This window comes from Populus alba, chromosome 14, assembly GCF_005239225.2.
Source record: "Populus alba chromosome 14, ASM523922v2, whole genome shotgun sequence".
Taxonomy (NCBI): domain Eukaryota; kingdom Viridiplantae; phylum Streptophyta; class Magnoliopsida; order Malpighiales; family Salicaceae; genus Populus; species Populus alba.
The window spans coordinates 11,836,609-11,900,866 of NC_133297.1; the positions used below are offsets into that span (position 1 = coordinate 11,836,609).

Sequence of the window (64,258 nt, forward strand, 5' to 3'; positions counted from 1 at the left end):
GAGTAATGAGGGTTTGTGGAACAAAACTTCCTTTATATAACTATAAAGCACAGTGTTGACAGTGCAGCCTGGAAAACTTTGTCGTCTACTTAATCTCAGTCTAGTGTGCTCCCCCATTCCCAGTGCTGGTGAATCACATAACTCCAGTGCTCGCATATGGTTTTGCTGCAGGCCAGTGTTATATTTCTTAGCTGGAGCTGGCTAATAAATATAGAAAAGAATGTAAACTAACTTCGAGGATAGCTTGGCCTCCAAAAGACAATTGGTCTTTTCTTAAGGATTGAATTCTGCATGTTATTTCATTTCCAACAAAGATTTAAATACAGAGAATCAGAGGAGTTGTTTCCTCAGTTTATGCCTACTTGTACTCATAGTTTGTTACTTAACAAACTAATTATTTTGACTCCTGCTTATAAGGAATTTAACAGCAACATTATTGACTAATTCAAACAAAAGATGCGTAAAACAATATCTTCAACAGATTTCCCCATCAGTAGACTAGGAGACTAGGATCGTAACAATGCCTCCCCCTCAAAACTAACCTTGTCCCCAAGGTTAAGTTCAGGAAACTGCCTCTTCATATCAAATAATCGCTCCCAGGTTGCAGAAGCTCGAGAAGTGCCTTCCCATTGAACTAGGATTTCAGTAACATTGCGTCGACCCCGACGAACTATGCGACCATCCAACACATGAGCTGGTTTGGGCTTCAGGATTCCCTCATCTGAAATATCTGGAAGGGAAATTTGTGATACGTCTGCAGTACCTAACTTCCTCTTTAGCTGGGATACATGGAAAACATTGTGAATTCTTGCAGATGAAGGCAAAATGAGCTTGTAAGCCACTGCCCCAATCTTTTCTTTGATCTGAAATGGACCATAATATCGAGGTGAAAGCTTGAGAGATCTTCTTAGTGCAACTGAGCATTGGCGATACGGCTGTAGGCGTAAGTAAACATAATCACCAACCTCGAATTCACGGTCAGTGCGTTTTCTATCAGCAAAAGTCTTCATGCGGTTTTGAGCTTCAAGCAGATTTTGTCGCAACATTTGAAGAATAGATGAACGAGTCCTTAGGAGTTCATCTAGCTGAGGTAAAGAAGAGGACTGTTCAATATATGGGATTAGCTTTGGAGGCTTACATCCATAAACTGCTTCAAATGGAGTATAGCCAGTAGAGGAGTTCACGTTAGTATTATGCCAATACTCTGCCAATGTGAGGAATTGCATCCAATCTTTAGGCCGAAGGCTAACAAAACACCGAAGATAATTCTGAAGACACCTGTTGATTACTTCTGTCTGGCCGTCTGTTTGAGGGTGATAGGAAGAACTGAAATGGAGACTTGTCCCTTGTAACTTGAATAACTGCTGCCAAAAGTCACTAAGAAAAACACGATCACGATCACTTACTATGGTTTTAGGCATACCATGGATTTTGAACACATTATCAAAGAAGGCTTGTGCAACAGAGGAGGCTGTATAAGGATGGGACAGCGCGATGAAGTGAGCATATTTGGACAAGCGGTCCACAACAACAAAAATGACATTTTTACCTCTGGATTTGGGTAACCCATCGATAAAATCCATCGATATATCTTCCCAAATCTGGTGTGGAATTGGAAGTGGCTGCAAAAGACCTGCAGGATGAACATTTTCTGACTTGTTGCGTTGACAGGTTTCACACTCCTGAATATACTGTTTTATAAAGGAGCGCATGTGAGGCCAGTAGAAGTTCTGTCGAATTCGTTGTAGTGTCTGAAGGAAACCAGAATGACCTCCAACTGGACTGGAATGGAGCTCCTTTAAGATCAAGCTGCGAAAAGATGAATCTGCCCCAATGTACAATTTTCCCTTATAGAACACCCTGCCATTGTGAACAGAAAATTTGGATTGATCAAGCTGGCCATTTGCATAAGACTGTAGCTTGTCAATAATATCTGGATCAGTATGAGTCATTTTGTCAATTGCCTCAATCCAAATTGGTTCCAGCTGAGAAACTGAATGGATAGCAACTTCAGGATCACGCCTAGAGAGTGCATCTGCCACCACATTCAGTGATCCCTTGCGATATTCAACAGTAAAGTCGTATCCCAGAAGCTTGGATAACCAACGTTGTTGAGAAGGAGTTCCCACCCTTTGCTCAAGCAAGTATTTCAGGCTGTGATGATCAGTTCTAACTATAAAACAGCTACCCAGCAAATAAGGACGCCATCGCTGAACAGCAAGAATAAGCGCAAGCAGCTCTTTTTCATAAGTAGAAAGTTGGAGATTTTTACCATGCAAGGCTTGGCTGAAATAAGCCAAGGGACGTCCTGACTGCATGAGAACTGCACCAATCCCACTTCCTGATGCATCACACTCGATAACAAATTTTTTTGAGAAATCAGGAAGTGCTAGAACTGGCGGCCGAGTCATAGCCAATTTAAGTTCGTTGAAAGCTAATTCAGATGTAGGAGTCCACTGAAAAGCCCCCTTCTTGAGCATGTCTGTAAGAGGTCTTGCAATCTGTCCATACCCGTGCACAAACTTTCTGTAATATCCAGTGAGGCCAAGGAATCCACGTAAGGATTTCAGCGAAGATGGAAAAGGCCATTGAAGAATGGATTCAATCTTATTCTTATCAACAGCAACCCCGGCAGCAGAAATCACATGGCCCAAATAATCAATTTTTGAGCACCCAAAACGACATTTAGATAGTTTAGCATGCAACTTATGAAGACGAAGAATCTCCAAAGTTTTCTGAAGATGAATGACATGTTCTTCCTCTGAATGGCTGTAAACCAGGATATCGTCGAAGAAGACCAGAATGAATTGTCTTAAAAATGGACGAAAGATTTCATTCATGAGGCTTTGGAAAGTTGATGGTGCGTTTGTGAGACCGAAAGGCATAACGAGGAACTCGTAATGGCCGTCATGGGTCCTAAATGCAGTTTTAGGAATATCTTCGTCAGCTACTCTGATCTGGTGGAAACCTGATCTCAGGTCTAATTTGGAGAAAATGGTTGCGCCATGAAGCTCATCAAGAAGCTCATCTACCACAGGTATAGGAAATCGATCCTTGACTGTGACAACATTTAAAGCACGATAATCAACACATAATCGCCAAGTGCCATCATGTTTGCGAACTAACAGGACAGGAGATGAGAATGGGCTGCGACTGGGACGAATTATTCCTTCATGGAGCATCTCTTTGACCATGCGTTCAATTTCAGCCTTTTGAAGCATCGGGTATCGGTATGGGCGCACATTAGTAGGCGATGTGCCTGGAGGAAGTATTATGCGATGATCATGATACCGAGTAGGAGGCAAACCTGATGGTGGACAAAACAGATCAGAAAAAACATAAATGACTGCCTGAATGGTGGGTGGAACCTGATAAACGTTGTCGATGGCATAAATCTGTGAAACATTTAGAAGCAGACTTGGTGATCTGACTCGAAAAAGTTTCTCCAGTTGATGACATGAGAGGACGGACAACTCCTTTGTAGGTATACCAGCCAGCATATGTGTTTTCCCTTGGGAACAGAATTCCATGGTCAGCTTGGAGAAATCCCATAAAATAGGACCGAGGGTCTGCAGCCAATGTTCACCCAAAACAGCATCATATCCTCCGAGGGAAAGGAGATAAAAATCTGAGGTAACTGGAACTCCTTGGATGTCAATGAATATATTTTGACATTGCCCCTCACTATATAAGCGATCTCCATTAGCCACCATGACATTAAAGGAGGTCTTACAAGATATAGGAATATTAAGCTTTGATGCAACTGAAGGATCCAAGAAATTATGAGTAGAACCAGAGTCCAGTAATATGTAAAGAGGTTTATTGTGATAATAACCAGTGACACGCATCGTCTGGGGTTAGCAGCACCTGCAATTGCATGAAGAGATATCTCTGGATGTGGAACAGCATCGCTATCAGGAGAGCAGTCCATATCTTCATCACAATAATCGTTTCCATCAATAAGGAAGAGAGTAAGAGATTTACATTTATGGCCAGGTTTGAATTTCTCATCACAATTGTAGCACAGCCCTTTTTCCCGGCGCTCTTTCATCTCTTCAAAAGATATCTTTTTCACCTTTGGGTCTGGAACTGCATGGGTGGGTGCTTGGGGTCTTGGAAAACTTCTACGATCTCTTGAATAACTCTTCTCCTGGAGACGAGCGAGACCGATGGCATCTTTTAAAGAAGTGGGACGGAATGACTTAACATTTGTCCTTATGTCATCTTTGAGACCACTAATGAAAGTGCGTGTGAGAAATCTGTCAGGAAGACCATCGATTCGTTGAGCCAAATTCTCAAACTGACTTTGATAAGTTGCAACTGTGGAAGTTTGACGAAGTTTTGACAGTTCGCCCTCTGGATCCTCATATTCTGTAGGTCCAAACCGCTTTTCAAGGGCTTGGATAAACGACACCCAATCATTAAGCTCACCTGCATGTTGTAAATATTTGTAATATTGGAGTGCTGCTCCCTTCAAGTGGAAAGAAGCATAGAGGAGACGTTGTGCTGGATGGATCTGATGTAGCAGGAAGTATTGATCAGCTAGTAAAATCCAGCCAGAAGGGTCTTCAGTGCCATCATATTTGAATAGATCAATCTTTAGCCCTTTTGTTGGTAACCCGCTGGAATCAGAAGCCAGTGAATGCCTTACTGAAGGTCCAACACTGTGTTCTTCTCTCACAGGTTGCGGTTCTTTGGAGAGCTTTTCAATGGATAAGGTGAGGGCTGTAATTTGTTGTTGAATATCGGTCATATGGGTGTTGATTTGTTGCAACATGGAACCTTGCCTGGAAACTGTTTCTGATAAGACATTAAAACGGGTTCCTGGGGCGTCTTGGTTAGCCATATTTATAAGAAGGGGAGGGGTTTGGGTTTAAAGGTTACTGATGAAAATGGCAGAGGAAGTTTGGCTCTGATACCACTGTTATATTTCTTAGCTGGAGCTGGCTAATAAATATAGAAAAGAATGTAAACTAACTTCGAGGATAGCTTGGCCTCCAAAAGACAATTGGTCTTTTCTTAAGGATTGAATTCTGCATGTTATTTCATTTCCAACAAAGATTTAAATACAGAGAATCAGAGGAGTTGTTTCCTCAGTTTATGCCTACTTGTACTCATAGTTTGTTACTTAACAAACTAATTATTTTGACTCCTGCTTATAAGGAATTTAACAGCAACATTATTGACTAATTCAAACAAAAGATGCGTAAAACAATATCTTCAACAGATTTCCCCATCAGTAGACTAGGAGACTAGGATCGTAACAGCCAGTCAAGAAGGCATTTGCTAATTACTCCAGATATATTATGGTACTCTCAAAATTTCATTAATAAATAACAAGTACAAAATGTCATGCTGTAAAGAATGCCAATAAATCAATTTAAGCAATTATGTGCCTAACATTCCTAGCAAAACAAAGCCACCAAGCTTTTTAGTTGTGTATTCCACAAACATCAACAATAACTTTATCCTCAATGTAAGTTCATAAAAAAAAGGCATATCTCAGCATACATGATCAGATTTAGGTTCATGAACAGCTAGCTATTCATGTTATCAGGGGAAGTCATACGACCTTGCAACATCCATTAAAGGAACTTTACAATACTGCTAATCCTAAATTATCATCTGCCTTCGCTACAGAAATAGATAACAAAGCAGAAAACCCATTTAACAAATACCTTGTAACGTTGTGGCAGGCTTCTCATAAGTTCGACTCTCCAGTAAAGACCAATGACTGTTGCCACGCTACAATGTTCAACTGTTGGAGTGCATGTAACCCTGAATAAAAGATTGGTTAGTGAACTGAACTAGAGAGGGTCAATGACCATTTTAGTGTGCATAGAAAGGTTGGACAGGGAGGACAAGGGACTGTTTACAAAGAAATGTTGGCAGATGGTAGGATTGTTGCAATGAAAAAGTCGGGATTGATTAGAGAAGGAAAGCTTGAAAAATTCATCAATGAAGTTGTCATTCTCTTACAAATTAATTAATCATAGGAATGTGGTTAGGCTATTAGGTTGTTGCTTGGAAACCGGGGTTCCATCACTAGTCTATGAATTCATCCCTAATGGAACCCTTTTCTAGTATCTTCACGATCAATGCGAGGAGTTTCTGCTAAAGTGGGATATACGTTTAAGGATTGCCATGGAAAAGTTGCTGGTGCTCTTTCTTACTTGCATTCGGCAGCTTCGTTACCTGTTTATCATCGTGACATCAAGTCTTCAAACATTATGTTATATGATAAGTATGGAGCAAAAGTCGCGGATTTTGGAATCTCTAAATCAGTTGCCTTAGACCAAACTCATGTGACTACAGAAGTACAAGGCACATTTGGGCACTTAGACCCAGAATACATCCAGTAAAGCAAAGAGTGATGTTTATAGCTATGGAATAGTCCTTGTCGAGCTCTTTAACTAGACAAAAACCTTACTCCTCGACTACGTCTGAAGAAGATGGAGGTTTGATCTTATATTTCATGCCTTGTATGGAGGAGAATCGGCTACAAGATATCGTTTGATCTTATAAATGCCAGAACATAAACAGGAAGTAACGACCCACGATGAGAGAAGTCTCAAAGAAGCTGGAGGAAATGCAAATATTGCAAAATGATTTCAATGTCAATCCACAGAATTTTACACGTGAATTTAAAGTTTAGACTCTATTATACGGTTTATTAGTTCGTGTATATATATATATATATATATATATGAAGTAAACAAACAGGAGATCTACAGATTATTTTATTTTTGTCTTTTTTTCCAGTTTGAGTATTTCCATCCATTGACAATGCTAAGGAAAAAACTTGGCTGCAAGTCATAGTTGTAACCAGTGTCACTGTTACATACGTATCTTGTTACCAATACGGCCATCACAGTAACACCGTAATTGCCCATCCTAATCAATTATTGAATATGGCTCGTAAATTTATATTTCATTTCTCACCGAATAATAGAGAATACTTTTTATTTAAAATATTTGTTTCCAAGAAAATCATGTTTACGTGTTTTAGGCAAATTTACATAATAATTGCTAACTGTAGGTTGACCCAAATTTTTTTCTTGAAAATTAAAAAGAATATCTAAATGATGGAAAATTCTTTGACAAAATCGTTAAATTTGGTTTAGTAGGTCAATTTTGAAACTATTTAATCAAATATGACTCAATCAACTTAATAATTATATAAACAATTATAATAACCAGAAAAAACAAAGCTTGATTTTACAAGAAAAAAGTCTAAGATAACATCTTTTTTTTTAATAATTAGATAGTAATACATTGAATCCACCCAGGTTTTATGGATTAACCTTCTTAACCTATAACCTCAATCATGAATTCTCCTGAGTTTTATTATAGATTTTTTTTACTTAATTATATAATAATAAAAATAGATGATTGTAAAATTGAGTACAAACTATCAAATATCCAAATATTTGTTTGAGACTGAAATAAACCAACAAAAAGCAAATTGAAACAAATATTGAAATCCAAATCAAAATCAATCAAACATTGAAGGATGAAGTTAAAAAAAATAAAAAACCAACGATAAAGTGTAAAATTTTTTTTAAAAAAAAGAGGGGAGGGAGAAATCAAGTGTTGATGGGTCAAGTCCATGTGTTTGGACTTAATTAAAAAGCTCGTTAATGTCTGAGCATAGAAGCCTAAGCTTCTATATGTTATCCAAATCTTTTTTTTAAGTAGGCAACATGTTGTTTGTGGTGGCATTCGACGAGTCATTTGTAGTGGCATGTGATATGTCATCTTTTGGAGTTAGCTTAAAATATGACCACTGCTATAGTATTTGTAAAATGGGCGAGAGGGGTTTTTTTGTCTTAAAAATCAAAATTTAAAAATCTCCTTGAACCACTTATCAACCCTAAAATACCTTAAAATCACGAAAAAAAATAAAATCTAAATTGAGCCCAATCTACTTTTTCAAGCAAGTTTATAGAAGATATCAATATCATCAAACTCTCATCATCAAATGAAACATGTGAAAACAAAGAACAAAGAATCTTGTCACCAAAAAAGTAATTATTCGTAAATTTTGTTTCTCCGTAGTATTTAGACAACTATCTATCTCTTCTTTCAAACTCAAGAATTAAAATATTAAAAAAGTAAAATTTTGGACCCAAAATTAAAATTATAAAAACTAAAAAGATTGTAGAGTAAGAAAAAATAAAAGTGGACTAAAAAGAATTTTTTCTACTGGATTTTGATATTAGCCAGAAGATTTCTTCTTGTTTTACACTTCGATCTTATGTTGATAAAAAAATTTCTCTCGATGATTTTTTATAAATTAGTTATGAAATTAAAAATAAAAGATTGCAATCCAAAAAGAAAGAAAAAAATTTGAGGATGAAAATATTTTTAAAAAAAAAAAACATTATGGGTGTTGTGAATCGCTACGGTGATCAATCGAATCCTTTTACTATATTTTACATTTATGATATAATATAAATGTATCTGTAATTCATGAACTTTAAAATACCACCCAATTGAACCTGTAGGCAAGCAGGAGGATAGCTAGAGTTGTGCATAAATGACCTGTCACGTTACCAACTCAATTCCACTGTCTCGAAACAATGGATTTCCTTAAAAACGCTATACCTTTTCTCTGATAATTTACTCTGGTTTAGGTATCTTTTCCGGTGCATGTCCTGTATAAAATTCCATAAAATAGCGTCTGGCAGAGCTTGATTATGTCCGTTACTGCTTATTAATGGGTGCTGGATTAGATAATGAAAGGGGCGGGGGTAGAAAGATAAAGTAACTGCCGCCATTCTGAACGTGCTCGGTGGAGGAATCCCAAAGATTTATTTACGAAAACCCACAGACCAAACAAAAGATGAGCTTGAAATTCAACTTCGTTCAGAAAAGAAAAGGATTGAGATCTGGAATAGGAGTATGCCATTGGCTGGATTGGAACTCCGATGTTCGAGTCTTGATTCTTTAATGACAAGGTTTATTTCCCGGTGATGCGACGCTAAACCCTAGAAGATGCGATTCGTCCAGGATATTGAAGAGGGGCCAGAAATCGGGTCAGGAATCTAGCCCATCAGATTAACGGGCCTTGTTCTTGGAGTTCTTAGCAGCTTTTATAGCACCCTTTGTTTCCTTAATTCAATTTTTTATGATTTTTAACTTCAGAGTTGCTATGCAGGAGCAAACACTGTGATGCATTATGTATCTGAAACAGAGCTCATGAAAATACAATTCAAATCGTTTTTTATTCTTAACATTTTTTACATAGATTTTAAATATGATTTTATCACATTTATTATTTTTTTTTTAGCTTTCAATCACAAATAAAATGATATTTTTTGTTAACTTGCTTTAATAATTATAAAAAAAATAAAAAAGACAATTATTTCAATTAAAAACATTATGCTCGTTAAGATAAACAAAAAATACATTACTGAAAAAAAAATCTGATAGAAAATAAATTTAAAATTATTGTATTTTCATATTTAATAATACAAGAAAATTTCATAATACCTGAAAAAAATTTTATTATTATGTTTTAAAAAATCTTGTTACCCTGCATGTAACGCGTGCGTGCAAACTAATTCCTCGTGCCAATAGAGTGGAAATTATACTTCAAGATAATATAACACGTTCTGAAATATAAAATGATAGATATAGGAAATTAAAGAACTCCATATAAACGTGATTCTTTTCTCTTGGCTTCCCTTCCATTTATACAACACGTGTAATACCAGTAGCTTCCAGGATAAATTTTATATATAGTGTTTGAATTGTAATTAAAAAAATTACAGCTTTAGTCTTTCCTTAAATGAGCAAGATTTTTTATATGTATATATCCCTCGGAATAATATATTTTGAATTGATTTTAATTATATTTTCTATTCTAAAAAACTTAGAAGTGCGATAAAGTGAATGTGATGGTTTCTTTTTTCTCTTTCTTTTTCATTTTTCATTCTTTTTTTCATTATTATTTTCTCAATTTTATTCTTTAACAAATACTTGATTTTAGATCTATTTTTATAAATTATTTCAATTTAATTTTTTAAAAAATATCATAATTTTTAAAAAATATCTTAATATGTGATCCATGTTTAATTTTAAAAATATTTATTTTTATTAGTATATAATTAAATAAAAAATAATTTTAAAAAATAAAGTTATCATGAAGTTTAGTTGTTGAAATATGTCCAACCACATTCATACCATCTTTCGGTCGGCTTTTACATCGGGTTCAGGGCTATAAAGTGCAGGGTTTTTTTTTGGCTGGTTGCAGTGCAGGGGTGATGAGATGGTGCAAAAAGGAGTGATTTTTGTTTCGAAACACGTACAAAATGAAGAGATCAGAGTGGTTATCCATGCCTGCGAGAAAGGCTGGAAGTCTACAGAAAAACCTTCAATGAAGAAGAGGACAACGTCGTTTCTCCCTTCAAGAAAAAAGCTGAACGGCATGGTGTCTTTTTTAGATAAAGGTTTCTTATCAAGATGAAACTACATTGTTTTGGTAAATTTCAAGCTAGTCCTTACACTTCAGTGCTTTTTCAATATTATTTTTTGTTTTCAAAGACTTTAAATTAGGTCTCAAATTGAACATTTAACTTTGAATTTCCTTTAATTTTGTCCCTGGTTCAACTTTTTCTGCTTCGTCAATTTTGATCCTTGGCTATCCAATTTGTGCATATTTGGCCAATTTTTCCATAGAGTCTCCATTTCATCTTCAATTAAGCTCTTAATTGAATGAATTCGACTTCCAAGCTTTGTCATCTCTTTTGTTTTGGCCCTTGATCCTTTTATTTTTATAATTTTGACCAGTTTGACTAATATTTCAATTTTTCTCTTTAATGAAGACCGTGATTGCATTTATAAGATTTTCAAAAAATTTCATCTATAAGATTTTCAAAAAATTTCATCCTTTTCATCCCTGACCTTTTTATTTATGCAAATTCCATCAATTTCAGACTTTTTCTTCGATTTCACTTCAATTAAACCCCTTACTTGCATTCCCTCAAAATTGTCACTGCTGTAGTTTTACTTGCTTTGTATCAATTCTTTCGATTTTTCTTTAATATTTTTATGATTTCATCTCAAATTATTGTTTTCATGTTTTTTTTTTGTTATTTTCGACAATAGTCTTTTTTTTTCCCCCAAAAATATGCCAACATTTATCTAAAAATAACTTGGTGCAATTGTTTTTTAATTTCTAAAGGGGTAAAAATTGGGTTATGACAATCCGAATCATTATTTTAACATGTTAATTCGCGAAAAAATTAGTCGATCTAAAATATTGATATCTTAATATTAAAAAAAAATCTTGAATTATTTTTTAAAAGATAAATCATGTTTCTTATATGTCGTAAATATTGTCTTTGAACCTATCAATTTGATTAATTCATATCAGGACAGCTTTCATACAATTTAATTTTAAATTCATGTTAAACAATAAATTAAATTAAAAAATTTTAAAATTAACACATTAAATCAAATTTAATAATAATATCAAATAATTATCTATTCCCAAACTTTCTTCTACGTTCAAAATTTTCTTCATTCGGTTTACAATGTAATGCAACGCTGTAAATTAATGTCCATCTAATCAATGTGAATTTTTATTTTTATTTTGCTCCAAGGTGTCCTTTGGGTAATCAGAAATGAAATACTTTAAATGAAAAAAGGTTAATACAAACTATATTTAATTTTAATATCAGGTTTTGAATAATAAAAAAAAAATTCAAATGAAATTTGAGTACTTTAATAGATGAAAAAAGAATGATGATTAAAAAATAAATTTGTTAACGGTGATAACAATAGCAATAACAATATTAACAATATTATTCTGATGCCGGGGATGATAATATATAGTTGTATGTAATAACAATGATATAGTTATATATTATTGTAATAACAATGTAATAACAGAGGTGATATATATAATAAATAGCAGCAATAATGCACCATTTAAAAAAATAAAATCCCATTCTCTTTTTTTAATAAATAATTCTTGTGTTTATTCTACCTTTTAAATTAAAATATAACTATGTTTAATTTTTACTCCATTCCCTCTTCATTTTCTGCCACCAATTATTCTTTTTAAATGGAAATTAATTTTTATATTCCTATTCTCGTCATTTCATTTCTCGCTTTTTAATGATATTTAAGGGTTGTTTTCACGAATCACAAGAAAATCTTGTTTTTTTATGAGCCTTGAATTAAAGCTCACCCAATTTCACGAGCCCCCCTTACTGAAATTCATTTTCTCATCGATGATTTGCGTGCGTGACGTGCGAAGAAAATCTTCGACGACGGCCATGGCATGCTGCTATAGAAAAATCAATCACGAGAAGAAAAACAGCCTCGTGCAACATTCCTGAACACACATCTGAGCACTGTTCAAGGGGAACTAACTAAGGGTAACTCATGATTTTGAATTACAGAGTATAGCTTAATTATTCATATCTTAAATTTACTTTTCTAGAAATTATTTATTTGAATCCCATAAATCTCAGGACCACTAAAAATTTATATAATTATTAACTTCAGGATCCGTAGAATTAGTTAAGTTACGTGCATACTGATTTGAACAACTATATTAATCTAAAAAAAATAATCACTTGCCCCTTCTATGACTGGGAAAACTGTTGCTGCTACCTGCTATTACTTTAAAACAGGTCACAATCACTTGCCCCTTCTTCAAGCAATAATAAAAATTATCAAAATAAAATATTCTAGAACAATTTACAGCGCAACAAAATAAACTTGAGCGAAAAGAAAATTGAACTGAGAAGGGAATGACTACGTAAATTAAGAGGAAACTTAAAAAAAAAAAGAAAAAAGAAATCATGTACCATCATCTACCATGGAAAGCGAAAAAAAGCTTTCAAGATAACTCCTTTGGAAACCATTCATCCATCACAAGAGCAGGCAAAATAGCATATGCAATTGAAACCGTCAAACTAGTCAACCTGAATAGAGGAAGATGCAATAAAAAAATGAAATATACAGAGATGTGACAGGAATGACCATTTTGTTAGAAAGTAGCTTAAGACAAACCCGTTTATGCAAGCAGAAACAGATTTTAGAATTAAAATGTAGATGGATTAAGACACAAACATCCGAATGCAATGATTTATCTTAAATTTAGAAGAAGTGCTCCCCGTGTCAAGCAATTGGATTCTCTGAAGAACAGATTTTAGAAACATAAATCAAGCTTGACAAAGTTGCAACCTTCAAAACATAACATGAATACCTGAAAATTCAAACTCATACTCACACATTCATCCGGGATAAAACACGTGGCAATTTTAAGTTGTTAGCCAAAAAATTCATAAAATAAGTGCTAATAATTTATATAACAAATAGTGCTTACTTGATTGGAGACTAGAAATTTAACATTAACAAACTAAACTAAACAAAAAAACTAATTAAAAAGAAAAAAAATCTGGGTTAACTCGTTAAATCAGGTTAACCCATCAAATTCAGGATCCGTATCATGAAAGTCTGATAACTAAATAAAAAAAAATTAACATTAACAAACTAAATCAAACTAAAAAAAATCATTGAAAAAAAAATTAAAAAAAGAAAGAAAGAAGAAGACAGTTCTATAATATAATATAATATAATATAATTATTATTATAATATAATATATTAATAAGGCTTTAGTGAAAGGCGTGGGAAAGCTACAGTGCTTTCCCATGCCTTTTAGAGTATTACTTAATATATGTTTGGGAATATTTTCCAAAAAAAAAAAATTAGGTGTTGTTAAATTTTTTTCTAGTTGTCACCAAAAATAGTACCATTATTTTTACCATTATTTTTTTGACATGCAGCATAGCACAAGACAAAATATAGTAATATTGATACAAGATGAAAACTGACAACTAGGGGCTTTTTAAATAAGAAAGATAAAAGAAAAATGAAAGGAAAAAAAAAGCTAGCAGTATTAATATTAAATATATTAAAATAGGAACCATCTAGGTGGTAGTCAAGTGGTAAGAGCTTGAAACTAAGAAGTTTGTTTCCTCTGTGGTCTCAGGTTCGAGCCATGTGTTACTCATATGATAGCCACTGGAGGTTTACATGGTCATTAACTTCAGGACCCGTGGGATTAGTCGAGGTGTTGTCACAAAGATTAATGATTATTTAGTATACAAGAATGATAGTTTAAATATAAAACTAAGGACAAATTATGTTTCATCCCATTGGACACCTCCTGCGTGTTTTGTGGGCAAGTTGAGGAATCTCACATGCATCTTTTCTTTGTTTGCAGTTGGACATCAAGCTTTTGGGAGACCATCAAAATCTTGGCTACGTATATGTCACGACCCGAATCCCGGATCCATGACCAGCACATAGGCAAGATTCCCCTCCAAGGTTCCAAACCTATGCGAACCCAAACTTACATACAATCCTTTAAACAACTCAATCAGAGTTTAACACAGCATTAACAATAAATTAACTTCATAACATAATTCGATTGTCTTAATACAAGAGTTAATATCATTTCATAGTTTTGGAGCACTAACTTGACACAAAAGGAAGGTACAAATTACAACCAAAAGCAAGTTCAGAAGATTCAACAAAAGTGACCTGTTATCAAGCTATAAGCCTGAAAAGGATAAATAATGAGAGGATGAGTTCAACAACTCAGTGAGTAGATAATGTTCAATATACACACATGAGATAATATAACAATGAGAATATATATACAATTATGGCTTTAGGTTCTTCTATAAAGTTTCTCAAATAGGCCATAACAAGAATATCATATGGTAGAACTCGTCAGAAAATCAAAATGCAATGAGCATGAGGCTCCGTACTGTGGGATGATCAGTCCACACAGGTTAGTGACTCCCCCGACCAACTAGGGTTCAGATACGATGTGCACAAAGACTAACATTACCCTGTTAGCATGGGTATTCTGACTGACATACCATAGGTTCATAATCATAATCTAACAAACATATTCATATCTCAAAGCTCAACTCATGACATCAATCAAATGAGGAGCTATCAATCCAGAAGTCAATTCAAAATATATGTTGGTTCATATCAAGAATTCAGATTCAATAATTGATCATGCTTTATCATAACAAAGATAATAATCAATATATATTATCAAGAAGCATGATCCAATTCATATTAACAAATCAAATATTTATAGTATTTCTCATGCATATGGAAAATTATCCACTCACCTGACTCAAAAGCAAACAACACTCACAAGCTGAAACCGAAGGAAATCCTACTGATGTCCTGCCGGTAGAATATCAGGATTATCTGAATACAAAAAAGACATATTCAAGAATGAATCGAAAGAACATATAACCTATTTAATACACTTAACTAAGAGTGTATTCCGTAATCCTATATGTTTTTGAACTAACTAATCAATTTTCTTAAAAACCCAAAATCTAACGGTTTTCCCGAAATCTAATCCATAATAAAAACAACTAATAAAATTGGTAATAATTCACTAAATAACCCTTAATTATTCATCAAACTAATCTGCAAAAGCTAATATTACAGCTAGGGACAAATCTGGAATTTTACTATATTTTTAGGGCCAAATTGTAATTTTCATCTAATGGAGGACCAAACTGAAATTTGTCATAAATCCATGAATATACTGAAATTCTGACCTCAATTAATCCTCAATTCTGTCCAGGATGTATCATTATGCTTCAGGGATCATTCTGGAATTTTACCAAAATTTTAGGGTCAAATCATACTTTTTGTCAAATTGGAGGACTAAATTGAAAGTGTTAAATTCTCTTATCTATACAGTAATTCTGTCCATAATTCATATGTTATTCTGTTCAGAATCTCGGAATATGCCCCAGGGACCAATTTGTAATTTTCCAAAGTTCGGGGACTAAACTGTAATTTTCAGAAATTGAGGGACCAAATTGAATTTTCATCATCTTCAACCTCAAACCCAGAATTTCAACAGATCACCTACTGTTATCCCCTGATTTCTAACACAAATTCACCATTCAAACAAAACCATAACTCAAAATCATCACAATCTTCCATAATCAACTTAATAATCAATTACACACAACAATCAACCCCTAACCTTCAATTTAATTCATCAATTAAACCCAAAACATAAATTTCATAACCCTAACATTTATCAAAACTGAAATTAAAGCTTAATTAACACATAATTATACATTTAACAACTTAAAGTTTACCTTTAAACTTATTTCCTCCAATTCCTTTCCTTCTTCCCTTATTTTCCCCTCTTTTCTCTTCTTCTTCTTTCCTTTCTCACTTCTGTGGATTCTCTTCCTCTCAAAATCAGATTTCTCCTTCTTTTTTTTTTACTTCTATTTATATTTATCAAGTTTGTTGAATTACTACAATACCCCTTATTCATTTATTCCCACTTTTGAGCCTCCAAGGGCTTTGTGGTAATATCCTATCTTATTAATTTCAAAACATTACAGTATACATCGCCGAATGTCGACTTTGAATAGTGCTATTCGAGGTCTTACCTCTAGGGAAAATAATATTGAAGCAAGAATGCAGAGAGTCTCTTTAGGACTTACATTAAAAGATTGATGTCTTCTTTCAAGTGTAGGAGTGTCAAAGTAATAAATAATCCGGCAAGACCGGGGTCAAATCACAAGGAGGTGAATTGTATAAACTACAAACAAAGAAATAGATAATGATACAAAAGGAGTTGAAGGATTAAACAAGGATAAAATAATTGTCAAGGTTAGAGGATCCACTAATGATATTTCAAACAAGTATAGTATAAACTCTTTTTATTACTCAACTGAAAACCACACACACAGAAGGTTTCAATCAGATTATAAATTGTTAACATGATTCTTACTTTTAATTGATGTTGATTTGAAGGTGAATATATGCTTGACAACACTTTGTTTTGTACTCGGAAAAAGATACTTTGCATTGTGGATTTGTTGTGCAATGCTGATTCTCATTACGAGGCGTCATTAATGCTGTTGATACATGAATTGAAAGATAAACTGTCTGCACGCTTGATTTCCAAGTGCTTTTGTGTCAAGGTAACAATTGAGATGATGATGATGATGATATCAGATACATACTATTGTATACTAGTACTTTAGCTTCAAAGCTTACCCTGATGAAGCAATCATGGAAATGCATTCTTAGCAGAGGAGCAGCAAGGGTTCGGTCCCTAGCAATGTAACGATACATGCAGAGTTTGATGGACTATAAGCTCTGCATCAGGACATGGTCTCTGGTAGAATCCGAGTTGCAAACCCCCTGCATTAGTGAGACCTGCAAGCAAAAAGGCGAAAACGAGTTGAAGAAAGCAGACCGCGAAAAGCTTTTGAATAGCCATTTTCCCTTGAGTGAAGTTTTGAAGCTGTACTTCAAGGATGAGATGGTTTGGAACACAAGTGCTGGCATTTTATAGTTGAGCTAAGGCCTTTGACAGTGTCTTTGCACGAAATGTCATTTGATTAGTTACGAAATGTTGGTGTTTATATGATAAAGTCAACAATTTAAGAGCAGACCCACAACAAATTAATAACTAATCAAATGACAGTTTGATTAATATCTTACACTGCTAAATAATGCTTATATATAAGAGAAAAAAAATTGAAAAACATTAGCAAACTTGCAAAGAAAAACTATCAAACCTCTAAAATATGTTTTCTAAACGCCGTACAAATTAATTTGAAAGTTTTTTGGGAGGGGAAGTATTGTATTTGAATAAAAAGTTCAAGCACGTCGAAATGGAAGAATTTATATGGGGAAAGCGAAGATTATGATCCTTACTTTCTGGTTAATCATTCATATCGGGCACATCATAATAACAAGGAAGGTTTATTCTTTGTCACCCTCGTATTCCTTGCTTGCATCGTGGTAATCTTGGTGCTTTTGCGATGAACTTGTGATTGCAGCAACTACTTTCCCATTTCATTTTACCTGTGCATGAAACTGAACCAAATATACTAAAAGTCTCTCTCTGCGTTTTCATTTCAGGCGTCAAAAGCAAGTCCAATATAAGCATCATTATCATATTCTAAAATTCCTAACGTTAATATTTTTTTTTCTTATTTGAAAGTATATCGAATATTTTTTTATTTTTTTAAATTTATTTTCCATATTAACGCATCACAAAACGATGAAACCCTCTCTCCCCGCCTTTTACAATTCCCGCCAGCATCCACTTTAGTTACGAAAAGCAGATGGAACTGCTGTCTGTTCCTCATGTAACTCAAAAGAAAAAGAAGCACCGTCCTATAAAAATAAACTTTAAGTTCAATTCTTTTCTTGCCACCAGAGCAATCACCCACTCACTTTGCCCCACTCCACACTCAAAGCATCAATCTTTCTGCTTCTGCCTCTCTCTATACAAAAACAGAATGGCCTCTCTCGTTTTCACTACCTTCAACCAACCCTAACAACTCAGACAAGATACCGAAACTCAAAGAAACTCCCAAACCTGAAATATAACGCATTGTACGTCCTCGTTGATCGGCGATGGCGAGTTCGAGCGGGACCAAGAATGACGCAGGTCCGCCGCGGTCGCTGTCTCGGAGAATGACGCGAGCACCGACGATGATGGTGGATTTACCTGACGAGGATAACACCTCCGTTGACAGTGAGCTTGTGCCGTCTTCTTTGGCCAGTATCGTTCCTATTCTTCGCGTTGCTAATGAGATTGAGAAGGACAATCCACGCGTCGCTTATCTCTGTACGTAACCTCTTCCACCTCTCCTTTGCATACTCTTTCTTTCTTTCTTTTTTCCTCTAATTAACAATTAATTGCATAATGGCTTTTATATTTATCTGTGTTTTTGTGCGAGCAGGCCGATTCCATGCATTTGAGAAGGCTCATAAGATGGATCAGACGTCGAGTGGACGTGGAGTTCGACAGTTCAAGACCTATCTGCTTCACAGGCTTGAGAGGGTATAACTGATTTTTTTTTCTTAGAAAAATATTTTGTTCAGGTTTCATTGCTGGGGATTTTAGGAATGATTGTGGTGTTCTCCTCGAATGAAATTTGTTTCTTATAGCTGTTTTCTTCTCTTTTCTTTGTTTCAAGTACCAATGAAGTGAATTTGTATAGCTGCATTGGTTGTGAATTTTCTTAGTATTCTCGATGAATTCCCTTTTGTTAATTTTAGCATTTTTGAACTTTTAACCGGCAGGCATATTCACTCCTCGGAAGCTGGTAAATTTATAAAAAACTTACAGCAGTATTCAAGATTATCTGATATACACTGTACATAATTTGTGTTATGAAGTTCAAGATTCCAGTTGAATTTTGTTCATGTGCCAATCGGGATCATACTATCAATCTAGGAAAATTTAGGCAGTTGTTTGATCACATATCCATAAAAAATTAACTAAACTGCTTACCTGATGTTTTTATCCAGCTTGTTTTAGGGTGCCTGAAGTTTTTAGTTCAACTGCTTGCCTGATTCTTAGTAAAAAAATAATTACCGTACTGCTGGCCTGTATCTCGAAGAAAGTCATTATGGCACTGCTTGCCTGACTTCTTGGAGCATTCTTGGCATACTAGCTGAAATTTGGTACGACTTATACAGCTAATCGGAACAATTTGGTTCAGATGCTCTTACAAAGTATATATTAGAAAATGCATGTATAGAGTCCTGTCTAATGTGTGGCGTTTGCATGATTCTGTTGGGCCTGAACATGAGTGGGACATTGCGCAATCTTACAATGAACTGGATATATGAAGGTCCAGTGTAGCCTTATACAGCGTGTTGCTTTCTCACTAACCAACAGAAGCCTTATCGTTAGATGCACTAACCATGAGAACAATTTGTATAATCCTGTTCATGATGCTCTGCAGCATAGATGGATTGCTATTTATGTGATTGTTTTCTACTCTGGCATTTCTTCGATTTTAAATTCTTGTTTGATATCCCATTCTTGTCCAAATTCTTTCAATTGTAAAAAAATATATGTTCCGTAATTTATTTATTTTGTTCTCTTACTCTCCTGGGGATTGCTCTTGACTGGATATATTGCCAAAGTAAACTGTAGTTTCGTTAAGAAGGAAAAAGTTGGCCTTTTGAAAATCAAATAATTGAGGAACTGCGTAACCGATTGATGGTTTAGCCTAATCACAGTTTCCTAAGATGTAATTGGTCATTAGGTAACCTGTTCAACATATATACATATATATATATATATACATATATACATGCATACATATACATACATACATATATATTTCAATAACACTTTCAGATTGCAATAGTCCTTTTATGAAAAAAGAAGATATTATCAGATTGCTGTATTAAAAATATACTCGAATTATATTCCAGAGTTCTCAGGGAAATGATTTTAGACCTTTTAAATTTCCCTTTTATTTAGGAAGAATTGGAAACAAAGCCTCAGCTGGCAAGAAATGATCCAAGAGAAATCCAGTTGTTTTACCAAAGATTCTACGAGCAGAACATTAAAGATGCACAACATACAAAAAAACCGTGAGTCTTGATTAATTTTAAGGAGCTTACTTTCTTCTTTATTTTTTAGTCTAGTTGTTGTCTTGCCAAAGTTACGAAGCATTTATCATATCTTATTCTTTGTATTTTGTCAACTCTTGCAGGGAAGAGATGGCTAAAATTCTTCGCATTGCTACAGTATTATATGATGTGCTGCAAACGGTGGTACCAGAAGGAAAAATTGACAGTGAGGTTTGTTTTGATTGCTTTCAGCATCCTGACATGAGTTCTTAAGGTATATGTTTTAGGTGCTTGATCATGGATGTTAGATTGGTTTTATTGTCACAGACAAGGAAATATGCTGAGGATGTTGCGAGGAAAGAGGCAGAGCATGAACCCTATAACATTCTTCCACTGGATTCCGGGGTAAAACCAGCAATCATGGAACTTCCAGAGGTTGGATATATGTACTATATGTAATCTTGTTTTGCTTGTGCTAATCACATTAATTATGAATGCCTGAAATTTATCATGGTCATCCTTGAAAATATAGATCAAAGCTGCACTTCATGCTCTACGTGATTTGGATAATCTTCCAATGCCCAGAATTAGGCGGCCACATGTTTCCTCTGATGACTTGACTAAGGAAAGTGGTAAATCTGTCATTGACATACTCGATTGGCTTTCATCCATTTTCGGGTTTCAGGTAACTTGCACCTTCAGTTCTATCTTTGCAATATGTTTTCGCATTTGCATCTAAAATGTCATCAATTTTGGGTCTTTAGTTTGTTAGCTCTGAAGTAATCTGCATTTATAGCTTCTTCACGTTTAAGTTGCTTTAAGGACTCACAGATATGAATGCTTGGACCTTTGGGTTGCAGTTCACTATTATTCATATACTTTATTCCTTTTGAGAATTGGCAGCAGTATTGTTCTTTATGAAGCTAGGTGAATCTTATATGGCAATGAGGAGATTGCAACGAAAGTAATAAAGAAATCAGTGCATCTCTTTTTAATGCTTGTGGAGAAAAAATCAGAATGTTTAAAAAAAGAACATTTGGAAAAGAAAAGAACTCTCTCTCCCTCCTCCCCTCTCCTCCAAATCATCAAAACGAGGCTGGCATTTGGAAAAACAAGATTAGTGTTGCGTGGATTTGACAATTTGTTTATCTTTGTTAGATATCTAGTGCGGGTTCACTGATACCTTTGAGCTGCCACAAAAATATCATAGTTTCGATGGTCATAACGAAACTTGTGTGCTATTTTCATATAACCAAGTCAGCTTTATGCATAAAAGAATTCTGATTCAGTTACATCTCCTTATATTTTTATTTCATCTATAAAGTTTAATGAAACGAACATTAGTTTATCTAACTATATAATGCTTCTTTTTTTTTATCTTGTGGGGGTTCAAAGCGAGGAAATGTGGCAAATCAGAGGGAGCACCTGATATTGCTACTAGCAAATATGGATGTAAGGAATACGAGTCTTGATGATTATATTGCGGTAAAAGCTTGATCGCTTTCTTCTATTCTCTCTATAGAAGCTTTTTTGTTGACATCTTTATATCATTGTCTTTCAAAGATTGAATTAAAGCTTATTGCAGCTCAATAGTAGGACCATACAGAAATTGTCGGATAAGATTTTCAAGAATTATCGTTCATGGTGTAACTATTTGCGATGTAAATCAAATATTAAGTAAGTTATTGTGCCACTGTGTCTTAAGTAAGATTTCAGTAGGTATGGTGTATTATTTCAGGTGGCTGAAGTTTTTTGATCTTGCAGGTTTCCTGAAAAGTCTGACACCCAACAGCAAATGCTTATTTACATTGCACTCTATCTTCTTATATGGGGTGAAGCTTCAAATATACGATTCATGCCAGAATGCATTTGCTATATCTTCCACAAAGTACGTTTTTTCATGGACTACTGTCAAGTTTCAAAGTGATTCGTTTCATTCAACATAACATCTTGCATAGGAATTATGATTCACATGTTCCAGCAGCATTGTAGGCCTTTGTTTTTGCTGAAAGAGATAAATAAAATTTTAAATGAATTAAAGAAAGGCGCTGGGTATTGTTTTTAATGGAAAAGGTATGATCTTCAAGAGAAAAGGAATCCTGAATAAGTAGAGCACGGAAATTTTCTGTGGGGAACATAAAAGATTATAAAAAGAATTAAAAAAACAATGGCTTTCTAGTCTCAATTCATATCCACTAAAGAAACTCCTAAATGCCCCCAGATACATTGTACAACGAAGAAGCTAGGAAAATGATTGATCCCACATTTATTATGTGAAAAAGGATTGATTTTTTCATACCACTGCAAATATTGCACATTCATACATAATTTTATAATCCTTTCTCCCCAAACCCACCACCTGCATAAAAAAAAAACTCTTCCATCTTGCTATTGTTGCTGATGCTCACCAGTGGTATCAGAAACTGTATTCTGCATATCCCAAACCAGACTACAAAGTATCAAAAAAGGTCATTTGTCTTGAAAGTGCCTTGTGAGGTCTTTTTACTTGTAATTAGTTGTTAGGATTATCTTAATCATCTACTATTGACCGAAATAAAGGTCTTAACCTTGGTTTCCAAATAGCAGAATCAATCTGTCTCTTTTGCTTGTTACGAGTTTCCAAATAGCAGAAGCATTTGTGCCAATTATGATAGCAGAATCATTGGAAATTAATCTTCGGCATATAATTCTCCTATCTTGGAAAAGCAAATGAAACTTTCTTAGGCTGGTATCTGTTTAGCTTCCTACATAATGATTTTTTTGATGTTCCATATCTGTTTTGTATGCGAGTGTAATGCTCTCCTTATTTCCCTATGTATAAGATGGCAAATGAAGTCTATGGAATATTGTATAGCAACGTGCATCCTATTAGTGGGGAGACATATGAGACAGCAGCACCTGATGATGAAGCCTTTCTGAGGAATGTTTATAACCCCAATCTATCAGGTTTTGCGCAAGGTATTTTTTAACTCAATTTTTTGCTTATCATTTAACCTTCAATTACATGTTACATCTGGAAAATAATTTCATTTCCTGAAAAAGGAAGCAAGGATAAACAAAGGAGGCAAGGCTAGCCATTCAAAATGGAGAAATTATGATGATTTGAATGAGTACTTCTGGTGAGATCCTTTGAAGAGTAAGTTTTGTTCCCATATTTGATCAAGATTACTGATAGTCAACTTTTTTCATCTTTTAGGTCTGACAAGTGTTTTAAATTAAATTGGCCAATGGACCTTAAAGCAGATTTTTTTCTTCATTCTGACGAGAGTCCACCTGCAAATGAGGTATCTCTCTCTTCTATTCCCCTCCCCACAAAACCAAAAAAAGAGGTTAAGGCATCAGAAAATATTCCGAACTCCAGTGTGTTGTAGCCTTTTACTGAAGCATGTGAACAATTGTACTTCACAAAAATAAGAAATTATAGAGCACGGTTTTTGTCATCAACTGTTTCTTGCTGATCTTTAAATTCATCATCATTTTTGAAACATCTTTCAACTGGTTTTTTTTTATTCCTTTAAAACATGATGTAATGATGTTTTTTAAGCCATTGATAATTATATTAGTCTCTAATGTTGAACTCTTGAACTTCTTCCGTGTTTCTGAATTTTTATATTTTATGTGTTCCCTTGGGGAGTGGTTTATCATGCATTTCTTCCAAGTATTTTTTGTTGAAGTTTTTGTGCTTCTTGCAGAGACCTAACCAAAGCACTGGAAAGAGGAAGCCTAAAACTAATTTTGTTGAAGTCCGCACTTTTTGGCACCTCTTTAGAAGTTTTGATCGAATGTGGATATTTTTTATATTGGCTTTGCAGGTGGCCTAAAATGTTTTGAGTTAATGCGTTCAATCAATTTTTCTGCTAGGAATTAACTGAATATGAACTTATTTTCCAGGCTATGATAATTGTTGCATGGAGTCCTTCTGGATCTATTGTAGCCTTTTTCGATAAAGATGTCTTCAAAAGTGTTTTGAGCATCTTTATTACTTCTGCATTTCTTAATCTTCTGCAAGGTATTGGTGAAATTCTCAAAAAAAAAAAATCATTTACAGACAAGATTGTTTTTTGTTATTTTAGTTTTTATTTCTTTTATTCCATTGGAAAGAAAAAACTTTACTTGCCTTATTTTCAAGCGAATTAGCAGTTCTTGTGGAATGTGGACATCAACCAAATGAAAGAAATCCTTAAAGCAATTTCTAAAGTTATATGAAACCTTAACATGAATTTTAAAAGTTTTCCAGATGTCTATATCCTGCAATGGTTGTGTGTTGTAGATTAAGCAACATTTCTGGTTTTCCCTTGACATTTTCACCTTTTCTTTTGCAGCTTTTCTGGATATAATTCTGAGTCTTAATGCATGGAGGAGCTTAAAAGTCACACAAATACTGCGATATCTTCTGAAGTTTGTTGTGGCTGCTGCATGGGCTGTGGTTCTGCCAATTGGTTATTCAAGCTCTGTGTTGAATCCAACAGGACTTGTAAAGTTCTTTAGCACCTGGTCTATGGATTCGCAGAACCAGTCATTTTATACCTATGCCATTGCAATTTATTTGATACCCAATATACTGGCTGCCATATTTTTTTTTCTTCCGCCTTTACGGAGAACCATGGAACATTCAAACTGGCGGATTGTCACTCTTATTATGTGGTGGGCTCAGGCAAGCATGTTTAGCACCGTTACTTCTTACTCTAGTGTTTGTGTGCATGTGGTTGTGTGTGTTTCTGGCTTGGTTGATAGTTTATATTTTGTTTTTTTCTTCCCTCTTCAACCTAGGGATTGCTTTAAATATTTTTTTTGCCTACCTGCAGCCAAAACTATTTGTAGGAAGAGGCATGCATGAGGATATGTTCTCACTTTTGAAGTAAGAAAACAAACGTTATTGATTGTTATTTTATTTTATTTTTATTTTTTAGAAGGGGATGAGTGAGGTTACTAGAAAGTTGCATTATTTGGTGCAAATATTTAATTTATGTTAGAATTCTTACTGGGAAATTTAACATGAATTTGATTCAGATATAAATTAGAGATTCTTTCTCCTAAAATCTTGATTTTCTCATATGCACAGGTATACATTGTTTTGGATCCTGCTGATAATCTGCAAGCTAGCATTTAGCTACTATGTGGAGGTTTTCTCTCCTTGAACACCTTAGTTGTTGAATTTCAGTACTCCTTTTGGAATAGATTTTAGTTAATAGTATTCTGAGTTTAAATGCATTAGTACTCATAAAACACACATGCATACATAGAGATGTTACAAGTTTGCTTATATGCACGTATTTAAAATTTGGATATATACACATGAAACGAAGATATTTAGATAAAAAAGCATGGAATTGTCATAAATAAGTTTAGGAGGAACTCTGAAGTCTTTCCACCGTCACATATATTTGTGCTTCTCAAATTAAAGAACAGTTGCATGCAGTGTAGGGTTGGGAGTTGAGGGATAGAAACTTGACTTCCTGAAATTTACATTATTTGGAACACCCTTTGGATGCAGTTGCCATGTGAGATATTTTAAATTTCTCCAAGGATCAAACTCTTAGTTACATGGCTAATACGAGAGCAAGAAATACAATTCCCGAGAGAGAGGGTATTGAAGCCTGTGTATAATACTAGGAGAGACACAGTTTCCTGAATTTTCTTCATTTGTTCCAAAAACAGATAACCCTACTATGGGAAAGTAGGGTGAAAGTGCTATACTTTTCTGGCCTTATCTTGTATGATTGAAATCTTTTGCCACCAGCAGATAAGGAATTCTTAGATGCTGACTACCATTCTAATAGTAAGAAGGAATACAACTTCCTTTACATTTCTCAGGAACCTTTACCTTAATAATAAAAAATATGATATTTTTTAACAAAAAACAAATGCCAAAAACAAGCTGGTAAAATCCTATGCTCCATGATTGCACTTCTCGTGAATTTTTGCAGAAACTATACTATGGATGTGGCAAAATAGAAAAAGAGATTCTATATTTGTCCATTTTATAGGTTATTTACTTTTTATGGGGACGTGTTTTCTTTGTTGGTTTGTCAAATTTATTATGCTTATAACTTGTATCCTGCATATTTGTGAATAGATACTGCCTTTAGTTGAACCAACAAAGTTGATTATGGAGATTACCGTTGATAACTATCAATGGCATGAATTCTTTCCTCGATGTAATACTTCACCCTTTTCAATGACTATTTGTACTTGTTTCATCGTGAAGCTGTAACTAAGTCATGTTTTGAAACTGTTGTAGTTACGTATAATATTGGTGTTGTTATCTCAATATGGGCCCCTGTTATTCTGGTAAGTGGACTGAATTTGAGGTTTAATTAGGTAAGAGAAACTTCATAGCATTATGTTACATTACAAACTTCTTCAATAAGGTAAATTCTGTTATTGTGTTAGGTTTATTTTTTGGATGCACAAATATGGTATGCCATATTTTCTACACTTGTTGGTGGATTCAAGGAGCATTCAACCATTTGGGTGAGGTTAGTGGTCATTTTTTCTCCTACAATAATATATTAGCAATCATATGATGTGCAATGATACTATAAAACCAACATTGTTTTAATTGTTACAAGAGATCTGAAATCCTAGTTCTACAAATGGGTTTTGATCGTGCATTACACTTGTAACTTTGATTTTCCAGATAAGGACACTAGGGATGTTAAGGTCCAGATTTGAATCCGTGCCTTCAGCTTTCAGTCGCCATCTTGTGCCATCGTCAGATGAGAATGTTTTAGGGAAGCATGAGACGGTAGCAATTCTAACAAATCTATGTAGTAGTTTGCTTATCTGCGCTGGCTGTTTGATACATGTATCTTCTTTTTTTTCATGATGTTCCTTTTGGATGCATTTTGTTCCAAATACGAAAGCATCAATATTATTTGGTCTTCCAACTTATTTTATACAGCAATCAATTGGATCTTTCTCCTTTGTCTTTGGCTAAATTGACAGTTCTCTTCATGTCAGGTTGAGCAATACGAAAGAAAAAATATTGCAAATTTTTCACATGTGTGGAATGAGTTCATATATTCCTTGAGAACAGAAGATCTGATCAGCAATCAGTTGAGTGCTAAATAATTATTCAATATGTCAAGTGCATCATATTCTATAGTAAGGGTTCAGAGTGAAAGCACTTCATGCTATGCTGAATTTACTATTTAACGTTGTTGTCTGTTAATAAGGATTACACAGTTTCTTCTCTCATTCACTATCTTTATAAATGGTCATATGCTTCTATACTCTCATTTTCTTCCGTATAAATGATCATTCATTGGTCATAAATAGAAGGTTACTTATTTTCATTTTTTTTCTGCTCTGACTTTAGATGTATTTTTTGATATTATTAGTGTTTTGACTCCGTATTACAAAGAAGATGTTCTTTATTCTGATGACGAACTTCACAAGGAAAATGAAGATGGGATAACAATTTTGTTCTACCTAAAGACCATATATCGTGGTGAGTGAGTTTTGCACCAGTTCCTGCATCACACTTTTGGTCTTTTATAATGGGGTTAACTTATCAAGCACAAATGACTACAAAACAGATGAAATTGCTGTCTCCAGCTTCTTTTTGATCTATACACTTTCTTTACATTTGATCGAGAAAAAAAAAACAGATGAATGGAAAAATTTTGAGGAACGCACAAATACATGTTCTTCCAAAGAGAAGGTGGAGCTTACTCGTCAGTGGGTATCCTACAGGGGGCAGACCCTTGCTAGAACAGGTTTGAATAGTGAAGATTTTTGCAGCTGTACTTACCAACTTCATTTCTGGATGTTGACTAGGCTATCATGTAACCACTCATATATATTTCTCAAAAAAATTTTCCAGTGAGAGGGATGATGTACTATAGGCAAGCCCTAGAACTTCAGTGCTTATTGGAATTTGCAGGAGACCATGGTTTGTGATTTCTTAACATATATACACATTATGATTTCTGAAATTTAGCATTTGATTCCATTGCCTCTAATGATTCATTTCTCTTTTTGATAAACTAATCCCCGTTTTGCTTTGCAGCTCTTTCGAGGGCCTTCCCGTACCTTGGAACTTGAGCAGGAACAGAAAGCTTACTTTGATCATGCACAAGCACTGGCTGATTTGAAGTTCACCTATGTTGTTTCTTGTCAGGTGTATGGAGCTCAGAAAAAAATCCACTGAAGCCCGGGACCGAAGTTGTTACAGTAATATTCTGAATCTAATGCTAGTGTAAGTTAAAATTATGTCTCTATGCGTTACATGAAGTTCTCCATTTAAATGCAAAAGGTTGATGGAATCCTTAATTTAATAACATTATTGCAGGAATCCTTCGCTACGTATTGCTTACATCGACGAGAGAGAGGAGACAGTGAATGGAAGATCTCAAAAATTGTATTACTCTGTTCTCGTCAAAGGAGGTGACAAGTTTGATGAGGTATGGGACTGATTCCTTGTTTGGTGCAGAATTTAAGTGTTGCTGGATTTCTATGATAAAAATTTAGTAGATGTGGTCACTTCCAGTTAAATTTATCACATTTCAAATTGCAATTAAGGTTTGGAAATTTCAGGGTTGTGTTCTGGAAAAAATCTAGTTAGTGTCTGCAAGATAATCCTATGAAGTACTTTGTTATCTGCAGATGTAAATAAATTGTGCTGTAAAGGACTATTTTGAAGGAACAATTAAAGAACTCTAAGACGCGTGGATTTTTCCTGTAGCAGCAGGTTTTTTTTTGTTTTTTTTTGCAGCAAGTTTTTTTTTTTTTGTTTTTTCTTCTTTTTTTTATACATGTTTTTTTTCCTTTTTTTAACCCAAAATTGACTTCTTCTTCTCCTTTTTTTTTTAAATTTTTTTTTAAATTATCTTTTTTAATTTTTTTTAAATATTGAGCTGGTTGAAATTTTAACTATATAGGTTTTTTTTTTTAAAACATTATGGATTGCTATAATATTCTCATACATTGTTTTTTTTTCTTTTTATGATTTATTTATTCCTTTTTTTTTTTCAAAATGATCTTTGTAGATTTTATTTTTTTATATTAAGTTGGTTTAAAATTTAGCTTTGTAGATTTTTTTTTAAAAAAAAAAAATAATATGGATTACTACAATGTTTCCCCTATATAGTTTTTGTTTTGCTGCAATGTTTCTCCACATATTTTTTTAAAAAATTATCTTTATCGAATTTATTTTTTTAATATTAAACTGGCTGATAATCTAACTTTAGTTTTCCCCACATGTTTTTTTTATTTTTTTAATTTGTTTTTCTTTTTTTTCAAAATTGTCATTTTTTCCATTTTTTTTTGTTTTGTTTTTTTCAGAATTATTTTTGTTGATTTTTATTTTTTTACTATTGAGCAGGTTGAAAATTTAGTTTTTTTGTTTTTTTTTTTTTTTGCTTTAAAACACTGTAGTTTTTCCCACGTTTTTTTTTTTTGGCTTTTTTTCCTTTTTTTTACATGTTTTTTTTTTCATTTATTTTACCCAAAATTGACTTCTTCTTTTTTTTTTTTTTTGAAAATAGTTTTTGTCGGTTTTTTTCTATATATTGAGCTGGTGAGAAATTAGCTTTATAGCTTTTTTCAAAAAAAAAAAAAAAAGCTATAGATTACTACAGTGTTTTCCCTTACATGGTTTTTTTTTTGCTACAGTGCTTCCCCCACACGTTTTTTTTTAAATTATCTTTGTCGAATTTATTTTTTCAATATTGAGTTGGTTGAGAATTTAACTTTAGCTTTCCCCACGTTTTTTTTTTGTTTTTTTAATTTTTTCCCAAAATTGTCTTTCTTCTTTATATTTTCTTTTTTTTATATAATTATTTTTGTTGATTTTATTTTTTTACTATTGAGCTGATTGAGAATTTAGTTTTTTAATTTTTTTTCTTTAAAACACTAGATTGCTATAGTATTTCTCTACATGGTTTTTTATTAAATAATTTTTTTTAGAATTATCTTTGTCGATTTTTTTTTTTTTCATATTAAGTTAATTGAGAATTTAGCTTTGTAGTTATTTAAAACACTGTAGATTGCTACAGTGTTTTCCCACATGATTTTTGCTTTGCTATAGTTTTTCCCCACATGTTTTTTTTATCGATGTTTTTTTTTCCAAATTTATTTTTTTCATACTAAACTGATTGACAATTTAGATTTTTTTTCTTAAAACATCTTTGATTGCTACGCTGTTTTTCCATATGATTTTTTTTGTTATGTTTTTTTTTTAAATTGTCTTTGTTGATTTTTTTTTAATATTGAGCTGGTTGAGAATTATAGTTGTATATTTCATCACAAAATACTATAGATTTCTACAGTGTTTTCTTAAATGATTTTAATATTGAGTTGATTGAAAATTTAGCTTTAACTTTCCCCGCATGTTTTTTTTTTATTTGTTTATTATTTTCTTTTTGCTTTTTTTTCTTCCAAAATTGTCTTCTTCTTTTTTTTCATTTTTTTTGTGTTTTTTTTTATAATTTTTTTTGTCGATTTTGTTTTTGTAATATTGAGCTGGTTGAGAATATAGCTTTGTAGTTTTTTTCTTTAAAATATTATAGATGATAAAAGTTTTTTTTTATATGATTTTTTTCACAAATCCACGATAATGCACAAGCATACCACAAGCTCGCGGCATCGCGCGGATATGTCACGCCTTTTACTAATATATTTACTTATTAATATATATATTATATAATTATTATATTATTATATTATTATAATTATGATTATAATTATATAACTTTTTTTTTCTTTTTTTTCTTTTTAATTTTTTTAATGAAATTTTTTTTGTTTGATTTAGTTTGTTAATGTTAATTATTTTTTTTATTTAGTTATCAAATAGATTTTCATGATACGGATCTCGGGTTTGATAGGTTACCCTGATTTAACGAGTTATTTTTTTCATTTAGTTTAGTTTGTTAAAGTTAATTTTCTTTCTATTTAATTATCAGACTTTCATACTTTCATAACACATATCCTGGGCTTGACGAGTTTACTTTGTTTGATGGGTTAACCCAGTTAATTCTGGGTAAACCCATCATTTTAGTTATCAAACTTTCATAATGTGAATCCTAGGTTTTACGGGATAACCTGATTTAAAGGGTTAACCCAATTAATTCAATTTTTTTTCTTTTTCTTCATTAATTTTTTCCTTCCAGTTGATTTTTTTTATTTGTTTTTTTAATTAATCTATTTAATTATCACACTTTTATGACACAACCTTATAGCCAGACCCACATCCAATATTCTTGGATCCGGTGTTGCAGCTAGGATCACTTAAACTTGGGTCGTGCAAGTTTAATTTTACTAGTAATATTATAAATATTACTTTTAGGTTAGGCATTGCAACCAAACCTAAAATTCTTGGGTATAGCTTTGCAGAAAAACCCAAGATTTTTAAATTTTTATTTTTTTTAATATTTTTTATGCAAAAAAAAATGACCCGCGGCATCGCGCGGGTCATGTATCTACATTTATGCGATGTTCCCCAACTGCTTAGTTTAGCACCTTCATTCATTTACTGAGAATGAGGAACATGTCCTGCCTTTGTGGTCTCAAGAAAAATTTTGAGAGTAGTTGATTGTAAATGCTGCTCCAGTATTCCAAGCTTCTTTTGCCATTTTTTTTCAATCTGAAACATGTTCTCTTATATGTCGTTCTTGTTACATCGCTAGGAAATCTACCGAATCAAGCTTCCAGGTCCTCCAACAGATATTGGTGAAGGAAAACCTGAGAATCAAAATCATGCCATTATCTTTACTCGTGGAGAAGCCTTACAGACTATAGACATGAATCAGGTGGTTAACTTTTTCTTTATCCTTTCATTTGTAAATTACATCACATAGTAATTCACTAAACTTTCCCTTTGTTTTCAGGACAATTACTTTGAAGAAGCTTTTAAAATGAGGAATGTGTTGGAGGAGCTTAAAAAATCTCACCGTAGGAAACAAAACCCTACGATTTTGGGTGTCAGGGAGCATATATTTACTGGAAGGTCAGCCTTACCATTTAATGGTTGTGCTAACACATGTTAGCATGCAAGAGAATTATGCTGTAGAACAATGCTGATTTTGACAGTATAAATCCTTATATTTCTTCCCTTTCATTTGACAGTGTTTCATCACTTGCTTGGTTCATGTCCAATCAGGAGACCAGCTTTGTGACTATTGGCCAACGTGTGTTAGCTAGTCCTCTAAGGTAAGCCTAATTTTAGCCAGCGATCAATGAATAGTATTATATACAATTTACAATTTGAATGCTCTTTCCATCTGTTTAAAATTTGTATCTGCGTACCTTTCTATTTTTTCCTTCTAATTCTCAAACATGGGATGAAAAAATTTCAAACCTCAGACAGATGATATTTCTCTGCTTGAGGAAAATAAAATTCAAAATCACAAATCGCTCCTGGTAATCTCCCAAAAAACGGCCATCTTATGTGTAAATCACCACTTGACAGGTTCTCCCTTTTCCTCAAAACAGACTTGTTTTGCTCATTGACCAGTACAAGTTATCTGAATCAACTTAACAATGACCTTTGATCCAGGTTGAAAGTATTAAGAGACCACATGATTTTAAAAAATTACTTACAGAAAAGAGGACTCTAAAACTCTTTCAAATATAGGAAAAATTGCAAGCTTCAAATTATTTAGACACCTTGTGATGATTATTTGCTTGTCTTTAATGTCTTGAAATCAAAATGTCAAATAATTCGTCTGTCTTGAATTCTTCATTTTGCCTAGACATGAATTCAATTAGTCCAACAGTTCTTTAATGAAGAGGTTCGATCCTTTTAGAACAGAACAACTCAAATTTTACAGGAGCATGTTATTTTTTGTACTTTGGATGAAAATGGTGTCTTCTCTCTTGCTCGTGTCATAACAAACTATTTGGAGCGCCTCGTTTCCATTAACATGCAATGTTGTATTTTGCAGTTCTATAGCATTTTTGTTGTTTTTGACGTACAATGTTGTATGTTGCTCTAATTAAAATATTCTGTCTGAGGCTCAAAAATCTAATTTAATTTTGTTCTATTACCACCAATTTAAGATTCTAACAAATGTTGTCTAACTTCGTAGGGTACGATTCCATTACGGCCATCCTGATATATTTGACAGAATATTCCACATAACAAGGGGTGGCATAAGCAAAGCTTCAAAAATAATAAATTTAAGCGAGGATATATTTGCAGGTAATTTTATATGGGTTTGAACACTATTGCCATTAGATACAATTATCGTGTGATGATTAAGCATTCGGATGTCTTCAGGATACAACACAACCCTACGTGGGGGATATGTAACGCATCATGAATATATCCAAGTAGGGAAAGGGCATGATGTGGGGATGAATCAGATATCATCTTTTGAGGCAAAGGTTGCAAATGGAAATGGAGAGCAGACACTTAGCCGTGATGTTTATCGACTGGGGCGCTGTTTTTGACTTCTATAGGATGCTCTCATTCTACTATACGACAGTTGGTTTCTATTTCAGTAGCATGGTATGTTGATCTTTATTTCACTGTCTTTGAGCCGAACAAAAAGTCTAAGCTTCCTTTTATAGTCTTTTTGGTTTCAATTAATGAGACCCCAGTTTTATGGAATTCAAAAGTGCTAGATACCATTAGGTGATTCAGGTCACTTGGCCAGCTTGTTACTTGTGAAGCCATTTTAATATTCCTACCATGATTTACTTCAAGTTTTATTATAACTCCATGGAATGGAAAGTGTGTGTTATAGTTTGATTTGGTATGTTTTTGTCGTTTCAGGTAACTGTGATTACTGTATATGTGTTCTTATATGGACGCATATACATGGTACTGAGTGGATTAGATAGGGAGATTCTTAATGACCCGAGCATAAGTGAGAGCAAGGTCTTTGAACAGGCTATGGCTCCTCAATCCATTTTTCAGCTAGGCTTTTTTCTAGTGCTGCCCATGGTTATGGAAATTGGCTTGGAGAAAGGGTTCCGCACTGCTCTAGGTAATTTTGTCATTATGCAGCTACAGCTTGCATCTGTGTTCTTTACATTCCAGCTTGGAACCAAATCACATTATTTCGGAAGAACAATTCTTCATGGTGGTTCCAAATATCGAGCCACTGGGCGTGGCTTTGTTGTTTTCCATGCGAAGTTTGCAGAAAACTACAGGCTATACTCACGAAGTCACTTTGTTAAGGGATTGGAATTATTTATACTGCTGATCGTGTATGAAGTTTACGGGGCATCATATCGCAGTTCAAGTCTTTTTATGTTCATCACATTATCCATGTGGTTCATGGTTGGATCCTGGTTGTTTGCTCCATTTGTGTTCAATCCATCTGGATTTGACTGGCAAAAAACAATGGATGATTGGACAGATTGGGAACGGTGGTTGGGAAATCGTGGTGGTATAGGAATTTCTCCTGATAAAAGCTGGGAATCATGGTGGGCTGGAGAACATGAACATCTCAGACACACTAATTTCAGGGGATGGTTGCTTGAAATAATCCTTGCATTTCGCTTCTTTATCTACCAATATGGCATTGTCTACCACCTTGATATATCCCATCACAGTAAAAGTTTGCTGGTACAATCCATATTTGAGTGATGTTTTGTTATTTGTTGGCCTATAACTTTTTGGTTGATTTCTGCTACCATAAACTAACCTCTCTACTATAAACTTAAAATCTTTATTGCAGGTTTACGGACTTTCGTGGATAGTTATGATTACTTCTCTTTTAGTCCACAAGGTATGTGGCATGCCAATGGAACTCATGTAGAAAGCAAATGTGATTAGGAGTAGCTTGAATAAAAAAAATCTAGCATTTTAAGCTTATATCTAGTAAATTAATCTCAAGTAAGTTTGTGTCTATGCTTTATCTCTGAACTTAGTCTGCTGCTGTTTGTGTTTCAAACGTTGCTTTCAGATGGTGGTCTCTATAAAATTCCGTACAGACTTTCAGCTCATGTTCAGGATTCTCAAGGCATTCCTATTTATCGGCTTCATGTCTGTCATGATTGTTCTCTTCATAGTTTGTGGTCTCACAATACAAGATCTATTTGCTGCCATCCTCGCGTTCATGCCCACAGGGTGGGCCCTTCTTCTTGTAAGTGCACAAATTTTGTTCAAAATGTGTGATTATATACTTCAAGGGTTCTCCTTCAGTTGGTCACTGCATGATTAAATCCTCTTTATATAGATTGGACAGGCATGCATGAGTTTGTTTAAGTGGATAGGATTCTGGGATTCGATAAAGGAGCTAGCAAGGGCATACGAGTACATCATGGGCTTATTGCTTTTCATGCCAATAGCCATCCTGTCATGGTTCTCATTTGTTTCAGAGTTCCAAACTCGCCTGCTCTTCAATCAAGCATTTAGCAGAGGCCTCCAGATTTCTATGATTCTTGCAGGAAAGAAAGATGGTAATTATTTTTACAAGATCGATTGATAAGATTATTTTTACAAGATCGATTGAAGAAAGGCCAGATGCTGGTACCAGTGTGGTGATTGTAGACGAAGAGAAAGGTGAGAATGGAAAGATGGAGAGTAATGAAATTGATCCACAAGGGACTGGTTTATTGACGTCTGTTAGGAAAAGAGCTGTTGAAGAAGGGCGAGAAGCACGTAAACTTGGTGTCTACCGCACTTATGGTGTAAACAAGCTAGGCAGGAAACAGAGAGCTTTGCTTCTTCGAATATTTGGATCTTCATTGCCAAAACAATGGATTCAGGACTTCAGCTCAAATAGAGTTGGATTGTAGACATGAATAACAGTTTCTACTATGAATGTATAGTGTCAGATGTAAAACTGCCTTAATGAGTCATGAATGTCACTAGCGAGGTTTTTCATCCACGTGTTTCAAGTTGAATGATGATCATGGTTTTATGTAACAGTCCTTAGAACTAGCAGTAATAATCTTCTCTTGAGTATATGTATATGCTTGTCGCCTCTGCAAACATTATATGTGACACTTCTTTTGTTTTTATGATATGCTGACATCTTATTACTTGATTGAATTCAACGAGCAACTAGTTTAGGACTATAATTTAGTTGAATGTATGCATTGCAGCACAGGACTTTGTCGCCAGCTGGTGGGACTTTATTGCATTTGGTGGCGCCAAGCTGTAATAATCTTTTCAGAAATGCCAGGGACGTACTTGTTTTTAAGGTAACTATGGATGTGCTTGGAGTTATAGTATCATCTGTGTTCCTCGGTGCTGTTAGGGATTCAGTGTATACTTAGTTTTTAGACCCGTGCTTCGCAGCGGGCAATGCTTACTAAGGAGCAAAATTATGTTGTTTTCGTCAATTTTAATCAAACTTGCAACATCTAGGTCATGTTGCATTTTTATCAAGAATAAAGCGTGTCATTAACCCATCTTTACCATCAAAAGTATGGTATTCACAATGCTATTAAAATAAAAGGTTTGTAACACAGGCCATCTGAAATTTCTCTTTTTCCATGTAAAATAGAGGTAGGAGCACCGTGAAATTCTATTATGTCATGTGTAATAAACCAAAGGCTGTAGGAAGAGGAACAACAGGATACATAATTCCAGTCTAGTTTTGCAAAAGCAGCAGCAGTGTTTCATACAAACCATTTACAGACTGTTCCAAAATTTTAGCTTAGCGTATAAGCATATCAAAAGTTTTCGTCCAAAAAGGGCTACCGCAGCTTCCTCAACCAAAAAGTGCTGCTGGGAATGTATGTCCAAATCAGAGTTCCTAGGAAGAAGGATAAAAGAAGTGAGTTATGATGCTGTGAAGTGCCAAATGAATCCTTCTGGACTCCAGCCATACAAAAAAGAAGAAACCACTGTGAAAAGCTCTAGCATATACAGATACAGAAACAGAAAAGCTTTTTTATGTACGTATAGAAGGGAGATCCAAAATAGTATTTTCTTTCATTCTTTTTTTTATACCATAGGATTATAAATACAAAGCAGAAACTAGCAGAAGATTAAGCAGAAGGACAATATTACAGTTTCATTGCAGCTTTAAACCAACACACCAAACTCAGTATTATCAAAGTTGCAAACTTCTTAAAAGAACGACAAATGTTGGAAGTACAAATCCTTTGTTCCATGTTTGCGAGACTTTTTCTAGTGATAAGAAATCTAGTCTTTCTTAAAGGGAGTAATTCTAGTGATAAGAAATCTTTCTTAAAGGGAGTAATGAGGGTTTGTGGAACAAAACTTCCTTTTATATAACTATAAAGCACAGTGTTGACAGTGCAACCTGGAAAACTTTGTTGTCTTGTTTGGGAGTGTGGTTAATTGCTGTTATTTTTCAAAGTGTTTTTCACTCAAAAAAACATGTGAATAATATTTTTTTTTATTTTTTAAAAATTATTTTTGAGATCAGCACATCAAAATGATTTAAAAACATCAAAAATATATTAATTTAAAACAAATAAAAATTATATTTTTTAAAAAGCACTTTTCCACCACAATGCCAAACATCCCCCGTGTGCTCCTCCATTCCCAGAGCTGGTGAATCACGTAACTCCAGTGCTCGCATATGGTTTTGTTGCAGACCAGTCAAGAAGGCATTTGCTAATTACTCCAGATATATTATGGTACACTCAAAATTTCATTAATAAATAACAAGTACAAAATGTCATACTGTATAAAGAATGCCAATAAATCAATTTAAGCAATTATGTGCCTAACATTCCTAGCAAAACAAAGCCACCAAGCTTTTTAGTTGTGTATTCCACAAACTTCAACAATAACTTTATCCTCAATCTAAGTTCATAAAAAAAAGGCATATCTTAGCATACATGATCAGATTTAGGTTCATGAATAGCTAGCTATTCATGTTATCAGGGGAAGTCATACGACCTTGCAACATCCATTAAAGGAACTTTACAATACTGCTAATCCTAAATTATCATCTGCCTTCGCTACAGAAATAGATAACAAAGCAGAAAACCCATTTAACAAATACCTTGTAACGTTGTGGCAGGCTTCTCATAAGTTCGACTCTCCAGTAAAGACCAATGACTGTTGCCACGCTACAATGTTCAACTGTTGGAGTGCATGTAACCCTGAATAAAAGATTGGTTAGTGAACTGAACTAGAGAGGGTCAATGACCATTTTAGTGTGCATAGAAAGGTTGGACAGGGAGGACAAGGGACTGTTTACAAAGAAATGTTGGCAGATGGTAGGATTGTTGCAATGAAAAAGTCGCGATTGATTAGAGAAGAAAGCTTGAAAAATTCATCAATGAAGTTGTCATTCTCTTACAAATTAATTAATCATAGGAATGTGGTTAGGCTATTAGGTTGTTGCTTGGAAACCGGGGTTCCATCACTAGTCTATGAATTCATCCCTGTTAGACAATTGACATTTTTAACTCTAGTGTTTCATGTTGTTTAATCAAGTATTGTTTGTTTTCTTTTCTTTCATTTCTGTTTTGATTTTGTTAAAGTAAATCCCTTGTTTTTCTGATGTTGTTGCTGAGATTAGTGGCAGCATATTCTCCACTACAGTTAGTGGCTAGTGACAGCAAATTGTCCACTACAGTTAGTGGCTGATAACTAGGGAGGTTTGTTGTATTTAAAGACATGCAGTTAATGAAATACTCACTGAGACATTTTATCAAACACCTTGTGTGTAATTCGTGTTCTTCAATACCAGCATTGTTGTTCTTGATTGTGCATCCCTTCACCTGCACAAAACACAACAACACAATTCTTAACAGTGGTATCAGAGCATTTCAGATCTTACAGGACCAAAACACTTTTTTTTTTTCAAAATCTCAAAAATGACATCCAACAACTTACTTTTAAACTCCCCCATTATATTTACTGGTGAAAACTACCATATTTGGTCAGTGAAGATGCAAGCTTTTCTTGAAGCTTATGATCTTTGGGAAATTGTTTCCGAAGACAAACCAGTAGCTCCCTTACCAACAAATCCCACTATGGCTCAAATCAAGTTCAGCAGTGAGGAAAAGGCAAAGAAATCCAAGGCGAAATCAATCATCCAAAATGCTGTGGCAGAAAGCATTTTCTACAGAATTATGGCATGCAATTCAGCCAAAGAGGCTTGGAACAAACTAAAAGAAGAATACCAAGGCAGTGACAGAACAAGGCAAATGCAAGTGCTGAATTTGAAGAGAGATTTTGAGGCACTTAACATGCAAGAAGATGAAACAATCTCTAAGTATTCTGATCGAATTTCACTAATTATCAACAACATCAGATTACTTGGAGAAGACTTTCCTGACAGTAGGATTGTGGAGAAGGTCCTTGTGACTCTTCCTGAGAGGTTTGAATCCAAAATCTCCTCTCTAGAAGAATCAAAGGACCTCAGTAAAATCTCATTAGGTGAACTAATGAGTGCTCTTCAAGCACAGGAGCAACGAAGAACAATCAGGCAAGACAGATTGACTGAAGGAGCCTTTTATGTGCAAAAACAACAAGCTGGAAAAGGAAAGAAGTTGCCTAATCTGAGATTCAAAGGCAGAAATGAAGGGGGCAGCACTAGTGAAGCTTCAAAACAAAAGAAGTTTCCTCCTTGCACTCACTGCAAAAGAAACACACATTCAGAAAAATATTGTTGGTGGAGGCCAGATGCAATTTGTGGAAATTGCAAGCAATCAGGGCACATCACAAAGGTCTGCAAGTTCAAAAAATCAGATCCAAAACCTCAACAAGCTCACCTAGCAGATGAAGTTGATACACAGGAGGAGCAATTCTTTGTTGTCACTTGTTTCTCAACAAATGATCCAGCTGATACTTGGCTTATTGACAGTGGATGCACACATCATTTGTGCAATGATGCTGGAATGTTCAAAACCCTTGATGAATCTTACAAATCCAGAGTAAAGGTTGGCAATGGAGAATTTCTGGAGGTCAAAGGCAGAGGGTCAGTAAATGTTCAAACAAGTTCAGGTATCAAAATCATTCCTGATGTGTTATTTATACCTGAAATCAGTCAAAATTTGTTGAGTGTTGGACAAATGATGGAGAAAAACTATTCTCTTCAGTTTAAGGATCATAAATGCATTATCTTTGATTCTTCTGGAGAACAAATGTTCTGTGTAAAGATGAAAAACAGAAGCTTTGTTGTTGACTGGGATAAAGTATCCAATCATGCATATGTGAGTGCTACTCAGGATGTTTCAAATCTTTGGCATAAAAGATTTGGACATTTCAATCAAAAGGGCTTGTCAATTTTGAAACAAAAGGAAATGGTTGCAGCATTGCCCACATTGAATGGTGAGATTCAATTGTGTGAAACATGTCAACTTGGCAAGCAATCAAGGCCACCATTTCCTAAAAGGCAAGCATGGAGAGCCAGCCAAAACTTCAGCTCATCCACACTGACGTGTGTGGACCTATGAAGACAGCCTCATTATGTGGTAACAAGTATTTCATTCTCTTTATTGATGATTATACTAGGATGTGTTGGGTGTATTTCATCAAATTTAAGAGTGAAGTATTTACAATCTTTCAAACATTCAAAGCTTTAGTTGAGAATCAAAGTGACATGCTAATTAAATGCTTAAGATCTGACAATGGTACTGAATATACTTCAAATCAGTTTCTTGAGTTTTGCAACAGCAGAGGCATTGTGCACCAGTACACTACACCATACACACCACAACAAAATGGTGTATGTGAGAGGAAGAACAGGACAGTAATGGAGATGGCTAGATGTCTCTTACTTGAAAAGAAAATGCCAAACAAATTATGGGCAGAGGCAGTCAATACCTCTGTTTACTTGCTGAACCGACTTCCAACCAAAGCACTGGAGGACAAGACATCATATGAAGGCTGGAATGGTGTTAAACCTGTTGTAGATCATCTTCGAATCTTTGGCAGCATATGCTATTATCATATAGCTGAGCCAAAGAGGAGCAAACTTGACAACAAAGCTCAAAAGGGAGTTCTTGTGGGTTATGGAATAACAACCAAAGGATACAGAATTCTTTGCTTACAAACAGAGAAGGTAATTCTCAGCAGAGATGTGAAGGTTGATGAAGCAATCACATGGGATTGGGAACATCAGAAAAATATGATTTCTGATCAACCATTCACCATTCAGCCCCAACCAGTAGCTGATGAATCAGTGGATGATTTTCCAGTTAGAGGCACAAGATCATTGGAAGATATTCACCTAAGATGCAACATGGCAATCCTAGAACCAACCAGCTATACTGAAGCTCAAGAATTTCCAGCATGGAGGAGAGCAATGGAGGCAGAAATGGAAATGATCAACAAAAATGCAACATGGCAGCTGATTGAAAGGCCTAAGCATCGCAAGGTGATAGGTGTAAGATGGGTTTTCAAAACAAAACTCAATTCAGATGGGTCAGTATGCAAACACAAGGCTAGATTGGTGGTAAAGGGCTATGCTCAGCAATATGGTGTGGACTACCTAGAGACCTTTGCTCCAGTAGCAAGGTATGATACTATTAGACTTCTCATTACACTTGCAACACATAACTCTTGGCAGATTCACCAACTTGATGTCAAGTCTGCCTTCTTGAATGGATTTCTTGCTGAAGAAATCTTTGTAGAGCAACCCGATGGGTATGCTGTTAAAGATAAAGAAGATCATGTGTATCTACTTAAGAAGGCCTTGTATGGGTTGAAACAAGCTCCCCGAGCTTGGTATGACAGAATGGACACACATCTGCTTCAACTTGGGTTCAGCAGAAGCCAAAATGAAGCAACTTTGTATGTGAAATCATGTGGTAACCATTTTCTAATTGTATCTATTTACGTAGATGATATGCTTATCACAGGAAGTGAACTTGGAATGATCCAAGAGTTCAAAGATGAAATGAAGAAGATGTTTGAGATGTCTGACCTTGGAATGATGAATTACTTCCTTGGAATGGAAGTGATGCAATCCAGCAATGGCATTTTTACATGCCAAAAGAAGTATGCTTCAGACATCCTAAAAAGATTCAAAATGGAGGATTGTAAACCAGTGGGGACTCCTATGACAACAAGTATCAAGCTTAGCAAGGATGATGAATCTGAAAAAGTGGATGAAAGTTTGTATAGAGGCTTAATTGGCAGCCTTCAATATCTTACAGCAAGTAGACCTGACATATTATTTGCTGTGAGTATTCTTTCAAGGTTCATGCATTCTCCAAGGGAGACTCATTTCATTGCAGCAAAAAGGATACTTAGATACATCAAAGGTACCATTGATCTTGGTATTTTCTGTCCAAGATCATCAGAAGGGGCTGTGGAACTAAAAGGCTATACTGACAGTGACTGGGGAGGCTGTGTTGATGATTCAAGAAGCACTTCAGGGTATTTATTCTCACTCAATTCAGGTGTCTTCACCTGGAGTTCAAAGAAGCAAGAGACAACAGCTCAATCCACTGCAGAAGCAGAGTACATTGTTGCTGCCGCTGCTGTCAACCAAGCAATTTGGTTGAGGAAAATGTTAAAGGATTTGGGACATGAACAGGTTGAAGCTACTAAAATCATGTGTGATAACAGTTCTGCAGTATCAATTTCAAAGAATCCAGTCTTTCATGGACATACAAAGCATATCAAAATCAAGTTTCATTTTATTAGAGAAGTTCAACAATCTAATGAAGTGATGCTGATTCATTGTTCTTCCGAAGAACAACTTGCAGATATATTTACCAAACCACTACCTAAAGAGAGATTTGAGACATTAAGACAAATGATTGGAATTTGTCGTCAAAATGTCAAGGAGGAGTGTTAGACAATTGACATTTTTTAACTCTAGTGTTTCATGTTGTTTAATCAAGTATTGTTTGTTTTCTTTTCTTTCATTTCTGTTTTGATTTTGTTAAAGTAAATCCCTTGTTTTTCTGATGTTGTTGCTGAGATTAGTGGCAGCATATTCTCCACTACAGTTAGTGGCTAGTGACAGCAAATTGTCCACTACAGTTAGTGGCTGATAACTAGGGAGGTTTGTTGTATTTAAAGACATGCAGTTAATGAAATACTCACTGAGACATTTTATCAAACACCTTGTGTGTAATTCGTGTTCTTCAATACCAGCATTGTTGTTCTTGATTGTGCATCCCTTCACCTGCACAAAACACAACAACACAATTCTTAACAATCCCTAATGGAACCCTTTTCTAGTATCTTCACGATCAATGCGAGGAGTTTCTGCTGAAGTGGGATATACGTTTAAGGATTGCCATGGAAAAGTTGCTGGTGCTCTTTCTTACTTGCATTCGGCAGCTTCGTTACCTGTTTATCATCGTGACATCAAGTCTTCGAACATTATTTTATATGATAAGTATGGAGCAAAAGTCGCGGATTTCGGAATCTCTAAATCAGTTGCCGTAGACCAAACTCATGTGACTACAGAAGTACAAGGCACATTTGGGCACTTAGACCCAGAATACATCCAGTAAAGCAAAGAGTGATGTTTATAGCTATGGATCGAGTAGTCCTTGTCGAGCTCTTAACCAGACAGAAACCTTACTCCTCGACTAGGTCTGAAGAAGATGGAGGTTTGATCTTATATTCCATGCTTTGTATGGAGGAGAATCGGCTACAAGATATTGTTGATTCTGAACTTGTGCTGCGGGCTGAGAAAGAGGTAATTGTGGCAGTTGCTAACGTTGCATATAAATGCTTGAACATAAACGGGAAGAAACGAGCCACGATGAGAGAAGTCTCAAAGGAGCAGGAGGACATCCAAGGTTTTGGAAAATGATTTCAATGCCAATCCACAGAATTGTGAAGAGGCTGAACACCTTCGGTGTGATTTATCGCAGGCCAGTGATGTTCTTTCTCCTTCAAATTCAATCACTAGGTAATTACCAGGAATCCTGCTTCCATTTATTTGGTAGGGGGAGAAGGCAGCGGATATAAATTCACAATTTTCATGTACAATCTTTTAATTGATAATACTATATATAATTCGAACGAGAAGCACCACTCTGCCTTGCTTCATGTGGATCGTACCTCGACAGCATTTGAGACTTGGAGTCGTGCAAGGTAATGGGCTCCAAAAATCAATCCATTTGACTCGTTTTAGCGGATCTGGCAGAGTTCAGTTGAGAGCCCCCGGACTCACCAGGTACCAAATAGCAAGGAATGGGTTTCTTTGATCGCTTCTGGGCTCACGGTGGTTATAAAAAATAGTTCCATCGATTTAATAAAAATATGATAGTGGAAGTGGTTATTTTTTACTTTTTATTTATAATTATATTAAAATAATATTATTTAAAATATTTTTTTCCAAAATAATCATGTATACATGTTTTAGGCAAATTTATATAATTGGCAGAGGTTGGATAATTTTTTTAAAAAAATAAAAAAGAATATCTAAACCACGGGAAATTCTTTAACAAGATTATTAAAATTTGGTTTAGTTAGTTAATCTTGAAATCTTCCAATCAAAATATGACCCAATCAACTTAGCAATTTTATAATCAGTCGTGATGACTAGAAAAAACAAAGTTTAGCTTTACAAAGAAAAACTCTAAGATAACATCTTTTTTAATATTTGACAGTGATACATTAAATTCATCTAGGTTTCACGGATTAATCTTTTAAGTCCATGATCTCGATTATAAACTCTCATAGGTTTTATTGTAAACTTTTTTTACTTAATTATATGATAACAAAAATAAATACTTGTAAAATTGAGTACAAAACTATCAAATATCAAAATATTTATTTGATACCGTGATAAACCAATAAAAAACAAATAGAAACAAATATTGAAACCCAAATCAAAATCAACTAGATATTAAAAGATGGAATTGAAAAAAAAATAATAAAAATCAACAAAAAAAAACTAATAATAAACGATGAAATTAAAAAATAATCAATCACAAAAGAGAAAAAATTCAGGCGTCAATGGGTCAGTGTTTGGGTTTAATAAAAAAGTTCATTTAAGCTTGAGTATGAAAGCCTAAGCTCGTGCCTATTTTTTTGCCTTAGAATAGACAATATGTTGTTTATTTTTTTTTTTCAATAGGCAACAAGGCATTTATAGCGGCATGTGACATGTAATCTCCTAATATTAGCTTAGAATATAACCATCACTATATTCTTTGTAAAATGGATGAGGGATTTTTTGGTCTTAAAAATCAAAATTTATAGTTATTTTTGTTTTAAAAAACACCATAAAAATCTTTATAATAAATCACCTATCAACCCTAAAATACCTTAAAAATCACTAAGAAAATAAGAATCAACCAAATCAAAAAAATTATAAATTGAGCACAAAAAAAAAATATCACCACCATCAAATTTTTTTTCAATTTTCTATTTTCTCTTTCAAACTCAAATATTAAAATACTAAGAAAAATGAACTTTTAAACCCAAAAATTAAAATTGTAAAAAACTAAAAGGACCAAAGGGTAAGAAAAAATAAAAGTGGACTAAAAAGAATTTTTCCTACTAAATTTGAGATTAGCCATGAAACTTCTCTTTATTTTACACTTTGATCTTGTGTTACTAAATTCTCTTCTCTTAACAATTGTTTTACAAATTGGTTATGAAATTAAACATAAAAGATTGCGATTGAGGGGAAAAAAAGACTCGACGATGAATGAATATATATATTATGGGTGTTGTGAATTACTACGGTGATCAATCCAATCCTTTTACTATATTTTACATCTATGATACAATTTACTCTGGTTTAGGTATCTTTTCCGGTGCTTGTCCTGTATAAATGCCATAAAATAGCGCCTGGCAGAGCTTGATTATGCCCGTTACTGCTTATTAATGGGTGCTGGACTAGATAATGGAAGGGGCGGGGGTAGAAAGATAAAGTAACTGCCACCATTCTGAACGTGCTCGGTGGAGGAATCCGAAAGATTCATTAACGAAAACCCACATACCAAACAAAAGATGAGCTTGAAATTCAACTTCTTTCAGAAAAAAAAAGGATTGGGATCTGGAATAGGAGTATGCAATTGGCTGGATTGGAACTCCGATGTCCGAGTCTTGATTCTTTAATGACAAGGTTTATTTCCCGGTGATGCGACGCTAAACCCTAGAAGATGCGATTCGTCCAGGATATTGAAGAGGGGCCAGAAATCGGGTCAGGAATCTAGCCCATCAGATTAACGGGCCTTGTTCTTGGAGTTTTTAGCTGCTTTTATAGCACCCTTTGTTTCTTTAATTCAATTTTTTATGATTTTAACTTCAGAGTTGCTATGCAGGAGCAAACACTCTGATGTTTTGCTTTTTTAAGGGTCCATTAATCTTTTTAAAATAAAAAAAAAAAACATTCAACACCATATTAAGAGATGATAAATGTTTGAGACAGCACTTGACAGTGATTCAAGTACTTAAATAAGTTTGTATTCGTTATATCATTTACATAACATATTCTTTGTCCAAGGAGATTTTCTCATTGAAAAAATAATTTAGTCATCTCAATCTTACATCAATGGCGATTCTCAGACTATTTGGATCATGCCAGAGATTGTTAATTGCATGATCTTGTACGAGACTTTGCTTACACGGTTATTGTCATGATTGTATTTCTATAAAGATGGATCAAACAAGATATTTTTTTTATGAAATTATTTTGTGTATTTTTAGAAAATATAAAAATTAATTTTTATCATATCTAAGTAGTATTATGAAAAAATATTTTTTATTTATTTATTAACGTGGATGTTTAGGCTAGCTTGCATTCATGTCGACTAATCCCAAGAGCTCTAAAGTTAACAACAATGTAAGCCTTCAATAGCCCTGAAGTTCGTGGAATTTGAATTGGTAATTTCTAAAAAACAAACCTCGGATCTGATCAATTAACCTATACTCCTCAGAGTTTAAAGAATAATATTTTATCCGTAAGAAATATGACAAGTTTATTTAATTTTCTACACAATAAATCCCTAAATTTACTTTTTTCTTCTTCTCGTTCTCCTTGCCCGCCTCCTTTCTTGCACACTACTTCGCTTCTTGTTCACTAACATTGCGAGCATGAATTTCTTTGCCGCGAGTGAAATGAAACAACACGTTCAGAGAGATTGGAGGGTAAAGTTGAAAACCAAGAGAAAAGTGTACGAGAAAGAAAAATATATTGGTTATGTAAACAAGTGAGTTCCATTTTCTAAATATATTACTCTTTACAAGTTTGTTAGGGTTAGGGATTGAAAGATTAAGAGGTGAAATATTGGATATCTTTTTTTCTATGCTAGTGTTGAGGTAGATGGCGTGAGAGAGAGAGAGAGATGAGATGAGATGAGATAATTATGGTTTGTCAATTTCAAACAAAAATACTACCATCTTCTAAGCATTTTATTTTACATTGAAAAAAGTATAGTATTATGGTAATTGTGTAAAGCATACCATCCATCTAATCATACAACTATATATATTAGAATAATTGGGGTCAATTTAATTGTTTATATGAATAATAAAGCAAGTTAATATACTTGTTTAATTAGTTGTTTTATAATAAATTCATGTTGTAACTCAATTGATTAGCGTGTGAGATAACTCAAAGGTCACATGTTTGTGTGCTAAAGAGAATGGATATTTTTTATATTGTTTTGTCGGTCATATTTTTTCAAGAAAACAAGGGGACAAAAAACATGTCATGTATCCCCTTGATAGAACAAATTAAAGCAAGATAAGGCGCGCGACTAGCCTATTATTGAAAGGACAAACTTTGAGTCTAACTCTTAATTGTAGTATTTTTCTTTATTTTTTTTCTGTTAGAAACAAATTAACTAAATTCGCTTACTTTTAAGTTTTGACATAATTCTTAAATATTATTATTAATTTTTATTTGAATAAAAATAAATTTTAAATATTATGTATCTGAAACAAAAAATAATAATAAATGGCTCATGAAAATACAATTTAAATCGTTTTTGTTCTTAAAAATTTTTACATAGATTTTAAATATGATTTTATCACATTTATTATTTATTTTTTCCAGATTTCAATCACAAATAAAATATGGACATACTATTTTGATATTTTTTTGCTGACTTGCTTTGATAATTATAAAAAAAATAAGAGAAACAATTATTTCAATTAAAAAACATTATGTTAGTTAAGATAAACAAAAAATACATTACTAGGAAAAAAAATTCTGATAGAAAACAAATTTAAAATTATTGTATTTTCATATTTAATATTACAAGAAAATTTCATAAAATCTATTATTATGTTTTAAAAAATCTTGGTACCCTGCATGTAACGCGTGCATGCAAACTAATTCCTCTATATAAACGTGATTCTTTTCTCTGAGCTTTCCTTCCATTTATACAACACGTGTGTAATGGCAATAGCTTCGAGGATAAATTTTATAGTGTTTAAATTGTAATTAAAAAAATTACAGCTTTAGCCATTAATTAATGTATTATATCATTAACCCAGAAAATTCAAAAATTAATTATATTGAGAAATTAAATGGAAAAGAATTATTTTTTTAAAACAGACAAATTAACATGATTATTATGAGTTGTTTTTAAAGTCTTTTTCAAGTTTCTTTAGGCATATTACCATATTTATTTAATGGTTAATGCATAATTAAAAATAAAACTTTTGAGTTGTGAAAACAATGGACTTGAGTTTGATTATAAGTTTTTTTTCCATGAATTTAAAATAATTATTTTTCATAAAAAAATTTATTTTATCTTATATTACGGAACTATGTAAACATAAATATTATTCTTTAAAATTAAATGAATCATAATTATCACACCGATTATTACTATAGAAATGAAAAATAAAAGATAAAAATTATCATATCCTACTCATATTGCTAATTTATTGCTTTTCTAGATGAATCAATTTTAATTTACATTCTCATGATGAGACAATATTTCAATACATAACAAATCAGATTAATCATATTTTAGGCTACTAATCCTTACTAAAACAATAATTACATTAATTTAGTTTTTTTAAAAGTAATTGTTTTCATATCAAAAAGAAATAATTATATTATTTTAGCTCTCCATAAACAGTGATAGTTTTCATTTAATTTATCATATTAATAATTGTTCCAAATAAAAAAATTAGACATGATTAATGATTTTTTTGGATCGATAACATAAAATTATGATATGACATTTTAGTTAATGGCTCAAGCTGTAACTTATAAGATGTCAGCTTGAACACAATAAAAGTACTTAATTTTAAATGGAGAAAAAAAACTATAAATATAACAAATTCTATTATTTACAAAAATACAAATCTTTCCTAAAATATTGAGCAAGATTCTTTATTTGTATATACCCCTCATAATAATATTTTTTTGAACTGATATTAATTATATTTTCTATTCTAACAAACTTAGAGGTGCAATGAATAGTGAAGTGAATAAGATGGTTTTTTTTATCTCTCTCTTTTTTTTGTTATTGTTTTCTTAGTTTTATTCTTTAACAAATGCTTGATTTTAGATTTATTTTTATAAATTATTTTAATTTAATTTTTATAAAATTATTATAATTTTTAAAAAATCATTCTATCCGGGGTTTAATTTTAAAGATATTTATTTTTATTATTATATAATTAAATAAAAAATAAATTTATCATAGAGTTTGAGTTGTTGAAACATGTCCACCCGCATTCGTACCATCATTGCAGCAGGTGTAGGCATGTTTTTTGGTCGGTTTTTACATCGGATTCAGGGCTATAAAGTGCAGGGTTTTGTTTTTGGCTGGTTGCAGGGGTGATGAGATGGTGCAAAAAGGAGTGATTTTTGTTTCGAAACAAGTACAAAATGAAGGGATCAAAGTGGACAAAGATGGTTATCCATGCTTGCGAGAAAGGCTGGAATTCTACAGAAAAACCTTCAACGAAGAAGATGACAACGTCGTCTCTCCCTTCAAGGAAAAAGCTGAACGGCATGGTGTCTTTTTTAGATAAGGGTTTCTCATCAAGATGAAACTACATTGTTTTGGTAAATTTCAAGCTAGTCCCTGCACTTCAGTGCCTTTTCAATATTAATTTTTGTTTTCAAGACTTTCAATTAGGTCCCAAATTGAACATTTAACTTTGAATTTCTTTTACTTTTGTCCCTGGTTCAACCTTTTCTGTTTTGTCAATTTTGGTCCTTGACCATCCAATTTGTGCTTATTTGGCCAATTTTGCCATAAAATCTCCCTTTCATCTTCAATTAAGCTTTTAATTAAATGAATTGGACTTTCAAGCTTTGTCATCTCTTTTGTTTGGGCCCTTGATCCTTTTATTTTTTTAATTTTGACTAGTTGACTCAAATTTTAATTTTTCTTTTTAATTAAAACCGTGATTGTATTAGTAAGACTTTCAAAAAATTTCATCCTTTTCATCCCTAGCCTTTTTATTTATGTAAATTCCATCAATTTCAAACTTTTTCTTCAATTTCACTTCAATTAAACCGTCTACTTGCATTCCCTCAAAATTATCCCTGACCTAGTTTTACTTGCTTTGGATAAGCTCTCTCAATTTTATTTTATTTTAAATATTTTTATGATTTCATCTTAAATTATTTTTTTCATGTTTTTTTTTTTTACAATAGTCTTTTTTTTCCAAAAAATATGCCAAAATTTATCTAAAAAAAACTTGGTGCAATTGTTTTTTAATTTCTAAAGGGGATAAAAATTGCGTTATGACAACCCGAATTGTGATTCTAACATGTTAACTCGTGAAAAGTCTAGTCAATCTAAAATATTGATGTCTTAATATTAAAAAAAAAAATATTAAATTATTTTTAAAAGCTAAATCATACTTTTTACATGTTATTCAATATTGTTTTAGAATTTATCAATTTGATTGAGTCATATCAGAATAACTTTTATATAATTTAATTTTAATCATATTAAACAAGAAATTAAATTTAAAGATTTTAAAATTAACACATTAAATAAAGTTAAATAATAATGTAAAATAATTATCTATTCCCCGTACTTTCTTTTACAATTCAAAATTTTCATGATTCGGCTTACAATGTAATGCAACGCTGTGAATTAATGTCCTTCTAGTCAATGTGAAGTTTTTTTTTGCTCCAAGGTGTCCTTTGGGTAATCAGAAATTAAATACTTTAAATGAGAAAAGGGAAATACAAACTATATTTTAATTTTAATATCGGGTTTTGAATAGTAACAATAAATTCAAATGAAATTTGAGTACTTTAATAGATGAAAAAGAATGATGATTAAAAAATAAATTCATTAACGGTGGCAACAATAGCAATAACAATATTATTGTGATATTGCTGGGGGATGATATATAATATATAGTTTTATGTAATAACAATGATATATATATGTTGATGATACTGCTAGAAGTAATAACTTATAATATAACATGCTGTAAAAAAATATATATACAATAACCATCGTTTGAGGTTATATTCTCTCTTTTTTTTTAATAAATAATTCTTGTGTTTATTCAACTTTTTAAATTAAAACATAACTATATATGTTTATTTTTTACTCCATTCCCTCTTCATTTGCTGCCACCAATTATTCTTTTTAAAAGGAAATTAATTTTTGTATTCCTATTCTCGTCATTTCATTTCTGGCTTTTTAATGATATTTAAGGGTTGTTTTCACGAATCACAAGAAAGTCTTGTTTTTTTATAAGAGCGTTGAATTAAAGCTCACCCAATTTCACGAGCCCCCCTTACTCAAATTCATTTTCTCATCAATGATTTGTGTGCGTGCCGTGCGAAGAAAATCTTCGACGACGGCCATGGCATGCTGCTATAGAAAAATCAATCACGAGAAGAAAAACAGCCTCGTTAGCATGTCGTGCAACATTCCTGAACACACATCTGAGCACTGTTCAAGGGAAACTAAAGGGTAATTCAATTAATATTTGTTTCAATAATTATAAGTTTGAGTTTTTTTTAAGACTACTAAATATTTATATAGTCATTAAATTCAGAACTAGTTATTGTCATGTATTAATTAATTAACATTGATATTGACTAATATTTTTCTCTCTCTCCATTAATTAATTAATCATTCACTATGTTGATTAAATTTAAAAATTCGAGACATGTTCATGCATGTTGGTGCCCCGCTCATGATTGAATTAGGATTGTGGAGCACAAACATTGTCTTCTTATTTTGTGTATGCTTTATAAAAGATTTCGAATCTATATTTAATATTTTAATTTAGGTGGATTTAGATCAATTTATTTAATTTTTTAACAAGTTAAAATGATATTATAGGCTTTTTTTTTGCAACATAGTTGACCAAGAAATCAAGTGAACCGGTCCAATAAAATCAACTTTGAATTGATTTTTTCTTACAAGTTAGTCTAGATCCTGGAACAAGTTTAATCATTGTATCCTATATGTTTCATGTTTTCACTTGTAACACTACTTTCATCATTATGGGTGTCGTTATTTAATAATCAATCTTCGTCTTTTGTAGTAATTTATCAAGTGTTTGTTTATTTTTTTAAAAAAGATGATTTATGTTTTTGAAAATTGTGAGAGAAAAGATTTTACATATTGAGAGCTAAGTAACACCGAAACAACAATCACCCCTTCACATCTAGTTTAGTAAAGGAGTTTTTCCGCGTGCCATTCACGTGACGCATGTGCAAGGCTTCTAGGAAAGCAAGTGGCCATGGAGGAGAAGGCTGTGTATAACTCACACACACCATTTTCAACTGTTCATTTTTTCTTGATGCTAATAAAAGTTACACTTCACATGATTAATAATGATCAGACGGTTACAATTGGCCATGTTAATCAAGTCAAAGTTGGTGCTCGTCGTCTCTCGAATGCCACCCACGAAAACCGAGTCCGATTGGCTCCGCATCTCTTTTTTTTATGAATTTTCTTCACTCAGCAAAATTTAATGTTCCATTGTATGTTTTCTAATGTGATTTCTGAAAAGAAAGAATTAAAAAGGATTTTTTTTTTTTATGAGAATTGAAAAGGATTTGTTGGAGACATACTTTAATCTAAAGTTATCGATGCTTCAACTCAAAGCCTCCCTGACTCTCCCCGATTACGGGGTGCAGCATTATCTCCTTCCGAGCTATGATTAATTAATTTATTATTATCGAAAAGCTCTTTTCAGGTTCGAAGTAGTTGTTTTAATACTTTATTTTTTTTTTTAAAAATAAAATATTTTATATTTTTTAAAATTTATTTTTAATATTAAACTGTTAAAAAATTAATAAAAAAAACACGAACACGCCGAAAAACAAACACAGGTTTGGCTGAATATACATTGACATAACTGCCCTTGATCTTGCAATTAAGGAATAGTTGTTTTCACGGATTATTATTTTTTTTATTATAAAGTGACTGGAAAAAAAATGGGATTTGAAAATTATGCTCTGTATTTTTTTTTTAAAATAGAAAATTCATATTACTAAAACAAAATTAGTTGTGCATGGTTGAACAATTATTATAGATATTTCTTGTGTTCTATTGATATTGTTTTATTTACTAGATGATGCATCCATTACACCTGTGATTTGAAATTATATTGTAATTTTATTTTTTTTAAAAATATTTTATATTTTATATTTTATATTTTTTAAAATTTATTTTTAATATTAACCTGTTAAAAATTAAAAAAATTAAAACATTATAATTTATTTTTTATTGTAAAGTGACTGGAAAAGAAATGGGACTTGAAAATTGTGCTCTGTTTTTTTTTTATATATTAAAAAATAGCAAATTCATATTACTAAAAAAAAAAAATTAGTTGTACATGGTTGAACAATTATTAGATATTTCTTGTGCTCTATTGATATTGTTTTATTTACTAGATGATGCATCCATTACACCTGTGATTTGAAATTATTTTTTACATATCTATAAATCTTTCTTCATGTTTCGTCTTAGTTTTAGAGGAGAAATAAAATTATTTTTGGCATGCCTTCTTTGGCTGCTTATTTATTCATAGTTATAAACAAATACAAGTTATAAATACCAAAATAAAAACGAAATTGCAAGTGCATAAAGGCTGTGCCAAAATAACATAATATTTTTAAAAAATTTAATAAAATAGCATATTTTATACATGCTGTGATAAAAAACTTGAGATTTAATTAATAAATAATTTGAATTCACAAGTTTGTAAATATACTGTATCACCAAATTCAATCCGTCATACACTTATATTATCACCATCACCTTTATTTTACTTTAATTCTCCTCCGTTAGCATGCTAAATGACCCAAAAATATCAAATCCAAATACCTTTTTCTAAGGTCTTATTTTTCCACGACTACACAAATCACAAAATTAAAGACAAATAATATAATAAATGATTGAACGAAAAGAGGTCACAAAATTAAAGACAAACAATATGATATATGATTGCATGAGAAGAAAAATAGTGTTCTGGTGATGGTTTAGATGAGGTTTTAATAGGGATGAATATTTGCTGTTGACAAGATGGAGAATAGTTATATATAAAAAAAAGAGATGGTATTTAAAAAAAATTGTTTTAACATTAGTTCATCCTTTTTTTCTGTAATAAATTAAAGAGGTTAATGTTTGATTTATTTTTATATTGTTTTTTAGAAATTAAAATCTTTTAAAAATTTATTTTTTACGCTAAAAATGGCTATAAATACAAGATTTCACTAAGATTTTTAAATTGAATTCCATTTAGAGGATCTATTTTTAGGTATTGAATTCTAGTTGGGATTTATTTTCATACTAAAAATGATTATAAATATAAAATTTCATTAAAATTTTTAAATTTCGATTAAAAAGGATTAAACAGCCTGTAAAAAAAAGGACAATTTGGTAAGCTATGATTTGGAGTTCCCTACTGTTATGTTGACTCTCTGCCCCTCTCTCCCTGTCCATCTCTTGCCCTTCACTTTTCTCCTTTGCTTTTTGATGGGTTCTCATTAGTATAATCTTTCTTTCTTTCTTTACTTACCTGGTTATAAATGCCACCTCTCTTAACTTCATTTTGCTTTCCCTTTACTGTTTCTCTCTCTCTCTCTCTCTCTCTCTCTGTTTTCCTCCATTGCAAACCAAGCTTCCTTTCCAGCTTTCTGAAAGGTCCTTCTCTCTTCCCTCCACATGCACACAAAGACCCACCAACCATTTCACCCATTTTATCTTTTTTAGGCCCCTAGAATCACCCTCATTTATATTATTATCCCCCCCCTCTCCCTTTACACATTTTGCCTTGAAAGATTAGATTTTTGTCTTTCTTTCTTTGCCATTTCTTTCTTTTATTCACAAAATTCTTTTTATTTTGGCCAACTGGAGGCCACAACTTGTGCTTCTAAACTACGACTCTCTGCAGCTCTGCCTTGTAGTGGCTATTGGGTTTTGGTTGATTTGTGTTATTCAGGTCTGCATTGGCCTATCCATGCTTATTGAGTCTCAGTTGCCTAGAAAAAGAGAAGCCCTTTATTTGCTTTTGTGGGTGCTCAAGGAAGAATATCAAGGGGGTTAGCTTTGACACTCAGATGACTGCAAAGGTAAATGCCTTCCCTTTTTTTTTTCTCTCGAAGGTTTCACATCTCTTTATCTGTCTCTTACTTGGATCATAAGAGATGCTTTTTGAGAACTTATTCCTTTTTGTCGTAGTTTTGAGATTTGTGATTTAACTGTTCGTGACTTATGAGTCTGGGATTACTTTTTCGTTGAACTTTGATTTTGCACTGGTTTCTTGGGTCAGAGAGACATTTCTGGAAATGGGTTTTAGTTGATTTGTCAAATAGCTGGAGCGTAGAAGTTGTTTTCATGTTTGTACGCACTGCAGAAACCTTAAGGAACTGCCAATTGTTATGCAATTTAAATTCTTTAAATGTCCCGTGGACTCTCTCCTATCCCTTCTTTTGTTTAATTTCTCTTTGTTTGGTTCCTTTTAAATAGTTGTAGATGAAGCCAAGAATTTATTCTACTCAATTTCCAGTAGATTAATTTTCCTTTGTTTTCATTTCCTTGAGGTTTTAGTGTTAATCGGGAAAATAAAGCTCTTTTTTAATCAATACGTTGCTTCAGTTGTTAACTTCAGAGAGTGCTGGACAAAACATTCATCTCGTATAAGAAGTTCAAAACTTCATCAGTTGGTCATCTTGATGTGTATTTACATCCATGACATTTTATCTTTGTCCAGGTGGATATCTGTTAATCTCTTGGTGTAAAGTCAGATTGCATAATACAGTTTTCAGTTGTGATTTCTGGAGGACCAGAGATGTCATCTGAGAGTTTGAATGCAGAACTATCAAAGAAGACATCGGTTTTTGGTCTGAAACTATGGGTTTTAATAGGAGTATCTGTAGGAGTGTTTATAATTTCTATTCTCTGTGCCTTATCTGCATGGGTTACATTTCGGAGGAAATCTAGGAGATCAGTGGACAAGTACTCGCATTCCAAAATACCAAATACATCAAAAGATATTAAGGTTGATAGGGTTGGGGTTCAAAATTTCGGCGATCACCCCGAAAGTTTATTCCTCACAGTCAATGATAAATTGAGTGACAAGAATTCAGAGAAAATGCAGGTTCATTTGGGAATGAGCAAATCTAGTGATCCTGACAATGCCAGTCAATGCAGCTCAATTTATCACCATGAGAGGGCATGCAGTTCCCATTCAGGGGAAGAAGGAAGCTCTGGGACTTTTCGAAAGCAATCTTCATTATCACACGCTGGACTTGTTACAGCCTCTCCCTTAATCGGCTTGCCAGAATTTTCACACCTTGGATGGGGCCACTGGTTTACACTTAGGGATCTTGAGTTTGCTACAAATAGTTTTGTAGCAGAGAATGTGCTTGGCGAGGGTGGATATGGAGTTGTATACAAGGGTACACTAATAAATGGAACCGAGGTAGCAGTGAAGAAGCTTCTTAACAATTTGTAAGGATTCTTTAAAGATGTCACGTCTTACTTTTGTGATGCCAAAATCCACTGCTGTATTAGTTTATCCAACAATTTTCTTTTGGATTGTGGTTTCAGGGGACAGGCAGAGAAGGAATTTAGGGTCGAAGTGGAGGCTATAGGTCATGTTCGACACAAGAATCTTGTGCGGCTTCTTGGCTACTGTATCGAAGGAGTTCACAGGTATGATGTTATTTTCTGCATTCCAGTCTCACACGAGTCTGCGGCATGTGCTTCATGATTCTACCCTGGCATAGCTTCTTTGATCATCTTTGAGCTTGATTTTTTGCATAAAAAATTGATTTGCACAGGATGCTGGTGTATGAATATGTGAATAATGGGAACTTAGAACAATGGCTGCATGGGGCAATGCATCATCATGGTATCCTTACTTGGGAGGCCCGCATGAAGGTTCTTCTCGGTACTGCTAAGGCGTAAGTTCTTAGCTCCATTCAAACCACATTTGTCCATTATTTCAAAAGGACCTCCATTAAATGTATAGATTGGACATTTTATTTTTTATTTACTTCATCTAAAGTGGTTATCTAGTTGTGGTTGATTTTTAACTCATTTCTCAAGGAAAACTTCAATAAAGGATGATGCCAGAAATGGAATTAGTATTTTCTTTCCCTGGATGTATATGCAAAGATGATGAAATTGTTTTGTAAACCTGAGGCAGGCTTGCTTATTTGCATGAAGCAATAGAACCAAAGGTTGTTCATCGAGACATAAAATCCAGCAATATTTTGATTGATGACGAGTTTAACGCCAAGGTTTCTGATTTTGGGTTGGCCAAGCTCCTTGGTTCTGGAGAGAGTCATATCACAACAAGAGTTATGGGTACATTTGGGTATGTGTACATTTTTTTTACTTGTGCAATAGTTTATGTCTCTATGGTGAGTATCTCTTGATGGGTGTCTCATTTGTGGAACTCAGTTACGTTGCACCAGAGTATGCTAACACAGGCTTACTAAATGAGAAGAGTGACATTTATAGCTTTGGAGTCCTGCTGCTAGAAGCAGTGACTGGAAGGGACCCTGTGGACTATGGCCGGCCAGCTAATGAGGTACCATATTCTTTGATGTATATTTGGGTACACACATCACATGCACCTTCTTTCGAAAAGAATATTAACCTTTTCTTCCAAGAGTTTTTCCTTAGTGCACATCACTTGCGTATGACAGGTTAATCTTCTTGAGTGGCTTAAAATGATGGTTGGGACAAGAAGAGCTGAGGAAGTTGTGGACCCAAATCTTGAAGTTAAACCAACAACACGTGCTTTAAAACGTGCTCTTTTGGTTGCACTAAGGTGTGTTGATCCTGATGCAGAAAGGAGACCTAAAATGACCCAAGTTGTAAGGATGCTTGAAGCTGATGAGTACCCGCTTCGTGAGGTATGATCTTTTATTTCTTTTCTTTTCTTTTCTTTTCATCCTTCTCCATTCAGCAGTTAATATTTTCATGGAAATTTGGGAATTTTAATTTTCTTTTCAGAAGGGTGCATAGCCTGTCATCCTGTTTTTGTGTGGAGTAACCTTTATAAGGTACTTGCTCTGGAAGGGATAGGTTTCCCCGGAAACTATCTATTGTGAGCTTCTTTCCTATTGCTCATTCTGCAAATTTCCTGACCAAAGGATAGGTTGGACACTTGTGGTGGACACCTTTGTTGCTATATGAATCCGTCGAGGAAGATCTTGTTTTTCCTCACGCAAAGTTATAATATCTTCCATTAATTATGACAACATATGATCCTTGAGTATGCATAATGAATAGGGCAGCTTTTGCATCATGGGTAATGCCATTTGGTTTTATTTTGAAGCCTACTCTTCCATGTGATATAGCTATATTCTGTGATAGCAATTGCTTCAGGGAGACGGTCTGCCCTATTTGCATTTGCTGTTCCATAGTCTGTCCCGGAGACTTATCTCAAATTATCCAGATGTTTTCTTGTCATTTATCAACTATTATATAAATCTGGATGTGAAGGGTTCAGAAACTCTTTTATTTTACCATGCTCATGATATTACAGCATTGCAGAGCTCATGAATTTGACCTGTACAATCCTTTGCAGGATCGGAGGAACAGAAAGACTCGGACTACTAGCATGGAAATTGAATCCATGAGAGAGGAATCAACAGAAAGTGAAAACAAGGGAGTGGATTCAGAAAGCCGTTTAGCTGAGAGAACTCATGGATAGGACCGACCGATGAGCACTATGGGGGAGAAGCATTACCTTCTCATCCATTAAATTAAAAGATTTCAATAACTCATCGATAATACACAATCTAGATGTTTGTTTTCTTCCTGCATGGAAGAGGTGGCTTGGATCCAGTTTACTCATTTTGATCGTGGAGTGTTGGCCTTCGTTCCATACTGCCTTGGCACACTAATGAGGAGTCGCTTTCAATCCCATAAAAGAAGGGCAACTTGAGAGAGAAGAAAGAGAGAGGTGTACAGATGTTTGCTGAGGTTCAATGGGCTTTCTTTTCATTACAACGAGTATAATTATTTATGGTTCTCAAACTTTGTTGCTTACATGATTATTGTTCTTGGGATAGTGAATGATTATTTCCTTTCACTTTACACTTTTCCGTTTCCTTTCCTTTTTTTTTTTTTTTTTTTATTATGAAATATGATTTTCAATGATAAAAAACATGGTGTTTCACTGCCCCTCTTGCTCTTTATTCTGCAATGTTTTGCCGTTCGCTGCAGCACAATGATGCATGCTCCACTGTGCTTGATCTCTTCTCATCACTGCATTCTGTCATCTTTTCAGTGCCATTTAACGTACTATAATGACTTGTCCCTTGAGCATGTGGCGTAAAGTTGAGTTTTCTCAGTTGAGCTCCTTGCTCATGAGTAAATTATATACAAGTGGGATATCTGCTTCCATGTTTATGATGGTGATGTCGTGGAACTAATCAAATGTTTTTTTCTGACTCGTTTAGCATGCTATTGGATCCTTTATATCATATGAAATATATCCCAGATCTTTTCCTGTTCTCCTACTCATAGGCGTGAGGAGGTGATGGTAAAAGTTCACTTTGGTCCTTGAAGTCTTTGTTTTTCCAATCTGATCTCTGGAGTTATGTGATTTTTATGAATTAATTAATTATTTTTTCATACAGCCACATTAAGTTTTTGCTTAAAAACACATGCTACTAATAATTTTTTTGTATATATAGAAAAATAAATTATTGAGAAACTTGTGTTTTTTATTTTAATTACCTTTGATTTTTATTAAATAATGACGTTAATAAGAAATATTTTTTTGTCAAAACAAAGAATAAAGCATAAATAAATAATATGCATTTCAATTTAAGAAATACGTTCTTTCCTTCAATCAATTATCATTTTTTCTTCCACGTCCTGTTTTCTTGACAATTCCTTCGGATCTAAGTTTGAATTCAGAGGATCCCAGCTTCTGACTTTCTTATTTTTTTTGTCCAATAATGGACATGCAACGGTCTGATTCCGGAAATTATCCTCGGGATGGTGTTGAGAGGCCCCCTCGTAGTAGTTCCATTTGCTTAGGTCATCTTTATGCTATTTTTTGTATGGTAAGAAAAGGTCACCTGCACGCTGTACTGTGCCAGGCCTGCAGTAATCGGTACCAGTTCTTGAGGTGGTTCTGAGCAGCCTTGATTTTCAGGCTGCTTTTGTACGTTGTGTTAATTGACCGGTGCAATGAATCATAATCACACCTGTATAATTTTGTAAGGCTTTTCCTCGAGAGTACTTTATTTATACAGCTAGAAAGTCTATCTATGCACATGTTTTTAGCATGGTAGCCAGTATAATAATGATTGCTTTTTAAATAATTTTTTTGTATTAAAATATATGTTAATAATATTTTTTTATTTTTTTAAAAATTATTTTTGATATCATTATATCAAAACGATTCAAAAAATATAAATCATATTAAATTTTAGCAAAATAAAAAAAAAATTTCAAAATTTTTGGGAACGCAGGTTGAACTGTGTTCCCAAACACTGTCTTAGACGCTGCTAGTTGCGTTTTCTTTCCTTTTTTTAAAAAAAGAAAAAGAAAAATACCATTATCAAGCAAGTTTTTATTTGCAGAAAGATGGTAGCTCCGCTGTCAACACCATTTCTACCGTCACAGAAAGTATAAATGACTGATAAAATACGAGCAGCAACCATCGTTCAATTTTACTATGATTACATCTCTAGTTTATTATGATCATGAACTCCTCCTCTACCACCATTATTGCCTCTGTGCATGCTATGACCTGCCATTTTATTAGCATCATCATGTTTATTCACTTGCTGTTAATAAAATAATCACCAGCCTCCCACCATCGATTTAGTACTTCTATGACTATCATCGTCTCTATCAGCAACATTACTACCCTTACCATAGTTCTTGCTGCGGCTGCTGTCGCGCCGCTGTCTTTAGCATGCTGCCAACCGGAGCCACCTCGTTGCTGCGTCCCAAAACTGCATTATGCTGTTATTACCATTTGCGATATATATATATAGTAACTAGTAATAATGTATTATGCTGTCAAATCACATCCATATAAAACCTTTTCCCTTTATTTTCTAAAACGAAAGGCCAAAAGTTTTTAGAAACCCACAAAAAAAAGAAATAGTGTCAAACCGATCCATATGTTTTCCTTTCTGTTTTGGGATTTTTTTTCCAAGAGTGATAAAGAAAGAAGAAAAGCTAACTGCACCTTTTAAAACACTCTTTAATTATCAAAACAATTAAAAGAATTGGACTGGTTTAGCTGTTCATATGAACAATTAACCATGATAATATTTTCTAATTATTTGATAATATGAACAATTACCGCTGTCTTCATGAAGGTTGCGGGTTTGAACATTGGTGGTGACAATATTTTATGTTATGTTATAGACCATATGTTATCTATGTTTCTCTGTTTAAAGAAAAAGGGGTGGATGCCGTCCAGTGTAAAAAGCCAAAAAAAATAAATTAATAGAGATCGGGTGAGCGGGTTTGTCTCCGACCCATGCACCTGAAAATTTTTTGTAACAGACCCAATGAATTTCTTTTCGTTAGTCATCTGGTTATTTATTGCCTTTTTTAATATATTTTTTATTATTTAATATTAGGTTTCATCGGATTTTATCATCCATTATTAAGTTAATTGTGAATTATTTTTTGTATTTTTATCATATGATAAAATTTAAAATAATAATCAACCCAATAAAGCACATAACTCAGGTTACATGCCCGGGTTTAATAGATGAACTTAATTTTTTTTTCTTTGGACCTATCAAATTGATAAAATCATGTCAATATAATTCTTACATTATTTAATTTAAAATCTGAAACTAAATAAAAAATTAATTTGGAATTCTTTAATCTTAAATTATTATACTAAATTTAATAACAATATTGAAAAGTTATCAGTCTAGATATTATTTTTATCCATGCCAATTTTTTTAATCCAAGCCACGACAATAATGCAGGAAATAACAAGTCATGATCTATTGCATTTGGTAACTTTTCCTTTTATTCGGATTAAGCTAAAAATGGGACTCAAATATTTAATTAATTAAAAAAGAATTCTTAATAAAATCTTTACATAATAGAAATAACCCTAACAAAAGCTTTCTTAGTTTATTCCACATTATTCTGCCATGAAATTTTTAAAAGGAACCCAATTCTTGCATCCATGATTTTTTTTTTCTGGAAAGAATATTTCATTAAATACTTAATTTTAGTGATATGAAATAGTTATTTTTTGTCTGTTTGAAAATGTGGTTACAGTTATTTTTTAAAGTGTTTTTTACTTAAAAATATATTAATATATATATATATATATATATATATATATATATTATTTTTTTAAAATTATTTTTAACATCAGCACATCAAAATGATATGAAAACACTAAAAAAATATTAATTTAAAGAAAAGAAAAGATTAGAAAAATTTAAAAAAAAATTTAAAATATTTTTGAAACGCAAAAACAAATATCACTAGATAGGGATTTGATTTTATTTTTTATCTTGCTCACTTTCCCAAATAGTCGAAAAATAAAATGCTTCAACTCACAGTTTTGAGAGAAGAAGAAAATCAGAAAAAGAAAAGGAGAGGAAAAAACCTTCACCGCGACATCTCTAATTGAAGTCGCATCTCTGTTCCCAGGATCAGAAGTTCAGAACGACTTGAGAAAAAACAGAAGGGCTCGATCGATAAGCTTCAAACGAGCAATTGTCCACTTGGATGATTACCTCCTTCTAGACTGAAATGGTATTTGGGCCTTGGGACTTTCTTATTTGTTTGGTATTTGGGCCTAGGGCTTATGACTTTCTTATTTGTTGACCCATTCTTGAACAGGGTGCTCTCAGGCCTTACTGCCTCGGCATTTTGAAACTGATAAACTCAAGTTTGTTATCAGATAGGCCCAATATCGAGACCCAGACATACTCTTGACCACAGGAAAAAAAAATAAAAAATTGCATCATGCAAAAGCTTACACAGAGGTTCACAGGTAATCCAATTAGACTATTTGCAGTAGAGACAAGAGCAAGTTACTTTAATTTCTATTATTATTTCTCATTTTATTCATGTATTCCTTCTTCTTCTTCTGTTTTATCAACAACCAGAATATATATATACAATCGAGTTGTTTGTGTCAATATCAAGATAAAAAAATAAGAGAAACAAATTCAAAACAGTACAAATCTTAAACAACCTTGCAGAAGATATTCTTATTAATGGATGGTGCTATGGTGTCTTTTCCCCATTTTAGTGAAAGAAGCATAATCATATATGGGTGTTTTGTTTTAGTATGTGCACAGCTCATTAATTTACACAAACCTAGCGTATTTGATATATATATATATATAAACATGAAAATAACTACACTTTAGGATAGGATGGGTAGTTTGTGTCAATATCAAGATAAAAAAAAAATGTGAATATAATCGGGTGATAAAATTTTTCTTTGCTTATAAGAAGATACGGTAATAGTAATGGTGATGGTAATTATAATAATAGTAGTAGTAGCAACACAATAGTGGCGGTAACAACAACTACAACACCCTTCAAATTCAAGTTTATATTTTTTTTGTTATTTCAATAATAATAATGGTAATAATAATAGTAATAATAGTGGTGGTACGATGATGATTATGATGATAATGATAATGG

General features: G+C 33.3%; 1 protein-coding gene, 2 long non-coding RNA genes and 1 pseudogene across 4 annotated transcripts; 3 read left to right on the top strand and 1 right to left on the bottom strand.

Annotated features, from left to right (window-relative positions):
- Positions 1-18,397: 18,397 nt before the first annotated feature.
- On the top strand, positions 18,398-36,371 carry LOC118052195 (callose synthase 7-like; annotated as a pseudogene).
- On the top strand, positions 27,762-28,319 carry LOC140954227 (uncharacterized). The gene is made up of 3 exons (XR_012167922.1): positions 27,762-27,875; positions 28,036-28,143; positions 28,251-28,319. It is a non-coding gene; the product is annotated as an uncharacterized lncRNA (long non-coding RNA).
- A 2,058-nt stretch (positions 36,372-38,429) lies between the features above and the next one.
- On the bottom strand, positions 38,430-44,379 carry LOC140954544 (uncharacterized). The gene is made up of 3 exons (XR_012167921.1): positions 43,495-44,379; positions 43,311-43,392; positions 38,430-39,028 (listed from the first exon to the last, which is right to left on the bottom strand). It is a non-coding gene; the product is annotated as an uncharacterized lncRNA (long non-coding RNA).
- Positions 44,380-55,137: 10,758 nt separating this feature from the next.
- On the top strand, positions 55,138-59,694 carry LOC118054924 (probable receptor-like protein kinase At2g42960). 2 transcript variants are annotated; one of them, XM_035066792.2, is made up of 9 exons: positions 55,138-55,707; positions 56,349-57,088; positions 57,188-57,292; positions 57,421-57,543; positions 57,789-57,959; positions 58,046-58,175; positions 58,294-58,503; positions 58,604-58,653; positions 59,181-59,694. In XM_035066792.2, exons 2-8 carry the CDS (start codon positions 56,427-56,429, stop codon positions 58,613-58,615), a joined length of 1,413 nt encoding a protein of 470 aa, XP_034922683.1. In that variant the 5' UTR covers positions 55,138-55,707; positions 56,349-56,426; the 3' UTR covers positions 58,616-58,653; positions 59,181-59,694. The 2 variants fall into 2 exon arrangements, with proteins under 2 accessions (XP_034922683.1, XP_034922608.1); XM_035066717.2 differs by lacking the exon at positions 58,604-58,653 and having other exon boundaries at positions 55,146-55,707.
- The last annotated feature ends 4,564 nt before the right edge of the window (positions 59,695-64,258 follow it).

Excerpts from the sequence above, each read along its gene's own strand:
- LOC118054924 (XM_035066717.2), top strand. The coding sequence starts at position 56,427 with ATGTCATCTGAGAGTTTGAATGCAGAACTATCAAAGAAGACATCGGTT. Across the intron at positions 57,089-57,187 it reads AAGAAGCTTCTTAACAATTT|GGGACAGGCAGAGAAGGAAT; the intron begins GTAAGGATTCTT and ends TTGTGGTTTCAG. Across the intron at positions 57,960-58,045 it reads AGAGTTATGGGTACATTTGG|TTACGTTGCACCAGAGTATG; the intron begins GTATGTGTACAT and ends TGTGGAACTCAG.